The 72089-nt window shown below is 41.6% G+C and overlaps 5 protein-coding genes across 6 annotated transcripts in view; 4 read left to right on the plus strand and 1 right to left on the minus strand.

Moving 5' to 3' along the window:
- Positions 1–15292: 15292 nt before the first annotated feature.
- Positions 15293–21401, minus strand: LOC112262666 (adenosine receptor A1). Its single transcript, XM_024438344.2, has 2 exons — positions 20650–21401; positions 15293–16571 (listed from the first exon to the last, which is right to left on the minus strand). Exons 1-2 carry the CDS (start codon positions 21123–21125, stop codon positions 15944–15946), a joined length of 1104 nt encoding a protein of 367 aa, XP_024294112.1. The 5' UTR covers positions 21126–21401; the 3' UTR covers positions 15293–15943.
- Positions 21402–26503: 5102 nt separating this feature from the next.
- LOC112262659 (adenosine receptor A1-like) lies at positions 26504–28288 on the plus strand. 2 transcript variants are annotated; one of them, XM_042330776.1, is made up of 3 exons: positions 26504–26610; positions 26683–27012; positions 27098–28288. In XM_042330776.1, exons 2-3 carry the CDS (start codon positions 26684–26686, stop codon positions 27684–27686), a joined length of 918 nt encoding a protein of 305 aa, XP_042186710.1. In that variant the 5' UTR covers positions 26504–26610; position 26683; the 3' UTR covers positions 27687–28288. The 2 variants fall into 2 exon arrangements, with proteins under 2 accessions (XP_042186710.1, XP_024294098.1); XM_024438330.2 differs by having other exon boundaries at positions 26504–27012.
- Positions 28289–39920: 11632 nt separating this feature from the next.
- Positions 39921–41646, plus strand: LOC112262653 (adenosine receptor A3). Its single transcript, XM_024438316.2, has 2 exons — positions 39921–40415; positions 40501–41646. The coding sequence occupies exons 1-2, from the start codon at positions 40087–40089 to the stop codon at positions 41213–41215; spliced, it is 1044 nt and encodes a 347-aa protein (XP_024294084.1). The 5' UTR covers positions 39921–40086; the 3' UTR covers positions 41216–41646.
- A 4257-nt stretch (positions 41647–45903) lies between these two features.
- On the plus strand, positions 45904–50013 carry LOC112263095 (adenosine receptor A1-like). The gene is made up of 2 exons (XM_042330778.1): positions 45904–46341; positions 48379–50013. The coding sequence occupies exons 1-2, from the start codon at positions 46075–46077 to the stop codon at positions 49135–49137; spliced, it is 1026 nt and encodes a 341-aa protein (XP_042186712.1). The 5' UTR covers positions 45904–46074; the 3' UTR covers positions 49138–50013.
- A 21428-nt stretch (positions 50014–71441) lies between these two features.
- LOC112221301 (60S acidic ribosomal protein P2) overlaps positions 71442–72089 on the plus strand; it is an 8109-nt gene continuing 7461 nt past the window's right edge. The window contains exon 1 of the mRNA XM_042330779.1: positions 71442–71558. The gene's annotated coding sequence lies outside the window, so the exon portion shown is untranslated. The remainder of the gene's footprint in view (positions 71559–72089) is intronic.

The raw sequence follows: 72089 nt of genomic DNA on the forward strand, positions 1-72089 counted from the left end.
CTTTCCTTTCCTTTCCTTTCCTTTCCTTTCCTTTCCTTTCCTTTCCTTTCCTTTCCTTTCCTTTCCTTTCCTTTCCTTTCCCTTCCTTTCCTTTCCTTTCCTTGCCTTGCCTTTGCCTTGCCTTGCCTTGCCTTGCCTTGCCTTGCCTTGCCTTGCCTTGCCTTGCCTTGCCTTGCCTTGCCTTGCCTTGCCTTGCCCTGCCTGCCTGCCTGCCTGCCTGCCTGCCTTGCCTTCCTGTCTGCCTGTCTTGCCTTGCCTTCCTGTCTGCCTGTCTTGCCTGGCACACATCTGAAATGGAGGACAAGGGATCCAGGAAGTAGCGCTACATTAGAGAACAGCCTGCATTTTCTCTCTCACTCTCTGCTGTGCATACATACACATGAGAGACCAGAGCACACAGTCCTATTGTTACTGTTCAGTATGTGATCATCAGAATCTTGGAGAGATTTTGACCCTTGCCCTAATAAAACTGAAAAAGATGGCTGGTTACTGTGCACTGCCTGAACTGGCAATGCCATAAGAGGGATGCCTGAGTGTGGCCACTGCCCCTGAAGCTTTCCCAATTGAGGGTGGAGTGAGAGAGAGAGAGCAGGGAGCCAGCCCGAGCACTCTTTTGAACCGCTGCCACAGAGGCTGGCCCAGGCCATTGCAGCTGAAACTTTTACAAGCTCACTGCTGGTGAGCAGGAAGAGAGAGACACAGAGAAAGATTTGTAAAGGAAGTATTCTCCAGTTCCTCTCTGCGCTCGCTCCTGAAGTTTTGGCAACCTTATTTCTTTCTAGATAATTGTTAGGGTTTATTAAAAGGGGAATCTATACAAGAAAACATAAAACACATTGGGAGGAGTGTGTATGAGGATTGAGATACATTGAAGGACAGAAATCAATGAGAAACTAACAAAAGAGCAGAAGATGTCAAAGAGAGAGAGCTGCCCGGGATAATGCCTGCGAAAAGAAGAGCATGATGACATCACAGAGAGCAGCCCGGGATAATGCCCGAGAAAAGAAGAGGATGATGATGTTCCAGAGAGAGCTGCCCGGGATAATGCCTGAGAAAAGAAGAGCATGATGATGTCACAGAGAGAGCTGCCCTGGGTAATGCCTGAGAAAAGTAGAGCATGATGACTCATAGAGAGAGCTGCCCGGGATAATGCCTGAGAAAAGTAGAGCATGATTATAGTTCTTGCCTGCAGCACTTGTTTATCTGACATACTGTATGTGTCTATGTCTCTCTCTGGTGGACATACGGGGGAGGAAGGGGGGAGACACTTTTTGGCACAGTAACACTGGATTATTTTGGTGACTTAGATTTTTCTTGGCATGGAGTCCCACGGAACTCTGTCATTGTATTTATTTTACTACTGCCGTCTGTTCCCAGAAGTTTTCCTTGCCCTCAGTGTTGCTTCAATTCAAAACAAAGACACAGGCAGGTGCAGAACAGCTACAGACAGTCTGTAATGACTACGGAAAATGGGAATCGTGAGGCATGTACTACCTGGGACTGATGCCAACTGCTGACAAAAGGCTTCACTGCACGCTCTGCAGTCTTTAACTCCTCCTCTTCTTCTCCCCAAATGCAGCGGAGATCTCCAGCATTGACTTGTTTTGATATAATAAGTCTGGCAAAGCTTTTTGGGGTGCAAGAACCGATGTGAGTATTTAATTCTGATACCTATCTCCGCATTCGTGTGTTTTTTCCTGCTCCCTCTGCCTCAGTGTGTTACTGTGAGGTGTGTTGATGATGATAGACTGTCAGTCTCTGGGTTTAAGGGCCTTGCGGGGTGACTTTGTTTCATTGTTCCTTACAGACACTATTTTAGAGAGGATTTCAAAGTTCAAGAGCTCAGTTTACGCTATCGAACACTTTCAGTTCTAAGACAAAATATGATTTTGAGCAGGCTGTTGTGACCTCATGTGCTCTCTCTCTCTCTGTCTCTCGCGCTCTATCTCTCTCTCTCTCTGCAGCTGGACCAAAGTGGACAGGGAGATAGGAGGGCAGGGAGAGAGGAGGGCAGCGAGAGAAGAGGGTGGGGAGAGAGAAGTGCAGGGAGAGAGGAGGGCAGGGAGAGAAGAGGGCAGGGATAGAGGAGGGCAGGGAGAGAGGAGGGCAGGGAGAGAGGAGGGCAGGGAGAGAGGAGGGCAGGGAGAGAAGAGGGTGGGGAGAGAGAAGGGCAGGGAGAGAGGAGGGCAGGGAGAGAAGAGGGCAGGGAGAGAGGAGGGCATGGCAGAGACTGCTCTCAAGCCCCAACCCCTGTTCGAGTGGGGTTGCTCGTCAGCACGCCGCTCAGCCTTTCCCTCATTCTGCAGGGGAAAGAGAGGGATGTGGAAACGCGCTCTCCTCTCTTTTCTTCCCACCCTTTTTTCTCCACCAACTTGGCCTGTTCCCCTCTGGTCATGTCTGCCGAGATCCCTGCTCTGTCCTTTACAAAATCTACCTCCAGGTATTTCCATGTTTAATACTGCTTCTTAGCCAGCGCCCTGCGACTCTATTTTTTCCATTTACCTATTCTTTACTCCTATCTTTTATCTTTTATCTTTTCCTCTTTTACACCATAATCTTCCTCCTGTACACGTGTCTGCCTCGCCCCCGCCGCCTAATAATCTCTGCCATTACTGAACGGTTGAAATTAAGCAGATTTTTGTTAAGGTAAAGAGAATTAGCTAGACGACGAGCATATTCTGCACTTTGTTAACCCAGTGAAGTTTGATACAGTGATAGCTATTCACTTCAGGGTCAAACGTTTAGCGCATGAGGCAGCCGCTCAGGACGATATGCATTCTTTTATATTGAATGTGATGGACAGCTTTGTTTGTGTAGGACGTTTTAGGTAGAACAGTCACCCGAGGATAAAGACATAGGCCTCTTAGTGGTCTCATGGCTGGCTCTGGCCTTTTAGGCTTTTAGTGAACAATAACAATTAATGCATCGTTATGAGGAAAAGAAAGCCTAATCACACTATTATGCCATAAATCCCATAGCCCTAAAAAGAAACAAACTGCACCAGCGCTGCCTCTCGAAGGTTTAAAAGGGAAGTACTTTGAGATAAAAGGACTTTGGCATATTTACACTGCGGTTTACCTTTCTCGCAGAATTCAATTCCATAAGGTTTAAAACATAGTGAAAAATAGGCAACCAGTCTCCTGCATTGTATGTTGTGGAGAAATCACTATACAAACACTTTACAATTGGTATACTATAGAATACTATACAAACACTTCACAATTGGTATACTATACAAACACTATACAATTGGTATGATCAAAATAACAACAGTAGAGCAGCTCTATAGTGAAGATAATAAAGTCAACAAGTTGGCTCCAGTATTATGGACAGTTTTGTTATTTTGATTATGTGCAGAAATTCAAGGTCCCTTACAATGTGTCTGTAACGTATATACTGTATGTCTGCACACACAAACAGTTACGATATGCTGATGTTTTGCATGATTTGATATATAAAACATATTGAGACCCTGATCTTAAGGTTTTTGCATTAACTATTACATCACATCTAAAAATATAACAATTTAGAAAGCCCTGGTGGCTGTGTAACACAAAAGCTCTCTCTACCAAATGTGTTAAAAAGTGAAACAGAGATGTCAAACTAAATTACAACATTAAATGAGCTGATAAGGAATGGGGGGACTACTTCTTTGGTAACTAACGGTCTGTTAGTTACTGCTGTTACCTACAGACCTGTCCAGAAACCAGTACGAACCAGATCATTCTGATGCAAGCAATGTTCGATGCATGAAGGGGTTCGTAGAGTATAGTATGATTTTCGGGTCTCAATTTCAGCATTTCTGCACTCACAAAGTAGCTTGAAGTTGTTATTGTTGGCATGTCGCAATTAAGATCGTGCAGAAACGATCACGTTAATAGAAGAAGAAGAAAAGGTCTGGATTGATGTTGAAGTGGCTCGTGGTCATTAACAGTAGCTCTACTTTCAACAAAGGGACGTCAAAAGTTGCCATTTTGTCAGTACACGTACACTTACTACAATGTGCAGCATTAATAAATTGCTCATGTAGCCAAGGCCTACACTCTCAAGGCCTACACTCTCCAGTTTTAGAATATCACCTACAGTCTATTATTTGGTTAGTGTGCGAGTGTGTTTGTGTGTGATGGTGTGTATGTGTGTGTTTGTGTCTGATGGTGTGTTTGTGCATGTTTATGCATGTGTGTGAGAAAGAGAGAGAGCATGTCATACAGAAAGCCAAAGCTACAGTAAGAGAGAAATATAAAAAAGAGGTGGGGGCAGGGAAGGTGGGGAAGAGACAGAAAACGAGCTCCTCCTCCCCTTGTTCATTGCGTTCTCCTCAGATGAACTTGTCATGTTACTTGATGATGTGTTCTTTTGGAAGCCAGGCCATTCATATCCCCTGTTATTTGTGTCTCCTCCCCCCGGTTACAGTGACCCACTGGTTACCAGGAACAAAGTCTCATTGCCTACATCAGGAACTATAAGCATACTCAAACAATCCGATTTGATAATACTTGAAGGCCAATGAGAAGTTAAAAAAAATAACAATATTGAAAGCAATGTTTAACTCTGATGTATCCAACTGCTACAAAATCGAGGGAAAAGTTTTGGATTTAAGTGAACATATTGTATTGTTAGATGGAAACAGGAGTAGACCATATAACCTAGCTCTGAAAAAGAACAATAGGTGTTATCCTAACCAATTAAATCAAATCCAACTATATTTGTCATATGAGCCGAATACAAGATGTGTAGACCTTACCGTGAAATGCTTACCAACAGTGCAGTTCAAGAAGAGTTAAGACAAATAAAATAAAAAGTAACATAATAACATAACAGTAACGAGGCTATATACAGGGGGCACTGGTACAGAGTCAGTGTGCGGGGGTTCAGGTTAGTTGAGGTAATTTGTACATGTAGGTAGGGGTGAAGTGACTATGTATAGATAATAAACAGGTTAGTTGAGGTAATTTGTACATGTAGGTAGGGGTGAAGTGACTATGTATAGATAATAAACAGGTTAGTTGAGGTAATTTGTACATGTAGGTAGGGGTGAAGTGACTACGTATAGATAATAAACAGGTTAGTTGAGGTAATTTGTACAAGTAGGTAGGGGTGAAGTGACTATGTATAGATAATAAACAGGTTAGTTGAGGTAATTTGTACATGTAGGTAGGGGTGAAGTGACTACGTATAGATAATAAACAGGTTAGTTGAGGTAATTTGTACAAGTAGGTAGGGGTGAAGTGACTATGTATAGATAATAAACAGGTTAGTTGAGGTAATTTGTACATGTAGGTAGGGGTGAAGTGACTATGTATAGATAATAAACAGGTTAGTTGAGGTAATTTGTACAAGTAGGTAGGGGTGAAGTGACTATGTATAGATAATAAACAGGTTAGTTGAGGTAATTTGTACATGTAGGTAGGGGTGAAGTGACTATGTATAGATAATAAACAGGTTAGTTGAGGTAATTTGTACATGTAGGTAGGGGTGAAGTGACTATGTATAGATAATAAACAGGTTAGTTGAGGTAATTTGTACAAGTAGGTAGGGGTGAAGTGACTATGTATAGATAATAAACAGGTTAGTTGAGGTAATTTGTACATGTAGGTAGGGGTGAAGTGACTATGTATAGATAATAAACAGGTTAGTTGAGGTAATTTGTACATGTAGGTAGGGGTGAAGTGACTATGTATAGATAATAAACAGGTTAGTTGAGGTAATTTGTACATGTAGGTAGGGGTGAAGTGACTATGTATAGATAATAAACAGGTTAGTTGAGGTAATTTGTACATGTAGGTAGGGGTGAAGTGACTATGTATAGATAATAAACAGGTTAGTTGAGGTAATTTGTACATGTAGGTAGGGGTGAAGTGACTATGTATAGATAATAAACAGGTTAGTTGAGGTAATTTGTACATGTAGGTAGGGGTGAAGTGACTATGTATAGATAATAAACAGGTTAGTTGAGGTAATTTGTACATGTAGGTAGGGGTGAAGTGACTATGTATAGATAATAAACAGGTTAGTTGAGGTAATTTGTACATGTAGGTAGGGGTGAAGTGACTATGTATAGATAATAAACAGCGAGTAGCAGGGGGGGGGGGGAGTAAATGTAAATAGTCCGGTGGCCAGTTGATTAATTGTTCAGCAGTCTTATTGTCACGCTCGTGGAAAGGAATGGACCAAGGCGCAGCGTGGTGAGCGGACATTTTAGTTTATTTATAATGTCGCCAACAAAACAAGTAATAACAAACGACGTAAAGCTACGTAGTGCTCGCAGGCCACTACACATATACAACTACCCACAATCACAGGTGGGAAAAAGGGCTGCCTGAGTATGATCCCCAATCAGGGACAACGATAGACAGCTGCCTCTGATTGGGAACCACACTCGGCCAGAAACAAAGAAATAAAGAACATAGAATCCCCACCCAAATCACACCCTGACCAAACAAATAGAGACATAAACAAGCTCTCTAAGGTCAGGGCGTGACACTTATAGCTTGGGGGTGGAAGCTGTTATGGAGCCTTTTGGCCCAAACAGCTTATAAACTTGAATTCAGTATAAGACCGTAATTGTCAAATTTGGTATCAATATTCATAAGGCCTGTATGATATTAAATTCTTTGTTTTCTTTTAAACAAATCTATGGGGATGAATATTGAACAAAGTGAAAGATGTATCCATTAAATGTTAATCAATCATCTAGGTCTGTTCATGATTTAGTGCAGTTAGTTGCTGCATGTTATTAGTGCTCCAACAAATAGGGGTTGCTATGCCACACTACACTGAGGCCTCCAGAGACCACATGATGGAGTCAAACAAGGTCAACACCAGATATACTTCCTGTTTGGGGCCCGCTATTTTTGCAACCAGGACATTATCGTAGGATTGAGCCGATTTACTTGATGAATAAATTCAGAAGTAGGCTACTGTACTATACAAAAGTGTACTTGCTTTAGTCTAGATATATAGTGTTTAGGTACCATACTAGGCTCAATAGGATATATAGTATATCTATGCTGGAGGATTTTTCAACTCACCTGTACTCGGCTCAATAGAAAACTGAACTGAGAAGAGCCTGAGTCTGGTATTAGCAGAAAGGGTAGACTGGAGAGTTGGAACATGAACACGAGGAAGACACTGAACGTTGACTACTTGGCTATGGGAAAGGAGAGGCACATCACGTCCATAGTACTGTACTGAACAATATGGTGGTATTTTTGTTGTTGTTGCAGAGGTTGGTTATGTACATGCATACTTAAGATTGGACGTAAATGCTGATTGACTCAAACAGTACACTGGCTTAATAATGCTGACTGATTTAAAGCAAATCATTTTTTGAAAGCAGTATTGTCAGATCAACTCTGTCATACACTGTTTGCCTACTGGTGAATTGATCAACTGATCTCTTCTAATTCCATGTTAGATATATGTGAATACTAAATGATTGACGTGCTTTTTTCACCATTGATTTCATGCTTGAAAACATTGTTCATAATTGATAGGATGTGTCTTGAAACAGACACTAAATAACGTATTGTTCTAAATAAAATGGGCTCAAAACATTAACAGAGGCAGATGCTTGTAAACGGGCGAACTCAACGTGATAATAGCCACTTCTTTTTCAATCATTACCATACTGAAGTGGCAGGCGAACAAAGTGTTTCTAATTGTAAAGCGGAAAAAACTGTTTACATTAATTAGGCAGAAGATCATTGTAAATTCCTGGCAAATGGAGAGAGAGAGGGAAAATCAACAGGATGTGTTACAGATAGTCTCAGCGGATGGAGCACACAGACAGGATCAGTCTTTTACTGCATTAGCTCTACCCCTCTCTCTGGACATTTCTCAGAATTGAAAACTTGAGCACAGGATCTAGCTGATGCTGCGACAGTGTAAGTCTGGTTCGATGCCATAGTAGTTATGGTATTGTTACATGCACGTCTTTGTTTTTTTACATGGCAGACTCCCATTGCTTCGGTGCCAATATTCCCCTCCCCCTCCCCTGTCAGTGGTGAGCATCGCCATGCTCCCTCCACTACATCAACTGCTTTTTGGTTCATTGAGATTCAGCCTGGCACACAGACAATGCCCATTTCTTGGCACAGGATATTGAAGGGAGAAGCGTACAAGATTCTACCCCAGTCTCTTCCCTCTCGGTCGTGCCCAGTGTTTTACCGATCCCCGTGGACCTTTGCCAACTCATGTTAGATATTTTTGTATTGTGCTCGTGGCAAAATACTAATCGCGAGTGATTCGTAATCCAGCTAATCCACAGTATGGAACATTAGAACCAAGTTTGTTATTGCGACGTTGTTTCACTCTGTCCGGGCATCTTTCTATAAGGCGAAACACAGAAACAGCATTTTCTGATGATGTCTTTGTCAGAAAAAGTGTACTGGAGAGGTGACAGGAAGACAGCTCCTCTCTCTTACTTACCACGGCAGCCATTTTCTTTTGTCCAATGAAGTCAGTGAGTGAGAAGCCTGGGATTTGAACAGTTGATAATAAGGATCCAGCTTTTTGCTGATTTAAACTTTTTAATGTTTGTAAGTATTAACTCTTCTCCAAGTTTAAATGTGCCTGTTTTTTGTCTAGGTTATATATTATGTGCACAAATATGACTCACTGTCTTGTATGATATTGACATCTACCAAGCCTGCAGATCTGTATTTATATAATTCGGTCATACAGATAAAACACTTCCAAATATAAATATACTCAATCATATTATGGATTCTCACCGTCAATCCCATCACCTGTTGTCATGTATCCAGTCTTCAGGCTTGACAAAAACCTCTCCCGGAACTATGAGGCCCATCATCCTCATGAAGCACTGTTCAGTGGGAAGTTACTGCCTACCAGCACTTCAAACAGAAGGATGGGTTTCATATAGAAAAATGGTATGCAAAAGGTTGTGTAGCTTCTTCGTACTAAACTTGCTACCAAAACTCTACAAATGATTACTGCAACCTTATCTTTGATCAAGTGTTGCCAATGTGCTACACTTGTTTTCTTAAGATATTTTACCATTTTGAAATTGACCACTATCTTATTTCCTTTGTTAAACTTCCGGTCTGCGGGCTGTGTTGTTAATTATTCATAAACAACCAGAAAATCATCAACAAAGGAATGTGGAGTTACTCCAACAAAATCCAACTGAAAACGCATTTCAAAACGCATTTCTTATTTGACCTTATTAAGACATCTAAATAATTGTATACTCACAGCCAGGAAATTGAATTATTTTTCTCTAACTTGAAGAACAAAATTCCTCAAACTAAGGTAAACTTCATAACACATTCATGTATCAAGTTAGGAAGCACAAGTTATGGACTCACAAGTTAGGATTCAACCCTAAGCCTTTAATCACTTATTTTTGTCAATAGAAATCAGTTCCCCTCGGTCTGTTTCGTCTATGTACACTGACCAGTCAGAAGAGGCTCTTATTTGGCGTCTAATTAATTCAACATCTCAATTAAGACCTCCACTCCATCCCTGCCCCACTGCCTTCTCATTCTCCCCCACAGAGCAGTCCCTGGCACTCCTACACACTGCCTCGCAGCCTGCCAAAACATTTCAATCACTGTCTGCCTTAATTAGGCCAAATAGGAATTCAGAATGTTAATGAACTGCCCTGGTGCCTTTCAGAGGCTATGGTTCACATGCTAATTTATGCAAAGCGGCGGGGCCTCTTCATGGTTTGACCATCATCTACCGTAACACTGCCTGAGCTGGCCCAACCCACCCAGCCGAAGCAAGGCCCTGGGGGGCGTGGGCTGCACTGCCCAGCTGGTACTTCAAACCCTAGTTGGCACAGCTAACACTGAGCTCTTTTTCAAAGAGCTAGAAATGGCTTCCACACTGAGAAAAACAACCACATAGTTTTAGGGGGGACATTTGAGACTCTCTTGTTATGGTAGAAATGATAGAAACATCTTTATAGTTCACTATCAAATACCCTGGAAGCACAAAAACAATGGACTTTGATCAGTTTTCATTCACCTTCATCTCTTCGAAATGATGGACGCTGCAAAGTTGTAAATGTCATTGATCTTATCCACTCAGATGGGCATAATAGTGTCACCTTTTACAAGTAAAGCAGTCAGACCCAGCTGAGATCCAATCCAATGAATTGAAAGAAGCAGTGTGAGAGTTTCACAGGTTTCTGCCCCACAAATGTTGTCACTTAAGAGTGCCAAGCAACTCCCTAAAATGGCCAAAGCGCTACTATTTTGTTTTCATCCTGTTCCCTTCCTTCTTTGCATTGCTTGCAGGCTATCCACACAGTTCTGTACACAATATCCACACAGCTCTTTTCACGCTATCCACACAGCTCTGTTCAGGCTATCAGCATAGCTCTGTTCATGCTATCCACACAGCTCTGTTCATGCTATCCACACAGCTCTGTTCAGGCTATCCACACAGCTCTGTTCAGGCTATCAGCATAGCTCTGTTCATGCTATCCACACAGCTCTGTTCAGGCTATCAGCATAGCTCTGTTCATGCTATCCACACAGCTCTGTTCATGCTATCCACACAGCTCTGTTCAGGCTATCCACACAGCTCTGTTCAGGCTATCCACACAGCTCTGTTCAGGCTATCCACACAGCTCTGTTCAGGCTATCCACACAGCTCTGTTCAGGCTATCAGCATAGCTCTGTTCAGGCTATCCACACAGCTCTGTTCAGGCTATCCACACAGCTCTGTTCAGGCTATCCACACAGCTCTGTTCAGGCTATCAGCATAGCTCTGTTCATGCTATCCACACAGCTCTGTACACGCTATCCACACAGCTCTGTTCAGGCTATCCACACAGCTCTGTTCAGGCTATCCACACTGCTCTGTTCAGGCTATCCACACAGCTCTGTTCAGGCTATCCACACAGCTTTGTTCACGCTAGAGGGAGGCAACTGGGGAATAAAATTCAGCTTTTTACTTCTGCCTGTTAAACAGCAAGCTACCGTAAGGTTGCAGGGCTGGAAAGAGCCAAGTTTCTAAAGAAAATGGCACTAATTCCTGGCACAGCTCTCCTTTATTACATGCCAACTTCTCTGAATGCCAGTGAGTTACGTTTTAGACTCGCACAAATTAACACACTTTCCGTAGCGACTGCATTCTTTTGTTATTATTTTGTTAATCTTTTGACCTAAGCTACCTTTAGCGATTCCGTAGCAATCAGACCACATGCCTGCTGTTCTCTATAACTGTCACAGTGACACAGACACACACCTGTCATTGCCTTAATATGAACTGATGAATCCTCGGGTTCAGCTCCACAGCTCACACAAAGCAAAGCAGTTGAACCAGGCCCAGGTTTAAACATCAGAGCCAAAACCATAGAAAAAATTGCTCCTTGTAGGTAATTCCCTATAAAACTGTTACCAGACTAACTCTTCAGTCTGTAGTGGGGGATGTCATTTGAATAATCTGGACTTGTGCCAAGTTTCTGTTTGTGCCTGATTATTCAAGTTGGTTAAATCTGCTGTCCTGTGGTGTGTCTGAATGTGTGTGTGTCTATGTGTGACCATTTGTTTGAATGCAAATATGCAAAGGTGTGTGTATGTGTTTATTATGTACAGTAATGATCAACCACTAAACATACAAATGCTCTCTCTCTCTCTCTCTCTCTCTCTCTCTCTCTCTCTCTCTCTCTTTCTCTTTCTTTTTCTATTTCTCTTTCTCTCCCAGATTCCCAGTAGAAGTCCTTACCTCCTCTCTGGGTTGATGATAAATTGAGCACCTGTCCTTGAGACTGAGGTAGTAGATTGAATAGTTGTGGGGTATATGTCCTCCCTCTGACATAACTATACAATCTACTGTCTTTCCTAAGGAGACAGACCAATCGTCAATACCCCTGAAGCCAAACCATTTTTCCCTGGCTGTCTCATCCATCTCCCCAGCCTGGAGACCTGCCTGCAGCCTGTCTGTGTTCTGTGGGGTAGTTAACAATTAGCATATGACATCCATTCACTGAATGTTCCAGGACAACATGAGGATGTGCAACATTTCCTCTGTCAGACCAGCCAATTCTTAATTTGGTTCACAGCGATTGGGGCCAATTGTGATATGGCCCTATTGTGTTTGAGTGAAAGTGTGCTTTAGGGTGAGTGTGTTTGTGTTGTCGCCTCTCGCTGTATGTGTTTGAATGACATTCCCCCCTCATCCGTCAGCCTTAGGTGAGTGTGTCCTGGCGAGGTGAGGTAGTAGGTTGTATAGTTTGTGAAGGGATAGAATCCTATTCAGGTGATAACTATACAGTCTATTGCCTTCCTTGAGAGGCACAATGACCGTCCGCAGCGATGAGGAACTCCAAAGAAAACTGCTTGTTGAATTCCTCTGCATTGTATGCAATCTTACTGTGGAAAAGCAACAGAGGAAGCACTGGTGTGTTTATTACAGTTTGCTAGCGTCACCTAGTGGCCAAGGAGCAGCAGGACTCCAGAGACATTCGACCGGAAGGTTCCCTGTAGGCAGGGGTGGAAAGAGAACTGAAATATCCTACTCAAGTAGGAGTACTGTTACTTTAAGCAATGCAAAATAAAGTGCATAAAGAATAAAGTTGGCAGACTTCAATATACTTCATATTCCAGACATAAACATGTCTCATTCTTTCACCCTTTCAATCCATCATTCACCCCTCTGTTACATCTTACTTATCCATGGGACCGGCTAACATTCACTCACTCATCCATTCATACTCTTTCCCTCGCCCACTCACTCCCTCACTCACAAACTATCTTTTCCCTCACTCACCAGGGGTGGAAAGAGTTCTGAAATATATTACTCAAGTAGAAGTACTGTTACTTTAATGAAAATACAACAACAACAAAAAAGTACTCAGAAAAGCTACTCAATTACAGTAACGAGAGTAGTTGTAATGAGTTACTTTACACCTCTGCTCATATGTTCACAACTCAGAGCAGGAAGTAAAGAATATCAAATTAACTTAATAGAAAATGCATGAGTTTGACATAATCTAAACTGCAGTGGGGCAAAAAAGTATTTAGTCAGCCACCAATTGTGCAAGTTCTCCCACTTAAAAACATGAGAGAGGCCTGTAATTTTCATCATAGGTACACTTCAACTATGACAGACAAAATTAGAAAAAAAAATCCAGAAATCACATTGTAGGATTTTTTATGAATTTATTTGCAAATTATGGAGGAAAATAAGTATTTGGTCACCTACAAACAAGCAAGATTTCTGGCTCTCACAGACCTGTAACTTCTTCTTTAAGAGTCTCCTCTGTCCTCCACTCGTTACCTGTATTAATGGCACCTGTTTGAACTTGTTATCAGTATAAAAGACACCTGTCCACAACCTTAAACAGTCACACTCCAAACTCCACTATGGCCAAGACCAAAGAGCTGTCAAAGGACACCAGAAACAAAATTGTAGACCTGCACCAGGCTGGGAAGACTGAATCTGCAATAGGTAAGCAGCTTGGTTTGAAGAAATCAACTGTGGGAGCAATTATTAGGAAATGGAAGACATACAAGACCACTGATAATCTCCCTCGATCTGGGGCTCCACGCAAGATCTCACCCTGTGGGGTCAAAATTATCACAAGAACGGTGAGCAAAAATCCCAGAACCACACGGGGGGACCTAGTGAATGACCTGCAGAGAGCTGGGACCAAAGTCACAAAGCCTACCATCAGTAACACACTACGCCGCCAGGGACTCAAATCCTGCAGTGCCAGACGTGTCCCCCTGCTTAAGCCAGTTCATGTCCAGGCCCGTCTGAAGTTTGCTAGAGAGCATTTGGATGATCCAGAAGAAGATTGGGAGAATGTCATATGGTCAGATGAAACCAAAATATAACTTTTTGGTAAAAACTCAACTCGTCGTGTTTGTAGGACAAAGAATGCTGAGTTGCATCCAAAGAACACCATACCTACTGTGAAGCATGGGGGTGGAAACATCATGCTTTAGGGCTGTTTTTCTGCAAAGGGACCAGGACGACTGATCCGTGTAAAGGAAAGAATGAATGGGGCCATTTATCTTGAAATTTTGAGTGAAAACCTCCTTCCATCAGCAAGGGCATTGAAGATGAAACGTGGCTGGGTCTTTCAGCATGACAATGATCCCAAACACACCGCCCGGGCAACGAAGGAGTGGCTTCGTAAGAAGCATTTCAATGTCCTGGAGTGGCCTAGCCAGTCTCCAGATCTCAACCCCATAGAAAATCTTTGGAGGGAGTTAAGTCCATGTTGCAACAGCCCCAAAACATCACTGCTCTAGAGGAGATCTGCATGGAGGAATGGGTCAAAATACCAGCAACAGTGTGTGAAAACCTTGTGAAGACTTACAGAAAATGTTTGACCTCTGTCATTGCCAACCAAGGGTATATAACAAAGTATTGAGATAAACTTTTGTTATTGACCAAATACTTATTTTCCACCATAATTTGCAAATAAATTCATTAAGAATCCTACAATGTGGTTTTCTGGGTTTTTTTTCTCATTTTGTCAGTCATAGTTGAAGTGTACCTATGATGAAAATTACAGGCCTCATCTTTTTAAGTGGGAGAACTTGCACAATTGGTGGCTGACTAAATACGGTTTTACCCCACTCTATAAGGGTTGGTTCTCCAGACCTAAATCAAGCCCTGAATATGTTTTTTCAGTCTTGTAGTACTGTTACAAGTCAAGATTATTCAAGGTTCTATGAAAGAATAAAGGTTAAATAAAGCTATGAAACTGGCCTCTATCTTTTACTCTGAATTTTGAAGGAATTCAAGACCTCAGATTATTCCTATTTTTAGGGCTTCTACTCTTTAGCTTGTACATAAATAATCATTCTCTTGTATGTAATGTCATGTGGATTATAATGTTTTGCATAGACATACCACAACCGTGGACAAAACTACATCTACCGCTGCGATGCTACTAGTATAACAATGACTTGAACACTAAAACATGACCTAGTTTACAGTATGTGAACCAAACCGAAAGTATGTAGATCTAATGGAAAAATACCCAGTGGTTACGAAGGTCAGTGGAGGTCTGATAGAGTATATCCAGCCTTTGTATCACTCTGGTAGGAACACAATGCGTTCATCTATACCTGTATGCCATATTGCAATAATGTAATACATATCCCACTGCGTACTGCCATCTAGTGTACTTAGACAAGACCAGGGGAACTGTAGAGATGTACTGCCAGTTAATATACATGAATCAATAGACACAATGTAATCATTAGCTGCAACAATTGTATATTACAACAAATGTAATGTATGTATTTTACAAACCATTTTGAAATAAAAACTTAACTTCAGAAAGGATTTCCTCATCTCAGAAAATGTATATTTTAATAAAGAAAGAATTTGATGGAGACCTATTTGTATACTTTCTGTGTCACCTGATGGTACATTACCACCACAAAATACATTAAACATAATCTTGTGGGAAAAGTTGTGTTAGAACGTTGTGCATGGTTGTGTTGAAAATAACCATAATCATAAAAAAAGTTCATTTGATAAGTACTCCTTCATTGAGATAGTACATCTTACTTCCAATTCTGGGAAAGTACTGTATACATACAGAAGGTAACAATTATAGAAACGACAAACTTTTGGATTGAGGAAATGGCATTCAGACAAAGGAAATGCATCAATGAAATTAAACACCCACTACTCTTTCCATTTTCATCATCAGTTTCATTTGCAACAAACGCAATTTGCTGTGATATGCCAACGCAGTTGAGCAATGCTAAAGTAAAATACTTTGACATTAGCTCTACCTGATCTACACATGCTTATATTATACTGATAATACAATACATAAAGACAAATATGAGATATAGACCACATTCTAAATTGCTTTGCATCCCTACAATGACTCTTATCAAAGTATTTGAGAATAATACCCTGGAACTATAACTTCTTAACACACTCTATACATGTCACTAACTGTCCCTCACACACAATGATGAACTCCCCTCCATCAGTCATTTCTGGCTACCCTAGGGTTACTGCTGGTGTTCTTCTCAGTGGTCTGGTTGTCACCTCGGCACACAAACTTCCTCCATATCCTCAGGTACGCTTCCTGGATCTTGCGGATCTTGAAGGCATACACGATCGGGTTGACAGCTGAATTGCCATGGGAGAGGAGGATGCCCACGTAGAAGGCCTGTTGGGGTATGTTTGATGGGTTACCAAAGTAGGCAACACAGTTCATGAAGTGCAGAGGGAGCCAGCAAAAGGCGAAGAGCACCAGGACCAGAGTCAGGGATCGGGCTAGGCTCCTCTCCTTCCTGAAGTAGGTGTGGGACTGGGCACCGCTCCCCGTCCTCCCCTTCAGGTTCTTCCGGATCGTACAGAAGATGTAGCAGTATAGCACAGCCATGATAAGCAACGGAGTGAGGGTGCAGAGGAAGAAATTGAAGTATACGATGTATGACATGGGAATCACAGCCAGGAAACGGCAAATGATGGTGGTTGAGTTCCCTGAGTGAGACAAGGTGTCATGGTTGTACCACCCAAACATGGGTGGGAAGCTCAACATGAAGGCAACAAACCAACATATTGCCACCACCACCCAAGATCTCCTCTCTGTTACTGTCCTCTTGTACCTGTTGAAGCAGAGAATCTGATCATCTGACAACCTTGATGCTTTCCTTTGTACGCACGCACCCACCTATTTCATAATCATGATTACAAAGGGGAGATCCTTTGAGAGAATGCGTTATGTGATAAATGTAGAGCACTCCGTAATTATTGGGACAGTAAATATTATTTTCTTATTTCGGCTCTATACTCCAAAAGTTGAGATTTAAAATCAGGCAATGACTATGCGGTTAAAGTGCAGATTATCAGCTTTAATTTGAAAGTATTTTCATCCATATTCATAGAACGAAGTGACTGCATCAAGCTTGTGACTTTACACATTTATTGGATGCATTTGCTGTTTGTTTTGGTTGTATTTCAGATTATTTTGTGCCCAATAGAAATTAATGGAAAATGCTGTTGTCGTGGAATTTTTTACACAGGGAGACTCGAGGTCAATCTTAAATTAATCATCCTTTACCAACTCAATGCACCATAGCTCTCCTTGGGCAGTCCCAGCAGTTGTCTTATATATGGCTATACACAGACAAGTTATATTTGCATGATTTAGCATAATTAATTAATCATTACAGTTTTGTTTCATTCATGTGACCGACCAATACTGGTTCCTAACATGTGACAGACCAATACCTCGAAGCTGAGACCTTGAAACTGAGATATTTTTAATGTGCTCAAAACAAGGTCTGGGTGAACTGCCAAATTGCAGATACTGATAAGGATTCATGAAATTAGAAGCCTACTCCTTAAATTTGTCTTACTCACTGCTTTTAGCACACTCTGCTAACCCGAATGTCTTAGCTGTGTCTGAATCCTGGCTTAGGAAAACCACCAAAAATCCTGAAATCTCCATCGCTAACTATAACATTTTTCGCCAAGATAGAACTGCCAAAGGGGGCGGTGTTGCAATCTACTGTAAAGATTCGAGCTTCTACTTATAAAAATTCACCTTTCCAGAAACAAGTCTCTCACTGTTGCCGCTTGCTATAGACCTCCCTCTGCCCCCAGCTGTGCCCTCGATAACATATGTGAATTGATTGCCCCCATATATATTCTGAGCTCGTGATACTAGGTGACCTAAACTGGGACATGCTTAACACCCCGGCCATCCTACAATCCAAGCTTGATGCCCTCAATCTCACACAAATTATTAATGAACCTACCAGGTACAACTCCAAATCCGTAAACACGGGCACCCTCATAGATGTCATCCTAACTAACTCGCCCTCCAAATACACCTCTGCTGTTTTCTATCAAGATCTCAGTGATCACTGCCTCATTGCCTGCGTCCGTAATGGGTCTGCGACCAAACGACCACCCCTCATCACTGTCAAACGCTCCCTAAAACACTTCTGCGAGCAGGCCTTTCTAATCTCTAATCGACCTGGCCGGGGTATCCTGGAATGACATTGACCTCATCCCGTCAGTAGATGATGCCTGGCAAATTCTTTAAAAGTGCTTTCCTCACCATCTTAAATAAGCATGCCCCATTCAAAAAATGTAGAACTAGGAATAGATATAGTCCTTGGTTCACTCCAGACCTGTCTGCCCTTGACCAGCACAAAAACATCCTGTGGCGTTCTGAATTAGCATCGAACAGCCCCTGTGGTATGCAACTTTTCAGGGAAGTTAGGAAAAAAATATACACAGGCAGTTAGGAAAGCTAATGCTAGCTTTTTCAAACAGAAATTTGCATCCTGAGGTACTAACTCAAAAAAGTTCTGGGACACTGTAAAGTCCATGGAGAATAAATCCACCATAAATCCACTATAATTGAGAATTTCAATAAGCATTTCTCTATGGCTGGCCATGCTTTCCACCAGGCTATCCCTACCCCGGTCAACTGCCCAGCACCCTCCACAGCAACCCGTCAAAGCCCCCACCAATTCTCCTTTACACAAATCCAGATAGCTGATGTTCTGAAAGAGCTGCAAAATCTGGACCCCTACAAATCAGCCGGGCTAAACAATCTGGACCCTCTCTTTCTAAAATGATCTGCCAAAATTGTTGCAACCCCAATTACTAGCCTGTTCAACCTCTCTTTCGTATCGTCTGAGATTCCAAAAGATTGGAAAGCTGCCGCGGTCAGTCATCCCCCTCTTCAAAGGGGGAGACACTCTAGACCCAAACTGCTACAGACCTATATCTATCCTACCCTGTCTTTCTAAGGTCTTCGAAAGCCAAGTTAACAAGCAGATTACCGACCATTTCGAATCTCCGCTATGCAATCTGGTTTCAGAGCTGGTCATGGGTGCACCTCAGCCACGCTCAAGGTCCTAAACAACATCATAACCACCATCGATAAGAGACATTACTGTGCAGCCAAGGCTTTCGACTCTGTCAATCACCACATTCTTAATGGCAGCACCCACCCGTAGCACGCACTCCAGCAGGTATATCTCACTAGTCACTAGTCAACTAGTCAATTCCTCTTTTGGCTGCCTTTCCTTCCAGTTCTCTGCTGCCAATGACTGGAACGAACTGCAAAAATCACTGAAGCTGGAGACACATATCTCCCTCACTAGCTTTAAGCACCAGCTGTCAGAGCAGCTCACAGATCACTGCACCTGTACAGAGCCCATCTGTAAATAGCCCATCCAACTACCTCATCCCCATACTGTATTTATTTATTTATCTTGTTCCTTTGCACCCCAGTATCTCTACTTGCACATTCATCTTCTGCACATCTACCATTCCAGTGTTTTAATTGCAATATTGTAATTACTTCACCACCATGGCCTATTTATTGCCTTAACTCCGTTATCTTACCTCATTTGCACTCACTGTATATAGACTTTTTGTTTTCTTTTGTTCTACTGTGTTATTGACTATGTTTTGTTTATTCCATGTGTAACTCTGTGTTGTTGTAGGCATCAAATTGCTATGCTTTATCTTGACCAGGTCGTAGTTGTAAATGAGAACTTGTACTCAACTAGCCTACCTGTTTAAATAAAGGTGAAATACATTTTTTTTATCAGTCACTTGCATGAACACAGAACAGTACATGAATAGAACACAGAAATTAATTATCAGAAAGGCACAAACATTAAAATTCCCTTACAATGTATTGTGTCTTTTTGGAGTTACTTTCATTGTAATTAAGAATAGAATATGTTTCTAAACAGTTATATGTTAATGTGAATGCAACCATGATCACAGATCATCCTGAATGAATTGTGAATAATGATGAGCGAGAATGTTACAGAGCATTAATTGAAATTATGGATTGCCGCTTATCCTCTTGTTGTCCCCTTATGCGATAATTTGTACATCTCAATAGTCATTAGAAACCACATTTGTCAACCATATCAGCTATGTTTTTTTTAAGACAGTAAAATGAGGCCGAATTAACTGTTTCACAAGCCAGACAAGGCTCCGCTGATAGCCAGGTGAAGCAGTGATAAGATATTGGGACTCTGCTGTTGGGACAGCTTTACGTAGGCCTTAACAGTTTGTGGGCACCGTTTGTCATTGTTATCATGCATTTCATTTGTTGTTTAGTGTTGTGTTGTGTAGTGGCTTTGTGGGCATGCATCCCACTTATATTTAAAAAATTCCCCACCAAGATTTACATGCTAAAATTGCAACTGTGTGAGAGGTTAGAATACCCTGGGTGTATGATATTTGTGCGTCTAACTTTCTCACTCAACATTATTCACGATTTATTCAGGATTATTGTAATCATGGTAGTGTCCACATTAATGTAGAAGTACTTAGAAACATATTCTATTCTTATTTACAATAAAAGTAACTTGAAAATGACACAATACATTATCTACCATTCATTTCTATTGGGCACAAAATAATCTGAAACACAACCAAAACAAACAGCAAATGCATCCAACAAATTTGTACTACTTTATTACACAAATAAGTGAATGTGTCCCAATACTTTTAGTTCCCTAAAATGGGGACTATGTACAAAAGGGATGTAATTTCTAGACGGTTCATGAAAATACCCTCAAATGAATGCTGACAGTCTGCACGTTGACGTCATTGTTTGATTTCAAACAAAAGAAGAAAAAATGCTTCAATGTCCCAATAATTACAGACTATTTACAGTATTTAGGTCAGAAGACAGCTCACCTGAGAGGGATGAAAACTCGTAGATATCGGTCCACGGAGATGGCTAGTAGAAACAGTACAGAGGCCAATGTCAACAAAATTTCCACACAGCTTATGAAGAGACAGACATTGAATGAGATCTGCACTCTTCCATCTACCAGTATAGCCGCTGGCACAGCCACAGCACCTACAAGGAAGTCTGCCACAGCCAGAGAAACCAAAAAGCAGAATGTGGGCTGCCGTAGAGAGCTGCTCAACCACACTGCCCAGATCACTAGCACATTGCCCAGACAGCAGGCAACAGCGATCAGCACCTCCAGCACTGTGTAGGCCACCTCTCCTCCAGACATCCTGTCAGCCATTCTGATGAAAGTGTAATATTCTACTGTAATCCACTGAACTATAATCCTGAGGATTTTACAGCAATGTTTCTTGGACCAGACTGTCGAGTATGTACATTTGCTCACTGAAAAAGTTACAACCCCCTGCAACTTCATGCTTATCTTCCGTTTCCTTTTCAACAAATGCAAAAGGATTAAACAATATGCACATTGACAAATATTTAAATGAACCACATTTTAAATTGTCGTGCATCCTAAAATAATCTATTTTTAAATATTCTAATGAAATCATGTAAATATAAACAAATCTAAAATGTAATACTTTTCTGTAATTTTTATTAAAACAAATGGCATCTTTGTGTATCCTTTATTTCTATACATATACAGTTGAATTGGAAGTTTACATACACTTAGGTTGGAGTCATTAAAACTTGATTTTCAACCACTTCACAAATTTCTTGTTAACAAACTATAGTTTTGGCAAGTTGGTTAGGACATCTACTTTGTGCATGACACAAATAATTTTTCCAACAATTGTTTACAGACAGATTATTTCACTTACAATTCACTGTTTCACAATTCAAGTGGATCAGAAGTTTACATACACTAAGTTGACTGTGCCTTTAAACCACTTGGAAAATTCCAGAAAATGATGTCATGGCTTTAGAAGCTTTTGATGGGCTAATTGACATCATTTGAGTCAATTGGAGGTGTACCTGTGGATGTATGAAAAAAAATGTAGACCTCCATAAGTCTGGTTCATCCTTGGGAGCAATTTCCAAACGCCTGAAGGTACCTCGTTCATCTGTACAAACAATAGTTCGCTAGTATAAACACCATGGGACTACGCAGCCGTCATACCGCTCAGGAAGGAGATGCGAACTGTCTCCTTGAGATTAATGTACTTTGGTGGGAAAAGTGCAAATCAATCCCAGAACAACAGCAAAGGACCTTGCGAAGATGCTGGAGGAAACAGGTACAAAAGTATATATATCCACAGTAAAACGAGTCCTATATCGACATAACCTGAAAGGCCTCTCATCAAGGAATGGCCAACAGCATAACACACTGCATACCACTGCTGGCTTGCTTCTGAAGCTAAGCAGCGTTGTTCCTGGTCAGTTCCTGGATGGGAGACCAGATACCTGCTGGAAGTGGTGTTGGAGGCCCAGTAGGAGGCACTCTTTCCTCTGGTCTAAAAAAAATATCCCAATTCCCCAGGGCAGTGATTGGGGACACTGCCCTGTGTAGGGTGCTGTCTTTCGGCTGCGATGTTAAACAGGTTTCCTGACTCTCTGAGGTCATTAAAGATCCCATGGCACTTATTGTAGGAGTAGGGGTGTTAACCCTGGTGCCCTGGCTGAATTCCCAATCTGGCCCTCAAACCATCATGGTCACCTAATAATCCCCAGTTTACAATTGGCTCATTCATCCCCTGTAACTATACCCCAGGTTGTTGCTGCAAATGAGAATGTGTTCTCAGTCAACTTACCTGATAAAGTAATGGAAAAATAAAAAAGGAGCCACTGCTCTAAAACTGCCATAAAAAAGCCAGACTATGGTTTGCAACTGCACATGGGGACAAAGATTGTACTTTATGGAGAAATATCCTCTGGTCTGATGAAACAAAAATAGAACTGTTTGGCCATAATGACCATTGTTTAAAGACTCCCAATTAGTGTATGTAAACTATGTTTGTAGGAAAAAGGGGGAGGCTTGCAAGCCAAATAACACCATCCCAACCGTGAAGCACGGGGGTGGCAGCATCATGTTGTGGGGGCGCTTTGCTGCAAGAGGGACTGGTGCACTTCACAAAAAAGATGGTCTTATGAGGATGGAAAATTAAGTGGATAAATTAAAGCAACAAATGTGTGGGCAGGACTGAAAAAGTGTGTGCGAGCAAGGAGGCCTACAAACCTCATTTACACCAGCTTTGTAAGGAGGAATGGGACAAAATTCACCCAACTTGTTGTGGGAAGCTTGTGGAAGGCTACCCATCATGTTTTACCCAAGTTAAACAATTTAAAGGCAATGCTACCAAATACTAATTGGGTGTATGTAAACGTCTGATCCACTGGGAATGTGATGAAATAAATAAAAACTGAAATAAATCATTCTCTCTACTATTATTCTGACATTTCACATTCTTAAAATAAAGTGGTGATCCTAATTTACCTAAGACAGGGAATTTTTACCAGGATTAAATGTCAGGAATTGTGAAAAACTGAGTTTAAATGTATTTTCCTAATGTGTATGCACCTGCAGCATCCCTGAAAATTCGGAATAAACGTTTTTAATAAAACAAATATATACAGTTGAAGTCGGAAGGTTTTTCCTTCTCGCGGTTATGCTGGCCGCCCACAGGAAGCGAATGCAATCCGGAATTATGGTGGAGCCCAAGTTTGCCCGAGCATATGATGGCTTTGGTGAGCCTACATGGCTGATGGAGATTTGTTTAAGTCACAACCAGAGAGGAAGAGGGCGAAGCGAGAGCTTTTATCTGTCCAAAATAAGCCCAATGCGTTTCTATGGGCTTATTTTGTAGCCTGCCTTCCTGGCTTTAGGACAAAGACTCCAATTGTTAGGGTGGAGACTCGAGCACCTTGTCATTATATACAGAACTGTTACCATGGAGATTTAGAGAAAATGGACACATGCCACTTCCTATGTCCCCTGTTTTGTTTGGCTAGGGGTTAGGTTTAGGGGTTAAGGTCAGTGGCAATTTTAGCATGTAAATCTTGGTGGGGCAAACCCCCCATTTTTTTTGTTTAATGCATACCAGCAAAACCACTACACAACACAACACTAGACAATACATTAATTGCACTATAACGGTGAGAAATGTTACCCACAAACTGTTAGGGTCTACATAAAGCTGTCCCAATAGCTTTCTTTTCAGCACCATGGAGTGAATCCTTTCCACCTCTACACCTGGCTATCAGCGAAGCAGTCTGGCAGTCTGACAGCAAAACAGTTCATTCAGCCTCATATACTGCCTTTTTAAAAATATAGCTGATGTGGCTGACTTGCTTAAACAATTGTGGTTTCTACTGACAATTGAGATTTACAAACAATGGCATAAGGGGACGACAACGAGCGCATGAGAGGCAATCACTAACTTCGCTTAAGACATTGATGAGTGAGCTAGGACGGACATTGTCAATATAACTATTTTTTCAGCACTTTTGAAATATACAGCGACAGAATTCAGAACATGGGCCGTTCTTACAGTATTCTCCCTATACACCAAGTTAGAACCGTAGGATAAATAAAGGGGGCATATAAGCAGCCAATGAAATCTCTTACAATATTCGATAATTACATTTCTCTAAAACTATAGGCTACATGTGCACCACCAAGTCAGAACAGTAGGCTAAGTTATGAAGGCACATGGGCTACTAACGGCTTACTACACAACATAGACTTAGGTATACTGTAGATAAGAAAGAAATACTATCTCCCTGTTATATTACAGAATTTATGCAGCAGCATAAAATACATTTTTGGACTCACCTTGTTGTACTGTGCTCACTTGAACAGTAAGGTGGCGCAACAGCTCTTCTGAGAACATTTTGTCATCAAACTTTGTCATCAAAGTCTGGCATTCTCTGGATTTATGATGCTTTCATGACAACTGGGAACAAGGAAAAAAACAAGCTCGATTCATGACGTCAGTGATCTTCAGGTCTAGAAAGAGGCCAGAATTCCCAACTTGGTATTCCAAGTTGGATGACCATTCAAAATGTATTTTCCCAGTCTGAGCTAGTTTTATCCCGAGTTGCCAGTTGTCTTGAACTCACTGAAGTCATGCTGGATTGATATCATGGCCAATGTATTCAACCTTTTCTGTCCCATGGTGGGTTGCGAGTGAATGTTTCTCCTTTTAAGCTTAAAAAGAGACCCTTAAACCCAGACTTGGACCACACACCCACTCCACTGACCAGCAGGCTAGTGATTGCTTTGTAAAACTTGCAGTTAGCCACTGATTCCTTCCAAACCACTCATTGTTGAATTTGCGATATCCAACTTGTTGTGTAATGTCTATGTCCAATGGCCGAAGAGCACCGATAAATTTTATCTATAATTTCTCTCCATATGACAAGGGTTGAAAAGGATTTGCCAGTAGATTGTCGACTTGATTCATGATGATGACTGATTGCTAGCTAAGATTTTGAAAGTATGATGTTGACATGATCTGTCCAATCAAAGCTGCAGTTGATATAATGTGATTTGATGTCATTTTATCTGTGGCCAATAACCTTGAGGCTTCTTGGATGGGCACTTCTAATGTAAATCTATGGCTGCACCCAGGGGCTTGAATTTTCGAGCTCTACCTGTCATTTTTGTGGTGACGTAGTGTCCCCATGAGTGACAGAACACTGAGCCAATCACGGAACAACCAGAGAACATTACTAACCCCTAAGCTCCGTATTATCTGCTGGCTGCCCCACAACCATAGAAAGCACAGCTAGACTGAAACACCTACATTTTGGAGCTGCCTTACAAAAGAAAGCAAAAAAGAGACCAGGTTTATATGCAGCTTAATTAATTAAGTCAAATATGTTTTTTACATTGTTTGAAAACAGATATGTGACACATATTAAAACCAAAATATCATGCAAAACAGGAAAAAAAATAGAGGCAAAACCTGCCCTGAATGACGGGTCGCCACTGGTTAAGGTTAAGAGTTAGATTAAAGGGTTAGGGTTAGGGGAAGGGTTAGTTAAAATGCTAAAGTTGTCTGTGATGAGATTCAAACAAGCAACTTTTGGCTTGCTAGACGTTTGGGTTATACGCACAACCCGACCAGCCACCCTCATTTAGTTTTAGCCTTAAGTAACCCTCTGTCTTATGTAACCATACCAAACATAATATATCATAGTAATTTGAGTGTCCCGGATTTACATTTACTATGTTACGTCTAGTCTATGAGACCAGGCGGGATTTTGAAGTAGCATGGTTTTCTAAGTTAAAAGCTAAAATAAAATATTACGGAAGTGAAACTTTTGAAATGAATTGTGGGACAGTGTTAAAAATGGGGATTGAACTTGATTACTGAAACGATGATGATTGAAAACCATGCCTTAAAATACATGTTGAAACTGACCTTTTAGTTGTCTGCCTCTGCCTTTACTGTGCCTACTTATCCCAGACATAACACCTGTCACGTTCCACATTGTGACATGTATACCATTCACAGAAGCAAGTGTATTTTTGAGCATCCTTCCTCTAAAGCTACAGGAAATGTGTACCACACGACCACATCTGAACATATTTCTGCAGCCAACATAAAAAAAAGTCCTGTACCATCTCTCAGATTTGAAGATGGAAACACCTTGCCTCGTATTACCAAATGTTTATGTAAGATAAGGCTTCATCTGAGAGGAACAGAAATGGTTTAGCTGTGGTTGCATTGTAGTTTTTTCAGATTTACAACAAGTCTATTTATGGAATATTGAAACTCTTTAATACACAGTCTCCTCCTACTAGCAGTGTAGGAGAAGTGAGAAACCACAACAACACTTATCACCAACCTATAGCAGGCATGTGGGGGCTGTGACATTTCAATAAACCTTTTCAATGACCAAGTGAACATCCTCAAGCCTAAAGGAACAAGAAACGTGCTGGCAAATCTCCAGAGGTATAGAACAGAGCACACTTATTGTTAAGTACAGTAATTGCCCATATTAAACTTCCATTGGACGGTTAACAGGATGCCTGGAGGAGACGTTTTCTACACAGTGCTGGAGGTGCTGATCGCTGTTGCCTGCTGTCTGGGAAATGTCCTGGTGATCTGGGCAGTGTGGTCGAGCAGCAACCTCCGGCAACCCACCTTCTGTTTTTTGGTCTCTCTGGCTGCAGCTGACTTCCTTGTAGGTTCTGTGGCTGTGCCGCTGGCTGTGCTGGTGGATGGACGGGTGTGCACCTCATTCAATCTATGTCTCTTCATAAGCTGTGTGGTCATCATGTTGACAATGTCTTCGGTCATGTCTCTGCTAGCCATCTCTGTGGACAGATTCCTACGCGTCTTCATCCCTCTCAGGTGAGCGTGCATGCATATACAGTACATACACACAGCTTTAAAAAATGGTTGTCATGTCAGATGAACAGATTCTCTGCTTCAACAGGTACAAGAGGACAGTAACAGAGAGGAGATCTTGGGTGGTGGTGGCAATATGTTGGTTTGTTGCCTTCATGTTGAGCTTCCCACCCATGTTTGGGTGGTACAACCATGACACATTGTCTCACTCAGGGAACTCAACCACCATCATCTGCCATTTCCTGGCTGTGATTCCCATGTCATACCTGGTTTACTTTGCATTCCTCCTCTGCACCCTCACTCCGTTGCTTGTCATGGCTGTCCTATACTGCTACATCTTCGGTAACATCCAGAGGAACATGAGAGAGAAGGTGGGGAGCAGTACCCAGTCCCACACCTACTTCAGGAAGGAGAGGAGCCTGGCCCGATCCCTGACTCTGGTCCTGGTGCTCTTCGCCTTTTGCTGGCTCCCTCTGGACATCATGAACTGTGTTGCCTACTTTGGTAACCCATCAGACATACCCCAACAGGCCTTCTACGTGGGCATCCTCCTCTCCCATGGCAATTCAGCTGTCAACCCGATCATTTATGCCTTCAGGATCCGCAAGATCCAGAAAGCATACCTGAGGATATGGAGGAAGGTCTTTGTGTGTCGAGGTGACAGGCAGGGCTCTTAGAGCAACCACACCACTGAAAAAAATATTAGCAGCAACCCTGACAATGCGACCAGAAATACTGATGCAGATGCTATCAGTGTTGTGAAAATCAGCACAGTTGAAGGTGCAGAATGTTAATAGTGTAGGAAGACAACAAAAATGATTGTCGTTTAGCTTTTTATCTTTGGCAAAGTGCATCAAGACCTAAGAACCTGAATAAAAAGGGAAAACTACTGCCAGGGTGTTACATTTCACATTTGTTGATTAAAACTGAGGGTTAATAAATACACAGAGAAGGTTGCAAAGATGTCAAGTAAGAGGGCTCTTTTTCGGTTTCATTTTACTCATCGATTTCCTGTTTAAAGACTCTCGTTTCTTGAATGTACTGAATTTTAAATGTTTTTTTCTGTATGGTCAAGTTGGCCAGAAATGGAAATAACATGATTTATATGGAAGTTTCCAACTAATATGTAGATGTCTAATCTGAAAATGTAAATGTGAATGTGGATTGGGTATATGAAACAAGGAAATAAAAATTGCAATCTCATTCAATGATTTGTCTGCTTCAGCAATAAATGATAAGAGTGTCTGCTAAATTAGTCAAAAATATAATAAAATCATCTGTAAACCCCATGGGACTAAATGGGACTAAAGCTGTTTTTTTTCATTGGACTGAAGCAGGTTTTTTTCGTTGGACTGAAGCAGGTTTTTTCATTGTGACTAAAGCAGGCTTTTTCGTTCTTTAAAAAGAGAAGAAGCAAAAAAAATTGATGTTAAATTAAAGGGATCATTGTGTCAAAACATAGACCCCTTATTAAGCTATGACGCGAAAACAATAGAATCTTCCACAGAAGTTGTGTGGATGATAATGTAGTAGAGATCGTGCTGCTTCTAGTCTTCTGAAATCCTATTGGTATTACGGTTTCAATGCCATTGTTTTATTGCTGGCTCCCTCAGAACAAAAATACAATATTATATATGTTAACTCACTGTTTTTCACATTTTACCATTGGAACACATTAATCCAGTCTACGACCCTCTTCTCTGTATCGATGTGCATTACAGAAGTCATAATGGGATAGCTAGCACTGTGTACTGTAGCTACAGATCTGTACTAAGTACTAATGGGTTGTTGGAGGCATCCTACAAAGTTTGGTGAGTATGTGGAGAACATTGAACTCAGTTGGTTACCGGTAATGGGATCTCTTCACCACAGCCACATAATCCCCTGAGGAACCTGACCTGGCGAACCTCTGCATGGTAAAATCAAATCAAATTTATTTGTCACATAGACATGGTTAGCAGATATTAATGCGAGTGTAGCGAAATGCTTGTGCCTCTAGTTCCGACAATGCAGTAATAACCAACGAGTAATTTAACCTGACAATTCCAAAACTACTACCTTATACACACAAGTGTAAAGGGATAAAGAATATGTACATAAAGATATATGAATGAGTGATGGTACAGAACGGCATAGGCAAGATACAGTAGATGGTATCGAGTACAGTATATACATATGAGATGAGTAATGTAGGGTATGTAAACAAAGTGGCATAGTTTAAAGTGGCTAGTGATACATGAATTACATAAAGATGCAGTAGATGATATAGAGTACAGTATATACATATACATATGAGATGAGTAATGTAGGGTATGTAAACATTATATTAAGTAGCATTGTTTAAAGTGGCGAGTGATATATTTTACATCAATCCCCATCCATTCCCATTATTAAAGTGGCTGGAGTTGAGTCAGTGTGTTGGCAGCAGCCACTCAATGTTAGTGGTGGCTGTTTAATAGTCTGATGGCCTTGAGATAGAAGCTGTTTTTCAGTCTCTCAGTCCCTGCTTTGATGCACCTGTACTGACCTCACCTTCTGGATGATAGCTGTTGTAACTTTAATGTGTAACAAAGTTAATGTTGAGACTCTAGGGGCAGTATTTCATTTTTGGCTGAAAAAACGTTCCCGTTTTAAACAAGATATTTTGTCATGAAAAGATGCTTGACTATGCATATAATTGACTGCTTTGGAAAGAAAACACTCTGACGTTTCCAAAACTGCAAAGATATTATCTGTGAGTGCCACAGAACTGATGCAACAGGCGAAACCAAGATGAAACTTCAAACAGGAAATGAGCAAAATTTTCGAGGCGCTGTTTTCCATTGTCTCCTTATATGGCTGTGAATGCGCCAGGAACGAGCCTACACTTTCTGCCGTTTCCCCAAGGTGTCTGCAGCATTGTGACGTATTTGTAGGCATATCATTGGAAGATTGGCCATAAGAGACTACATTTACCAGGTGTCCGCCCGGTGTCCTTTGTCGAAATTGGTGCGTAATCTTCAGCTGCAAGCATTCTTCCATGTGATTCAGAGGAGAAAGCAGACTTCCACGAACGATATATCATCGAAGAGATATGTGAAAAACACCTTGAGGATTGATTCTAAACAACGTTTGCCATGTTTCAGTCGATATTATGGAGTTAATTTGGAAAAAAGTTTTGCATTTTGATGACTGAATTTTCGTTTTTTTTTTTTTGGTAGCCAAACGTGATGAACAAAACGGAGCGATTTGTCCTACACAAAGAATCTTTTTGGAAAAACTGAACATTTGCTATCTAACTGAGAGTCTCCTCATTGAAAACATCCGAAGTTCTTCAAAGGTAAATGATTTTACTTGAATGCTTTTCTTGTTTTTGTGAAAATGTTGCCCGCTGAATGCTACGCTAAATGCTACACTAGCTATCAGTACTCTTACACAAATGCTTGTTTTGCTATGGTTGAAAAGCATATTTGGAAAATCTGAGATGACAGTGTTGTTAACAAAAGGCTAAGCTTGAGAGCTAGCATATTTATTTCATTTCATTTGCGATTTTCATGAATAGTTGACGTTGCGTTATGGTAATGGGCTCGAGGCTGTATTTACGATCCCGGATTCCGGGATGGATCCCGGATCCCGGGATGGCTAGTATCAAGATTAAGTTAATTCATTTGTCACGGTGCTGACTTTTGCCCAATGCCTGCAGCAAAAGCCTCTACCCCGTCCTCTGGCTGGGCAGAGTACTTTGGGACTTTAGTTACTTCGGTGTAACAAGGGCCTTGCCGTGCGGCCCTACCAACCCTTCTATTTATTCGTAATGGCCCTTTGCGTGAGTTGGGTTTGTTCCTTCGTTCACGTTGTCACTCCCTTATTTTCCGGTCTAGTATGAGGCCTTGGATATATATACTCCTATTTAAATATTCTTAAGCGTTATTGATTCCTCCTATATTTCCTTACCCTCAAGTTATCTTTACCTATGTATATATCAATACCTAATAACAACTCTTAGTAGTTATTATGCTCGTCAGCTAGTAGTCACTCGGAAACTAGTATTGGTATATGTTTTGACTTTCTTAAAAATATATTATTGTCCACACAATGAAATATTCTTTAGTGCAATCACTTTAACCTATAACCAGGGTCACTTTCTGTTCAGTGAGAGTGTCAAAGGCGTTTGCTCTCCAGATCGTTAATCTGGCCTAGTTGTCAAAGTTTCAAGTTTTTATTAAGTCACTGTTTTTTGTCTTATACACATCATTACAATTCAATGGTTATACAGTTTCTCAATACAACAATAATGCTCAATCAATCCTTAATGCTTTAAGCTATGCCAGATAATATTGCAAAACTTTAAATGCGTTAACACTTCTAACAATATTGACTAAATAGCAAAAATAGTTAAATTACCTTAAATGCTCAGCCCCTTGGTCACTTTCCCGTAATCGGTATTCTCGTAGCTATGACGCTAGATTCCGAATTCCAGTATCTCTATACACTTCCAACTCTGTGTATGGACTCAATATATTGTAACTGGTACTTGGCTATTTTTCCTTGAATTGCTAATCACCTCTGGTATCTGGTGTCAAAAATGCGAACGCCCGCTTTGTCTATGTGATCAAGAGGTGGTTAGACCTCTGTTTTTCGGAGACTCAGTCAGGTTCACAAGATTCAACCAGCTTCTTCAGAGTATGACCCAATAAGTACTTAAGCACAATTATCCGGTTCTCAAAATATTGTTTTACTCTATCAAAAAGCGTATAGTGCAATAGTAAATTTACCTGTGATTATTCTCCATATGAAGTCTGTTTCATATGTTAGTGAGGATCATGCTGTCTTATGATCTCTGTTCTCTTTACATATCTTTTTACAGGGGAAGTTCCCACTGGTGCTGTAGACCTACGTAATCTTAGGCCTGTGTGTTAAACAGAAGCTTCCTATTATTACCCTTTATTGTCATGCACTACTGACTCTCACATTGCTGCTTCCGTGTTACTGTTGGCTGATTCCACTCAATCATACCAGCTGGTTGTTTCTACCACTGGGGGTGGCGTAGGTGGTATATCAAGCGTCAGCTGGGAGAAGTCTATGATAGGTATCTCCTCTGCTTCTCCCTGTTGTCCAGTTTCCACAGGTGCGGTCCATGGTTCCATGAGGTCCCGTGAATGCCCTGTGTTGTTGTCCCCATTGCTTGATGGAGTGGGCAGATTCTTTTCATCTCTTGTCACACATTGAGCTGTATCTAAAGATATTTATTTACAGGTATTTACATATGTATATGTATTGGTTAGTATTGAATTACGCTTTTGACTGCAAGTTCCAGAATGCCTTGCGACAGGAATGAGAGAGATAACGTAGAATCTAAAGTGGTTAAATGCAACGTGAACAAGTATTATTACTAAAAGAAGCTTTCATATCAAACCCGACGTCCCGAGTCATTACTTTGAAGACAGTTAATCTAAACAGGCAGTGGCTGTGTGAACAGGCAGTGGCTCGGGTGGTTGTTGTCCTTGATGATCTTTATGGCCTTCCTGTGACATCGGGTGGTGTAGGTGTCCTGGAGGGCATGTAGTTTGCCCCCGGTGATGCGTTGTGCAGACCTCACTACCCTCTGGAGAGCCTTACGGTTGTGGGCAGAGCAGTTGCCGTACCAGGCGGTGATACAGCCCAACAGGATGCTCTCGATTATGCATCTGTAGAAGTTTGTGAGTGCTTTTGGTGACAAGACAAATTTCTTCCGCCTCCTGAGGTTGAAGAGGCACTGCTGCGCCTTCTTCACGATGCTGTCTGTGTGGGTGGACCAATTCAGTTTGTCCGTGATGTGTACGCCGAGGAACTTAATTTACTACCCTCTCCACTACTGTCCCATCGATGTGGATAGGGGGGCGCTCCCTCTGCTGTTTCCTGAAGTCCACAATCATCTCCTTTGTTTTGTTGACGTTGAGTGTGAGGTTATTTTCCTGACACCACACTCCGAGGGGCCCTCACCTCCTCCCTGTAGGCCGTCTCGTCGTTGTTGGTAATCTGTAGTTTTGTCCGCAAACTTGATGATTGAGTTGGAGGCGTGCATGGCCACGCAGTCGTGGGTGAACAGTGGGTTATTACTGCATTGTCGGAACTAGAAGCACAAGCATTTCGCTACACTCGCATTAACATCTGCTAACCATGTGTATGTGACAAGTAAAATTTGATTTGATTTGAGTACAGGAGAGGGCTCAGAAAGCACCCTTGTGGGGCCCCAGTGTTGAGGATCAGTGGGGTGAAGATGTTGTTACCTACCCTCACCACCTGGGGGCGGCCCGTCAGGAAGTACAGTACCCAGTTGCACAGGACGGGGTCGAGACCCAGGGTTGAGGACGAGTTTGGAGGGTACAATGGCGTTAAATGCTGAGCTGTAGTCGATGAACAGCATTCTCACATAGGTATTCTCTTGTCCAGATGGGTTAGGACAGTGTGCAGTGTGGTTGAGATTGCGTCGTCTGTGGACCTATTTGGGCAGTAAGCAAATTGGAGTGGGTCTAGGGTGTCAGGTAGGGTGGAGGTGATATGGTCCTTGACTAGTCTCTCAAAGCACTTCATGATGACGGAAGTGAGTGCTAGTCGTTTAGCTCAGTTACCTTAGCTTTCTTGGGAACAGGGACAATGGTAACCCTCTTGAAGCATGTGGGAACAGTAGACTGGGATAAGGATTGGTTGAATATGTCTGTAAACACACCAGCCAGCTGGTCTGCGCATGCTCTGAGGACGCGGCACGGGATGCCGTCTGGGCCTGCAGCCTTGCGAGGGTTAACACATTTAAATGTTTTACTCAAGTCGGCTGCAGTGAAGGAGAGCCCGCAGGTTTTGGTTGCGGACCGTGTCAGTGGCACTGTATTGTCCTCAAAGTGGGCAAAAAAGTCATTTAGTCTGTCTGGGAGGAAGTCATCCTGGTCCGTGACTGGGCTGGTTTTCTTTTTGTAATCTGTGATTCACTGTAGACCCTGCCACATACCTCTTGTGTCTGAGCCGTTGAATTGTGACTCTACTTTGTCTCTATACTGACGCTTAGCTTGTTTGATTGCCTTGCGGAGGGAATAGCTACACTGTTTGTATTCGGTCATGTTTCCGGTCACCTTGCCCTGGTTAAAAGCAGTGGTTCGTGCTTTCAGTTTCACGCGAATGCTGCCATCAATCCACGGTTTCTGGTTTGGGAATGTTTTAATCGTTGCTATGGGAACGACATTGTCAATGGACTTTCTAATGAACTCGCTCACCGAATCAGCATAATCGTCAATGTTGTTGTTGGAAGCAATGCGGAACATATCCCAGTCCACGTGATCGAAGCAGTCTTGAAGCGTGGAATCAGATTGGTCGGACCAGCGTTGAACAGACCTGAGCGCGGGAGCTTCTTGTTTTAGTTTCTGCCTGTAGGCAGGGAGCAACAAAATGGAGTCAGACAGATAGGGCTCAACCAGCACGCGAGCACCTGTCCTTTTCCCCTCCTATTAAAATATGAACTCGCAGCTCAGTAGATGTTTTTGGATAGTTAGCATTTTTCACATTTCATGTCAAAATCATGTTAAAGTCCGGAAATTACGGTACTTGTGCAAGTTTCAGAATGATAACTTCCAAAATGAGTGTGCTACATAACATTTATCATGAAGTCACCCAGGTGTCCCACACAAGTAGCCCAAATGTACCCAAGTGGCCAAATTGGTGAAGGTATACATTTTGAAACAAATAACTATATACAAAATACCAAAATGGTATTCTAACACACCCCCCCACAAAAATTGAGAAAAATGTATTTAAAAAAAAGAAAGAAAAAAAAACTATTTGAAAAGAAATATATATATATATATATTTATATATATATTTATATATACATTTACAAAGTAACATGGGTAACTATTTACACACTTTCAATATTTGGAGGACCCTCAGTCCTCTATCAAATCTATTTATATAGCCCCAGCCTAAAACCCCAAACAGCAAGCTATGCAGGTGTAGAAGCACGGTGGCTAGGAAAAACTCCCTAGGAAGAAACCTAGAGGAACCAGGCTATGAGGGGTGGCCAGTCCTCTTCTGGCTGTGCCGGGTGGAGATCACAGTGATTGTAGAGGGTGCAACAGGACAGCACCTCAAGAGTAAAATTTAACAGTTTAGGGTTCCATAGCCGCAGGCAGAACAGTTGAAACTGGAACAGCGGCAAGGCCAGGTGGACTGGGGACAGCAAGGAGTCATCATGTCAGGTAGTCCTGAAGTATGGTCCCGGGGTTCAAGTCCACCGAGAGAAAGAAGGAGAGAAAGAGAGCAGACTTAAATTCACACAAGACACCGGATAAGACAGGAAAAGTACTCCAGATATAACATACTGACCCTAGCCCCCACCCACTTTGCCATATAACCCCACCAACATTGCCAAAACTCTAGACAATATTCTGCTGCTGATGCCAGATGCCATAGCAGTCTCTCTCTGATGTAAAGCAGAGGGTCACTGAGCATGTGCTGCATGTGATGGGAGACTTCATCTTGCAAACAACACAGCAACGCCTCCATGCTGTGCCCTTTTGGCCCTTAGGCACATCCATGCCTGCACAAATATATTTGGGCAGATGAACACTTGTGGCAGGAGCAGAAGGGACAGGGCTTGGTGCAGTGGTGCTGTAGCCAGCAAGCTCCTTGATGAGCTGCTCTCTGAAGGCTTTCTGTGAGAGGAAGGGCTTTCCACAGCTCTTAGCCATTTCCTTGTGTAGGATGAATGCATTCACCACAGCAATGTCGATGAAATGATAGAAGAAGGTCTTGTACCATTTCATTGTCTTGTGGAGAACATTGTAGTAGCCTATTAGCGTGTCCGACAGGTCCACACCTCCCATGCTCTTGTTGTAGTCCTTTACTGCAGTTGGAATGGGGACATTTTTGGTGGTCCATGCCCCGGCACCGTCCTTCACATGTCTGACGACATGATCCCCACTGAAGGACTTGTGGATTGTTGTGCACTTCACCACCTCTCTGGTATCCATCCACTTTACAAAAAGCAGGCCATCTTCACGGATCCATCGCATGTTCCCCCGCTCAGCCCGCTTAGGCATGTCGTTCACCTTCGTCTTCGGGAAAGCCCACCCTGTTGGTACGAATGGTGCCACAAGCCCACACATCCAGCTTCCTTAGGTCTGCAAACAGGGTAGGGCTTGTGTAGAAGTTATCCACAAACAGTTTGTAGCCCTTCCCTAGTAGTTGAAAATCCAATAACTCCATTACAGAGTCATAGCTAAGTCCCTTACCGGTAGAAAAACTGTTCTTCCCCTCATAGACAAAGAAATTGCATGTGTAGGCACATACAGAATCAGCCAACACAAACAGCTTGTAACCCCACTTGGTTGGTTTGTTTCTCATGTATTGTTTGAGGCCAATTCTGGCCTTTGAGGCTACCATCCTCTCATCGATTGACACGTTCTGGGCTGGCTGAAAGTACGTCTTGCAGGCCTCAACAATGCTGTAGTAGAGAGGTTTTATTTTGCACAGTCTATCAAACGTTGCTGTGCCTCTCTTCTTCTCATTCTCTTCATCAACCTTTGGGTCACTGATATGAAGCGCCTGTGAAAAAATCAGAAACCTTTTTCAGGACATAACAGTCATGGGGAAAGGCAGTTGGTAGAGAGATGATGTTTTCCAGTAGTCCCTCAGGCTTTTCAGCTTCACCAGCCCCATGTAGATGACCAGTGAAAGGTAGCAGAAAAGGTCTGACATGGATATGGGCTTCCATGCTATCTTTTTGCCTGCTTGTTTCTTCTCCCCATATTTATTTGTGTTGGACACGAGCGAACCTACAACAGATGGTGTAAAAAACAGTTGGAAAAGCTGAAGGGGGTGTAAGTTGCGGTCGGGTTCACCTGAGGTCCTGGCTTCCTTTTCGGCCTAAATGTTGGTTGAGGTGGCTCCACATCACCTTCTAGGACGGTGTGCCAACGCCCTTCTGTCCCTCTGTTAGCGGGTGGCACACTTCCCCTCTTCCTCTTCTTTGTCAGTGCCTTCACACCTCTAGATGGCCCAGGAGGTGTGGAGCCAGAGACAGCAGGGGTACAGCTGGATGAACCAGCTTCAGAGGGGGATGGACACCTTGGCACTGGGGCCTCCCAGTCGGAGTCAGTGCCACTGTGAAAGAAAATGTTCAGTTAGAATAGTTTCACATATGAGCCCTGTGTCAACAGCTATAATAAACATACATATAGAGTACAGGGAACATAAAGTGCTGTTCCATTTCACTTTGGCAATTGATGTGGGCCTGCCTCAAATAGGGCCTTGGGGTAGACCATGCGTTCTCAAACAGACCCTCATTCACAATGACTAGCTAACGTGTACTTTACCCATTTCATTACATCTTTATATATTGCAAATAAAATGTAAAAACAGCTATAATAAACATGTATATAAAGTACAGGGAACATAAAGTGCTGTTCCACATCAATTGCCAAAGTGAAATGGGCCTACCTCAAATAGGGCCTTGGGGTAGACCGTGCGTTCTCAAACAAACAAACAGACCCTCACTCACAATGACTAGCTAACGTGTACTTTACACATTTCATTACATCTTTATATATTGCAAATAAAATGTAAAAACAGCTATAATAAACATGTATATAAAGTACAGGGAACATAAAGTGCTGTTCCACATCAATTGCCAAAGTGAAATGGGCCTACTTCAAATAGGGCCTTGGGGTAGACCGTGCGTTCTCAAACAAACAAACAGACCCTCACTCACAATGACTAGGAAAGCCTTTGCTGAAATACAATGGCAATAGCTCTTCTTTATATAGTATAATACAATAAACCTTTCTACCACATTAGAATGATTTAGGGCCTGTATTGGCTATGCCAGGTCAACCTAGAGAGGGTAATGAAGAATAGAGTACTACAATCTTATATCCAGAGAGCTGTAGGCTAGAATACGATGGACCAGTCCATTTGTGTGAGGTTAGGTTTTAGAACAAGGGTTAGGTTATAGGGATAGTTCACCAAAATTCCGATATTAGCATTTTTTGTGATTCATGTCCAAATTATCTATAAGTAATTTTATTGAGGAACACAATACATTTGAGATACTTTGGGATGATTTGGACATGAAGCTCAAAAAATTATAATATCGGTACCAAAGTTAGCATTTGGAAACAGTGGCCAGGGGTGTGGTCAGTGTGACCGAATGGTGTGCAATGTTCAATTCAACAGAAATTGTACTGTATTGAACTTCCAGTTGAAAAATGCTGTGATTATGATTGCCCAGAGGGCGATTACCGTATGATGTGCTGCACACGTTCTGCGATTTCAAATGGTTACACCCATATTGGTCAGGCCACACCCACCAAATCAGAGCAAACGTACCTCAAAGGCTATCGAAGGACAGTGTGGAACATTTTGGAGAAAAGTGTTGTTCAGTACAAATTGTCAAGCAACATGAACGCACCCCAGGTAAACGAAAGCAAAACATGGATTGCTGGCATACCTTGTTTATAGACTGGAAAACCAAAATGTCATTTTGTGATTATCATTCAACAAATCATTAACTATGACTCACTCACAGTGTTAGGATTAAGGGTGATACATGTTTTGTTCACAGTGGTCTGGTTGCTCTGAGAGCCTGGTTGTCATCTCAACTGTTTTGTTGGGGTGGGGGGGTGCAAAGCTACAGATCGCTATAACAGTCCTCTAATATAGGACTAGTACAGGTATATATATATTTATATTTATATTTGTTATCTTGATTTTTCAGGAGGTGCAGCAGCACCCTCAGCACCCCTACTTCTTGCGGCTATGCTGACAGCCCACAGCAAGTGAATGCAATCCGGAATCATGGTAGATCCCAAGTTTGCCAGAGTATGTGATGGCATTGGTGAGCCCACATGGATAATGGAGATTTAATTTGAGTTACAATCAGAGAGGAAGAGGCGAAGCGAGAGCTTTTATCTGTCCAAAATAAGCCCAATGTGTTTCCATGGGCTTATTTTGGACCTAAGCTTGTCGTCTGCCTTTCTGGCTTTAGGACAAAGACTCCAATTGTTAGGGTTGAGACATGAGCACCTAGTCATTATATACAGATCTGTTACAATGGAGATTTAGAGCAAATAAATGCCTGCCACTTCCTATGCCCCTTGCTTTGTTTGGCTAGGGGTTAGGGTCATGGGTTAAGAGTAGGGTTAGGAGAAGGGTTAGTTAAAAGGTTTAGGGTAAGGGTTTGCTAACATGCTAAGTAGTTGTAGTTGATAAAATGCTAAAGTTGTTTGTGATGAGATTCAAACACACTACCTTTGGCTTGCTAGATGTTCGCGTTATACGCCGACCCCGACCAACCACCCTCATTTAGTTTTTGCCTTAATTAAGTAACCCTCTGTCTCATGTTACCATACCAAGCATAATATATTGGATATCCATTTGCTATGTTACGTCTAGTCTATGAGACCAGGCTGGATTTTGAAGTAGCATGGTTTTCTAAGTTAAAAGCAAAAAATAAAATATTACGGAAGTGAAACTTTTGAAATGAATTGTGGGACAGTGTTAAAAATGGTGATTGAACTTGATTACTGAAACGATGATGATGGAAAACCATGCCTTAAAATACATGTTGAAACTGACCTTTTAGTTGTCTGCCTCTGCCTTTACTGTGCCTACTTATCCCAGACATAACACCTGTCACGTTCCACATTGTGACATGTATACCATTCACAGAGACAAGTCTATTTTGAGCATCCTTCCTCTAAAGCTACAGGATATCTGTACAACACAACCACAGCTAAACATTTTTTTGCAGTCAACATAAATTTTAAGATTGCGACACCTTGCCTCTTATTGCCAAATGTTCAAGATAAGGATTCAACTGAGATTAACAAACTATTTTATACACAGTCCCCTCCTTCTAGCAGTGTAGGATAAGTGAGATACCACAACAACACTTATCACGAACCTAGCAGGCAAGTGGGGGCTGTGACATATCAATAAACCTTTTCAATAGCTAAGTGAACATCCTCGAGCCTACAGGAAAAGGAAAATCTCCAGAGGTATAGAACAGAGCACACTTATTGTTAAGTACAGTAATTGCCCATATTAAACTTCCATTGGACGGTTGACAGGATGCCTGGAGGAGACGTTTTCTACACAGTGCTGGAGGTGCTGATCGCTGTTGCCTGCTGTCTGGGAAATGTCCTGGTGATCTGGGCAGTGTGGTCGAGCAGCAACCTCCGGCAGCCCACCTTCTGTTTTTTGGTCTCTCTGGCTGCAGCTGACTTCCTTGTAGGTTCTGTGGCTGTGCCGCTGGCTGTGCTGGTGGATGGACGGGTGTGCACCTCGTTCAATGTATGTCTCTTCATAAGCTGTGTGGTCATCATGTTGACAATGTCTTCGGTCATGTCTCTGCTAGCCATCTCTGTGGACAGATTCCTACGCGTCTTCATCCCTCTCAGGTGAGCGTGCATGCATATACAGTACATACACACAGCTTTAAAAAATGGTTGTCATGTCAGATGAACAGATTCTCTGCTTCAACAGGTACAAGAGGACAGTGACAAAGAGGAGATCTTGGGTCGTGGTGGCAATATGTTGGTTTGTTGCCTTCATGTTGAGCTTCCCACCCATGCTTGGGTGGTACAACCATGACACCTTGTCTCACTCAGGGAACTCAACCACCATCATCTGCCGTTTCCTGGCTGTGATTCCCATGTCATACCTGGTTTACTTTTTCTTCTTCCTCTGCACCCTCACTCCGTTGCTTGTCATGGCTGTCCTATACTGCTACATCTTCTGTATCATACAAAAGAACCTGAGAGAGAAGACGTGGAGCAGTACCCAGTCCCACATCTACTTCACAAAGGAAAGGTGCCTGGCCCGATCCCTGACTCTGGTCCTGGTGCTCTTCGCCTTTTGCTGGCTCCCACTGGACATCATGAACTGTGTTGCCTACTTTGGTAACTCATCAAACATACCCCAACAGGCCTTCTACGTGGGCATCCTCCTCTCCCATGGCAATTCAGCTGTCAACCCGATCGTTTATGCCTTCAAGATCCGCAAGATCCAGGAAGCGTACCTGAGGATCTGGAGGAATGTCTTTGTGTGTCGAGGTGACAGTCAGGGCTCTCAGAGCAACCAGACCAGTGAAAACATTATCAGCAGCAACCCTAACAGTGCAGATAGAAATATTGATGGAAATGCTATCAGTGTTATGAAAATTGACACAGTTGAAGGTACAAGCATGTTGATAGTGTAGGAAGACAATAGAAGTGATAGTCGCTTAGCTTTTTTTTCTTTGGCAAAGAGCATCAAGACCTTAGAACCTGTATAATAAGGGAAACTACTGCCAGGGTGTTATACATTGGCATATTTTAATATTTGGCATTTGTTGAAAAAAACTGAGGGATAAAAATAGACAGAGGAAGTTGCAAGGAAGTCAAGTAAGTGGGCTCTTACAGGTTTCATTTTACTCGTATCGATTTCCTGTTTAAAGACTCGTGTTTCTTGAATGTGCTGAATTTTTTATATTTTTCTTCTGTGTGATAACGTCGCCCAGAAATGGAAATAACATGCACTATTTGGCAGTTATCACAAAAAATATGTAGGAAAAAAATGTGCAATCTCATTCAATGATTTGTCTGCTTCAGCAATAAATAGTTATATTGAGTTGAGTGATAGTGGCCAAGGATCTGGGTCATTGTTGAGTAATATTTCACCATGTTCCTGTACAGATGCCAAAAGTTTCTACCCACAATATCTGGGGGTCACAAGCGCCTCAATATTTACACTGCTCCTATAGGACATATTTGTCAGTGCTATCCGAGTTCCTTGGGACATCCCTACCATAAACCCTAACCCTAATCTCAAGCCTTACTTTAACCATTTGTCAACTTTAACCAAAATGTCAACTTCAATGAGGTAGGGCTATCCCAAGGATTCCGGATTGCAATGACATATTGCTGATTTATCCTTCTACTCTACTTGATGAAGGCAGCTATGACATCCAGAAATCAGATACAGATGTAGAATCTTAATTTGACCAGCATTGTTGCAACAAAATAATCCTGCAGCAATGGGATTTGAACGTTTAGTACATAATGTTGTGTGTGTGTGATGGTTAGGCTATTAGCTGTCCAAAATCAGTCTACATGAAAAATGCAATACTGTTAATATGACCGTGTGTTTTCCGTGAATTTATGTAAATCACAAAGCTCATCTGCATTTCCTGCGGCACAGGAAAATCAGCAACAAAAGAGTGAACAAATGATTATGCTACACCTGTGCGCAACCGAAGCAAACAAACACATTGTTATAAACACAGCAAGGACTACAAGAGACGAAACAGGTACACAAACTGATTAACCCGAATTGCTCCTGTTAGTCACTCTGAATAAGAGTGTCTGCTAAGTGAGTAAATAATATAATAAAATCATCTGTAAACCCCATGGGCCTAAAGCAGGTTTTACGTTAGGACTGAAGCAGTTTTTTTCATTCCTTAAAAAGAGAAGAAGCAAAAAAAAAACTAGATGTAAAGTTAAAGGGCTCGTTGTGTCAAAACATAGGCCCCTCATTAAACTATGATGAGAAAACAATAGAATCTTCCACAGAAGTTGTGTGGATGATAATGCAGTAGAGCTCATGCTCCTTCTAGCCTTCTGAAATCCTACTGGTATTACGTTTTCAATTCCATTGTTTTATTGCTGGCTTCCCCCTGAACAGAAATACAATATTATATATGTTGACTCACTGTTTTTTACATTTTACCATTGGAACACATTAATCCAGTCTACGACCCTCTTGTCTGTATCGATGTGCATTACAGCAGTCATAATAGGATCGCTAGCACTGTGTACTGTAGCTTCAGATCTGTATTAAGCGCTAATGGTTGTTGGAGGCATCCTTCATCTCCAATCGGAAGTTTGATGAGTATGTGGAGAACATTACACTCAGTTGCTTGGGATCTCTTCACCACAGCCACATAATCCCCTGAGGAATCTGACCTGGCGAACCTCTGCATGGTACTGTACTAATTCATTACTGCTATTCACAGTGTTGGTTAGTCTCAGAGGTGTATTCACTGGCCAGTGTTTTTGTTGCAAAACGCACCCAGAAGTCAAAACTCTAGCGGACAGATAGGGCTCAACCAGCACCCGAGCACCTGTCCTTTTGCCCTCCTATTAAAATATGAACTCACAGCTCGGTAGATGTTTTTAATTGTATGATTTCCTTTTACATTTTACTTTGAGTCTCATTTTATTTTGAGAGCGAACTCGTCTGACTTGCATGCAATGACCACTGGCTGCGGGTGCCGGGTGGGGAGACTTGAATACTGGTAGGAGGCTACGATTGAGTTGAATGTCTTTTGCATGGTTTAATTCAATCACATAATCAATTAAACGTTAGGTAATCGATTTGATAAAATAGCATCATATAATTTAATCATAGTCAGAGACACGACACCAGCTAGCGTATTTACTTGTTTCGACAGCATCGCTAGCTAGCTAGCATATTTACGTTATCATTAGCTTTGTTCAGCTGATAGCCACTTTTCCCGATGGCAATTATCTCAAATAGTTTTCTAGGCTTAGGAGTCACTGGCACTAGCTTGCTTACCATGTGTGATGAGAGAATGTGTTGTTTCAGAAAGCAAATAGAGAAATAAACATGAAATATTTTGGCTAGAGAGGCAGTTGGAATGTTTTCACTTTGAGCACCTGTTCCCCCGCTTCATCTAAAGGTGTACTGTAGATCATATACCATTTAGCAGACTACTTTATCCAAAGCAACTGTGTGTGCATACATTTGTCATATCGGTGGTCCCACCAGGAGTTGAACCCACAATCCTGATGTTGCAAGTGGCATGGTCTACAAACTGAGCTACTCTACTGGTAGACTACAGGTTGGTTGATCAATAGTCCATTTGACAAAAATGTGCTCATTGGCCTGAAACAGCTCTTCTAAAGGTTTATTGACACACAATAAAAAGCTTGTCGCCATACCTTTACCAACCCGTACATCAAAGCTCACTGTTGCTATGTTATGATTGTCACTCTATCACTGTTGCTATGTTATGATTGTCGCTCTATCAGAGACACGCACACAAAGCTGACTATCCCTGGGACTCAGATGACGTAAAGAACATGAGGAAGGTGATACAATCTCCAATAAAAGTGAGTTACTGTTGTGTCTAATGCACAGAGCACAGTCCGAGGTAGGAGGCAATGTCCCCAAAGAAAGTCTTGATTCATCGGTTTCCTCCAAAAAAGAGAGAATATAAAATGTTTACGGGCAGATGTTGAAACTTCTTCTCTCCTTAATGGATTGAGAAGGGCCATCACAGAGATCAAATCCAATTTTATTTGTCACATACACATGGTTAGCAGATGTTAATGCGAGTGTAGCGAAATGCTTGTGCTTCTAGTTCCGACAATGCAGTAATAACGAACAAGTAATCTAACTAACAATTCCAAAAAACTACTGTCTTATACACAGTGTAAGGGGATAAAGAATATGTACATAAGGATATATGAATGAGTGATGGTACAGAGCAGCATAGGCAAGATACAGTAGATGATATCGAGTACAGTATATACATATGAGATGAGTATGTAAACCAAGTGGCATAGTTAAAGTGGCTAGTGATACATGTATTACATAATACAGTAATACAGTGATACATGTGATACATGTGATACATGTATTACACTATCCTTTATAGTGGCTGACAAGACTTTCAGATTTAGACATTAACATTGCCTTATTAAAACCAAGCAAGAGAAAACAGTGTTTTAGGATAATTAAACATTTTCGGCTTGGCTTGCTGGCAGTCATCAAAATTATGCAATGCCACTTGAATTCAATTAATTTCAGTGCATATGATATTTCAATATGTCAGTGTTTAAATTGTGTCCCTTTTTTTTGCATGGTTCCATTACTATTTTAGCAAAGAGCTGGTCCAGAATGATTAAATTGATGGAAAGAAGGTACAGAACGGGAATGAATATGCAACTGGTGGCCAGAGTGAAGTAAAAAAAATCACAGAAAATTATAATGATGTTTCAAAATGATAAAAGGAAGAAAATGTGCTAAAATGTATTCATGAGCATATAAATGTGATAAAATCACAATCCTCTTCCTGTCGCTATAGAGTTACATAACTGAATGGCTACAGTTATGCACTAATTTACCATTCAAAACATACCATATTTCACACAAGTTATTTAGCTGGTGTATGAATATAAATCACGGATTGCAACTGAATAACTTGCACATTACATAATTCCAATTACTCCCATGTATCTTATTTATTGATGCCTTGTGATTAAGGAGACTGCGATTAATTCATTAATTCACCTTTATGAACAAGGCTTAAGGCAAAAAGGCTGTATACAACAATTATCTATAGGCGATGTACGATTCTATTTCTACAGATTCTCTGTTATTCAGGAAGTAAACACATATCACATCACATAGAGCTCATCTGGACACAGCGTGCAGTCCAGTCATTCATGCAAAGCCATTTGAGAGGATGAAATTGGTTTTGGTTAGCACAAAAGCATGGGTGGGGGCAGAATGTTAGTTTCTCACAAATCCTCTTGGTTAAGTGTCAAGGTCCTGTCTGCAGTGCATCTCAGGTGACAGAAAGAGTGCTAAAATGTTAAAATGGCACCTAGGTCGCTCACATTGTCATTTGACACCCTGTTATCTTGAGTGGCAATGTTAAAAAATATCCCAAATGCATGTTTTATGAGACCCACCTGCCAGACCTGTCACAGCTCCCCTCTCACCCACATGTATGCACACACAGATTATCACATACAAAAACCCACACACATAGCACATGCGCACCCACACGCGCCCATATGGCATGTGTGAGAAGCTCCCTGTTCCAGAGGAGTGATGGGAGGAGAACAAGGCCCCTCCCCTCTAAGAGAAGGAGAGATGCAGGGGATCAGCCGGTCAGTGTGGAGCAGTCGACATAGGGCCCACTCACTGAAGAAGAAGAACATTTAACTACTTCTTAAACTATTTTTAATCTGAGGAAAGGCAAGAGGAAATCTGGGGACTATTAAAATATCTTCCTCTCCCGGTGTCAAGCCACAGGAGCTTGTGGACATGATGTACATAGCCCTGGCCTCTGTGCTGGGCAACGTGTTAGTGGTGCTGGTGGTCTGTACGAACCGGGCCCTGAGGGACACCACGTTCTGCTTCCTCGTGTCTCTGGCGGTGGCTGACATTGCTGTGGGAGCCCTGGTCATTCCCCTGGCTGTAGTGATCAGTCTGGGGCTGAAGACTCAGTTCTACACCTGCCTCTTCTTCTCCTGCCTGCTCCTCATCATCACCCAGGGCTCCATCCTACCTCGGGGTCAAGATTCCCACCAAGTGAGTCGAATTACACCGGCTGTATGCTATTTACTTTTACCAGGTAGCGTTCTGAACAGTCTGAAAACAACTGCCAACTTTACCACGCAGAGGGCTCTATTTTAACTAACCTAATGCAATGTTAAATCGTAGTGCTGGCTGTAGCGCTGTAGGTTTGAACGTGCTCCATGGCTAAATATGTGATTGCTTCAAATTGTGTATTTATAGTATTTTATGAATTGCGTTGTCGTCAACTTTAATAAGAATGTTAGTCCGTTATAGCCTAGTTTGTTAAATAGCATGAATTTGTTTGCAGTCCACATTGTTCTAAGTAATTTCATGGCTTCAATATGGAAATGCATTGTTAACATTGGCCTACTATAAAATGCATTATGTCTGAGCCATGGACATGTCAAACGTTGTCACAAGGATTTATAAAGCCCTTTTTACATCAGATGTCACAAAGTGATTATACAGAAGCCCAGCCTAAAACCCCAATGAGGAAGCAATTATGTAATGCCGTTTGGGTATTTGCATGTCAAAAAATATACACGTCAAAATAACACTATTTGTCGCGTTAAATAAGCTTTTCATTTGACACGTCAAATAACACAATTCTATTATAGAATGTTGTGTATGCTGAATTTGCACGTGCAAGCCAAGCGCCACAATTACGATCAGAAGCACTGTCAAAACTACAAAACAAAGTAGGCAAACAAGCACACGCCGGACACGAACGATGTGTTTACAATCACGCGTTGGTAAAGAGGCACATTTGTTCGAGCGAATGGGAAAACGTCTGTGTGAACATCTGAAACAAGATCAGGATCAAACGAGCGGGATAAAATAAAGGCAAATATCTTTGATACAGATGTTAGAACTTCGGCGGTAGATAGCTAACGTTAGCACTAATGCAACCAGCCTGAAAACAATGACCAGTAAAAACTGCAGTAATTTTCAATATTCTTAGCAATGATTTAGGAATCCTTGTGCGTAAGTATTAGCTAGGTAGCCACCTGTTGTTCGCCTATTGACATTTAACTTCAGTTCATGAAAATAACTAGCTTGCCGCTACTTGGCCCTGTTGCACAGAGCTAACGTTAGAAGCAGCCAGCTAGCTTCATTTGGCTGGTGAGGCTCAACCTGACCCGGTTATACGTTGTGAAGCCAGCCACAATAATTTTCAGTTCGCCTTCAAAGTAAAGGTGTATCTTTGAAAGTGACGCAGAAAGTTACAATTGGTGGAATCATGCCATATTTAGACTAGATAATGTTTAACAAGGTTGGAATCTGGAGCAATGAAATGGTTTATCAGTCTACTCGGTGACACTAGGCAAGTTAGTTAAGAACACATTCTCATTTACAATGACGGCCTACCAAAAGGCAAAAGGCTTTTGGGGACGGGGGCTGGGGCTGGGATTTTTTATTATTAAATAAATAAATAAAGGTAAACAAGTTTATTTGACACTTCAAATAATGTTATTTGTATAACTGCGTTGATTTTGCTGGACCCCGGGAAGAGTAGCAGCTAATGGGGATACATAGTAAATATAAATGACATACTTTTATTTTGAAGGGTAACCGCAAATTCCACTATTGTGGAATAAAGGATAAAAAAAAATGTAACCTTTATTTAACTAGGCAAGTCAGTTGAGAACAAATTCTTATTTAAAATGACAGCCTACCAAAAGGCCTCTGTGGGGACTGGGGCTGGGATTAAAAACACAAATAAATTAAATAAAAATATAGAACAAAACTTAATACATGCATAAATTAATTTAGTCACTAATGCATTACACAGAGATGGTGTATCATTGGTATTCATAAAATCTCATACTTAGCTCCTTAGAACAGCATGTACTGTAAAAATGCATGCTTGATGCATCCACCAAGCATCTTACACAAATGGCTTATGGAAAGGTTTCCAGACATATTTGTCTGGAGATAATCAAAAGTCTAAGCTAAGCTTCACCTCCAGCTGTTTTGTATGTTCTATGTTTGTCAATGTACTGTATCATTTTTCAAACTGACTTTGATAATTCTTCTGGTCCTCTGCAGGTACAGCATTACCGTGACCCAGAACAGAGCATCGTGACCCAGAACAGAGCATGCTGGCTCCTCTCTGCCCTGATGGGGATGGTGCCCATGTTGGGCTGGCACAACGAGCACACACAGGGTAACCTGAGCATCACCAGCGATGACATAATAGTTTGCAAGTTCACCAAGGTCATGCGTATGGACTACATGGTCTACTTCAACTTCTTCGGCTGGGTGGTGGTTCCTCTGACCATCATGATCGCTCTGTACGCTGAGATCTTCAGGGTGATCCCGAAGCAGCTTAACATGCGTGCCGAGGCCACCTGCGACACCAGCAAGTACTTGGACAAGAAGCTGAAGCTAGCCAAGTCCTTGGCGCTCATCGTCTTCTTATTCGCTCTGTGCTGGCTGCCGCTGCATGTCATGAACTGCATTCTCTTCTATTGTCCGGAGTGTGGGATGCCCAAGAGTGCCATGTATGTGGGAGTCTTTATGACCCACATCAACTCTGCCCTCAACCCGCTGGTCTATGCCTTCCGAATACAGCGGTTTCGTGCCATGCTGGTCCAGATCTTCCACTGCTGCATGCTGTGTAAACCCACAGAGAACAGCCCTTGCCCCAACCAGCCCAGCCCACCACCCCTGTTTGAGAAAACCCCAGTCCACCCGTACCCACGACCTGCCCTGATTATATGCTTCTCCTGCGAAATGTTGTGTCAAAGAAGTAGTCGTAGTGCAATAATACGGAGACTTCTGCTTTGCAACCATCATCTGGGATGAATGATACAGCATATGGAGTCTGATTTGTGATGGCCCCCATTAGTGGGCTAGACTCCAACGAAAAGCACTTCACTGAATTATGAGAATTAAGCTCATTAACATTTCGTTAACATTTGCAATAGTCAATCCAGGATACAGGAAGACTTTAAATGCAAGTACCAGCCCATATGTTATTTAATTTACTGATGCCAGCTACAATTCATATTTAGTATTTTGCTTTATAACGAGATCCTTGTCAAATTGGCCTATAACACACTCACCAGTGGTGCTGCTGAATGGAGAATGGATCATAATAATGTCTGGAAGGGAGCGAATGGAATGGCATCAAACAGGTGGAAACCATGTGTTTGATGTATTTGATACCATTCCACCAATTCCACTCCAGCTATTACCACGATCCCGGCCCAACATGCCATCAACCTCCTGTGACACTCACACACCCTTGGACACTCATTCATACACATTGCTTGCTTCTCAATTTGAATCATACAATAATGCTTTCTATGGTATGTTGTATAAATCTGAAGTCTGATTGGACCATTATTTTGTCTATGAAATTGTCTGAAAATGTTTAGCATTTTTTTTTTCAGCTTGATTGCCAAACTAGTGGTGTGTGATTGGGTGGGGGGCTGTTACCTTGCCAACTGTAAGGTCCACCTGTGACTCCCCACTGTGCACAAACTGGTTGAAACAACGTCGTTTTGATGTACTTTGTCAACATATTGTGACAAATCCTACATGGAAAATACATCGGATTTGAACAAAGTTATCAACTTGAACTGTTGTTTTGAGGGTGACATTTCAACTGCAGCATTGTAACCAAATGTCAACATAGACAAACCTTGTATAAAGTATGTTGAATTTGTAACTTTAAAACATATCAGATCTTCAATGTTATTTCCACTATCCCAAGAAAAAACTATAGGCAAGGCAGCACCTCCTACTGGATAATTTATCTATCTACAGGTACCCATTGGCCTCCCATACAGGGTTTTAACCAAGCCCCGCTTAGCTATGATATTTGTCACTGACTATTACCAATGATAATGAGAATGATTGTTGAGAGATATCCACTTAAAAACTACATGGATTCACTGTTACTTATCAAAGTCTTTTCAAAGGGTATTTGTATTTATTATGGATCCCCATTAGTTCCTGCCAAGGCAGCAGCTACTCTTCCTGGGGTTTATTATGGATCCCCATTAGTTCCTGCCAAGGCAGCAGATACTCTTCCTGGGGTTTATTATGGATCCCCATTAGTTCATGCCAAGGCAGCAGATACTCTTCCTGGGGTTTATTATGGATTCCCATTAGTTCATGCCAAGGCAGCAGCTACTCTTCCTGGGGTTTATTACGGATCCCCATTAGTTCATGCCAAGGCAGCAGACACTCTTCCTGGGGTTTATTATGGATCCCCATTAGTTCATGCCAAGGCAGCAGCTACTCTTCCTGGGGTTTATTATGGATCCCCATTAGTTCATGCCAAGGCAGCAGCTACTCTTCCTGGGGTTTATTATGGATCCCCATTAGTTCATGCCAAGGCAGCAGCTAGCTTCCTGGGGTTTATTATGGATCCCCATTCATGCCAAGGCAGGCTTTTCCTGGGGTTTATTATGGATCCCCATTAGTTCATGCCAAGGCAGCAGCTACTCTTCCTGGGGTTTATTATGGATACCCATTAGTTCATGCCAAGGCAGCAGCTACTCTTCAAGGGGTTTATTATGGATTCCCATTAGTTCATGCCAAGGCAGCAGCTACTCTTCCTGGGGTTTATTATGGATTCCCATTAGTTCATGCCAAGGCAGCAGCTACTCTTCCTGGGGTTTATTATGGATACCCATTAGTTCATGCCAAGGCAGCAGCTACTCTTCATGGGGTTTATTATGGATTCCCATTAGTTCCTGCCAAGGCAGCAGCTACTCTTCCTGGGGTCAAAACACATTAAGGCACTTCCATCACACATAAAACAAAATGTATAATACCACCATACAACAATATTACAATGTGTGTGTAGAGTGTGTGTGTGTGCGTGCGTGTGTGTGTGTATCTCTTCAAAGTCGCCACTGCTCCATAAGGTGTATATTTTTTTTATCTGATTTTACTGCTTGATTCAGTTACCTGATATGGAATAGAGTTCCACGGAGTCAAAGCTCTATGTTGTTCAGTGCACCTCCCATTGGATTCACGTCTCAATCTCAACCAAAAACCTAAGTTAAAGAATAGGACTGTTTCAAATCAAACTTTATTTAAAGTGCATTTATAGTTTGATTTGATAACATAAATGTCTTCTTATGTAATCATATAAAGCGGGCATGTTCAAGATAGCATACAGAGTAATTAAAAGTTGTTTTTCAACCACTCATAAAATTTCTTGGTAACAAACTATAGTTTTGGCAAGTCGGTTAGGACATCTACTTGGTGCATGGCACAAGTAATTTTTCCAACAATTGTTTACAGACAGATTATTTGACTTATCATTCGCTGTATTACAATTCCAGTGGGTCAGAAGTTTACATACACTAAATTGACTGTGCCTTTAAACAGCTTGGAAAATTTCTGAAAATTATGTTATGGCTTTAGAATCTTCTGATAGGCTAATTGACATCATTTGAGTCAATTGGAGGTGTACCTGTGGATGTATTTCAAGGCCTACCTTCAAACTCAGTGCCTCTTTGCTTGACATCATGGGAAAATCAAAAGAAATCTGGTTCATCCTTGGGAGCAATTTCCAAACGCCTGAAGGTACCACGTTCATCTGTACAAACAATAGTACGCAAGTATAAACACCATGGGACCATGCAGCCGTCATACCGCTCAGGAAGGAAATGCGTTCTGTCCCCTAGAGATGAATGTACTTTGGTGTGAAAAGTGAGTCCTAGAACAACTGCAAAGGAACTTGTGAAGATGCTGAAGGAAACAGGTACAAAAGTATTTATATCCACAGTAAAACAAGGGAATTTTTACGAGGATTAAATGTCAGGAATTGTGAAAAACTGAGTATAAATGTATTTGGCTAAGGTGTATGTAAACTTCCAACTTTAACTGCATAGGTGGTCGCAGGTCTGTGGAAATCTTCACAATACTTAATAATAATCTGTCAGAATCTCGAACAGCACTGATCACTTGCACCATGTACTTTTAATGTAATCTCAACTGTAATCCAGATCCTTTGGTTCTGGTATTAGAAGAAGCACACTTATAACACATTCATCTGATGTATAAATAAACATAGCGTTGTAACAAGAAGAGAGATTTACAAGAGTAAAATATATACTACTGTGCAATCCCACGCTTTCTCAGGAAGACCACTCAATAGACCTAGTTATGTTTTACGTTGTAGCCAGTGGGGATCCGTCATTCAGGGCAGGTGGGGCAGTTTTGAGACCCACATTTTTAGCTTTCCTGTATTGCATGTTATTTTGGCATTAATATGTGTCACATATCAGTTTTCAAATAATGTAAAAAAGAAAGAAAGAAAGATAAATATCACTGAGTTAATAAAGCTGCATACAAACATGGCCTATTTTTTGTTTTCTTGAGTAAGGCAGCTCCAAAATGCAGGTGTTTCATCTTAGTTCAGTGCTTTCTGTGGTGGTGGGGCAAGCCAGCAGAAAATATGGAGCATTGCGCCGTGATTGGCTCGGTGTTCTTTCACTCATGGGGACACTACGTCACCGCCAAGTCTAAGGGTAGAGCTATAAAATTCAAGCACCTTGGGTGCTGCCATAGAGTTACATTAGAAGTGCCCATCCAAGATGGCTCAAGGTCATTGGCCACAGATAAAATGACGTCAAATCACATATCTATAGTAGCTTTGATTGAAAGTATGATGTTGACATGATCAGTCCAAAATCTTAGCTAGCAGTCATCATCATGAATCAAGTCGACAATCTGCTGGCAAATCCTTGTCATATGAAGAAAAATAATGAAGAGAAATTACAGATAAAACATATCAGTGCTCATCAGCCATTGGACATAAACATTACACAACAAGTTGGAAATCAGAAATTCAACAATGAGTGGTTTGGAAGAAATCAGTGGCTAACTGCAAGCATTGCAAAGCAATCATCAGCCTGCTATTCAGTGGAGTGGCTGTGTGGTCCCAAGTCTAAAATTAAGAGTCTCTTTTCCTAGTTTAAAATGATAAACATTCAACATTGGCCATACTGTCAATGAAGCATGAATCATGAACAACGCGGAACTGCAAAATATGATTTTAGTGAGTTCAAGACAACTGGGAACTGGACAAAAACAAGCTACAACTGGGAAAATACGGAATTGTACATTTGGAACTCGGGCCTCTTTCTAGAGCTATGACCTGAAGATCACTGACATCATCATTATTCAAGCTTTTTTTTCTCCCAGTTGTTTTGAAAGCACCATAAAACCTGAGCATGGCAGACTTTGATGACAAAGTTTGATGACAAATTTTGCCCATGAAGAACCGCCGCGCCACCTTCCTGTTCAAGTGAGCACAGCACAACAAGGTGAGTCCAATTATGCTGCTGCATACATGATGTAATATGCCAGGGAGATATGTATACTGAAAGTTATACTAATTGTAAGTTGTGTAGCAGGCTGTTAGTAGCCCATGTGCCTCACCTTAATCATTTGTTCTATTTTCACCTCATAATATCATCTACTGTTCTAACTTGGTGGTGCACATGTAGCCTATAACCTGTTTTTGAGAAATGTAATCATTGGAAATTGTAAGAGCTTTCATTGTCTGCTTATATGCCCCCTTATTTTATCCTACGGTTATGACTTGGTGCACAGGGAGAACACTGTAAGAATGGCCCATGTTCTGAATTCTGTTGCTCAACACTTCAAAAGTGCTGAACAAATATTTGAAGTGGACTACGTTCGTCCTAGCTCGCTCATTAATGTCTTAATAGAAATTACGGATTGCCTCTTAACCGCTTGTCATCCCCTTATGCCATAGTTTGTACATCTCAATTGTTAGTAGAAACCACATTAGTTTAAGCAAGTCAGCCACATAAGCTATGTTATTTAAAAAAGGCTGAATGAACCACTGTAGTGCAATTAATGTATTGTGTAGTGGCTTTGCTGGCATGTATAAATAGAAACAATTGGGGAGTTTGCCTCACTAAGATTTACATGCTAAAATCGCCACTTGTTCTAGCTAATGTCCATCAAGATCCAACAAGGAAATGTCAAACAAGATGATTCTCTCTACACCAAACTCCAACAATTATTCTAAGACCTCCAACATAAGAAGACTGCTACCTGCAGTCAGATGACAAATGTTTTCAGGTGAACAGGTTCAACAATACTTTATTTAAGGAAAGGGATCTAGTATTTAATCTTGAGACATATTTTTCATAACACCGACAGGTTGTTAGAAGCTAAAAGCTAAGGGCGTCAGAGTGAGTCCATCTTAATTCCAGAGTGAATTACATGCAGTAGATTGTGACTGTGATTTATACAACGATGGAAAACCTTTTTGCAAGGCTTCAACTTTACCCTTGCAAGGTGCTTCTGTATAACTGATAGTGATACACATGGGTGTAGGGGTTGGAAATAATGCAAAGCATTAAAAGTCAATCAACAATAATAGCCAATCAATAATAATTACACAGTAAATTGCATGACAATCTGCATCATCGGCATTGTTTTATATGAGGGTCCGAGTACAGGTGGATGGATGACTTTCTGTAGAAGCAAGGACTGGGTGGAGATGGATAACTATTTAGCAGATTTAATGTTGAAACCACATTGAACACCATCAGCACAGTTTTCAAACTAGAACTGTCTATCACTTCCTGTAAATCTTAACACCACACAATTAAAGCATTGGCCAATAGGAAAATATATACTGTAATTAGTTGCCAGGTAAAGAATAGGTGAACAGGTATTTCCTGTAACACAGATGCACCACATATTAGCAATGTGTATAACTGCCATATAAATGAAATAATGACTCTTGGGTTCCCCTGTGCCGCTCGCTTAACAGCAAAGATTATGATATTATTTCCAAATGTTCCCTAAAAGTAGAGATACTGAAAACATCCACTGTTCTTTATTAGGTACTTTAACTTTTGTGACTATAGGGGGCAGTATTTTCATTTTTGGAAAAATATCATTCTCGTAGTAAACGGGATATTTTGTCAGGACAAGATGCTAGAATATGCATATAATTGACATAGAAAACACTCTAAAGTTTCCAAAACTGTACAAATATTGTCTGTGAGTATAACAGAACTGATATTGCAGGCGAAAGCCTGAGAAAAATCCAATCCGGAAGTGCCTCATGTTTTGAAAGCGCTGCGTTCCAATGCGTCCCTATTGAGCAGTGAATGGGCTATCAACCAGATTACTTTTTCTCCGTATTCCCCAAGGTGTATACAGCATTGTGACGTAGTTTTACGCATTCATGTTGAAGAATACCCTTAAGAGGCTACATTGCGCAAGTGGTCACCTGATGGCTCCCAGGGTGACTCTCGCGTAAAATACAGAGGTAGCCATTATTCCAATCGGTCCTACTGAAAAACCAATTGTCCCGGTGGATATATTATCGAATAGATATTTGAAAAACACCTTGAGGATTGATTATAAACAACGTTTGCCATGTTTCTGTTGATATTATGGAGCTAATTTGGAATATTTTTTCAGAGTTTTCATGACTGCAATTTCCGGCAATTTCTCAGCCAAACGTGAAGAACAAACTGAGCTATTTCGCCTACAAAAATAATATTTTTGGAAAAAAGGAACATTGGCTATCTAACTGGGAGTCTCGTGAGTGAAAACATCCAAAGCTCATCAAAGGTAAACGATTTAATTTGATTGCTTTTCTGATTTCCGTGACCAAGTTACCTGCTGCTAGCTGGAAAAAATGCTATGCTAGGCTATCGATAAACTTACACAAACGCTTGTCTAGCTTTGGCTGTAAAGCATATTTTGAAACTCTGAGATGACAGGGTGATTAACAAAAGGCTAAGCTGTGTCTCAATATATTTCACTTGTGATTTTCATGAATAAGAATATTTTCTAGGAATATTTATGTCCGTTGCGTTATGCTAATTAGTGTCAGTCGATGATTACGCTCCCTCATGCGGGATGGGGAGTCACTAGAGGTTATTAACATAATCTTAATTACAAAGGACAAACATACAGTACCAGTCAAAAGTTTGGACACACCTACTCATTCAAGGGTTTCTCTTTATTTTTTTATATTTTCTACATTGTAAAATAATAGTGAAGACATGAAAACTATGAAACAACACATATGGAATCATTTAGTAATCAAAAAAAATGTTAAACAAATCTAAATATATTTTACATGAGATATTCTTAAAGTAGCCACACTTTGCCTTGAGCACTCTTAGCATTCTGTCAACCAGCTTCATGAGGTAGTCAACTGGAATGCATTACCATGTGAACGGTACCTTTGGAGAAGTGAGTGCCGAGAGGGAGGCCGCCAGGGTGGTGTAGCCTCGAATGAAACGCTGGTAAAAATTGTCAAACGCCAGGAAACATTGTAGCTGCACCCTGGACGTAGGTTGGGGCCAATCCACTACTGCTTTCACCTTTTCCGGGTCCATCTGTACATTTCCTTCAGCGATAACATATCAAAGAAAGGAGAGGGTAGAATGGTGGAACCCGCATTTCTCCACCTTCACAAATAACTGGCTCTTCCGGATTAGCTGAAGGACTTGTCGAACATGTAGGATGTGTTCTTGGGCAGAACAGGGAAAAACAGGATGTTGTCGAGTTAGACGAACACGAAACGACTTAACATGTCCCGGAGCACATTGTTTACCAGGGCCTGGAAGACCGCGGGGGCGTTGGTGATTGCAAACGGCATAACCAGGTACTCATAACGTCCACTGGTAGTGTTGAAGGCTGTCTTCCACTCATCCCCTTCACGTATCCAAACCAGGTGGTAGGTATTCTGAAGGTCCAGCTTGGGAAAGATGGTAGCCCCCTGGAGAGGTTTGAAATCCGAGTAGAGGAGTGGTAGGGGGTAACAATTATTGATCGTTATGTCATTAAGGCCCCGGTAGTCAATGCACGGACACAGGGTCTTGTCCTTTTCCACAAAGAAAAACATGGGATATGCAGAAGGACGCATGCCTCCAGCAGACTGAGAGTCCTCAATATACTCCTCCATGGCTTTGGTCTCCGGGCCGGATAGGGAATATAGCCGACCACGAGGCTGGTATGGTGCCTGGAAGAAGGTCAATGGCACAATCGTAGGGACAATGCGGGGGAAGAGAAGTAGCCCGTGCCATGCGGAAGACCTCCAGGAGGTCATGGTACTCTGTGGGGACTGCAGAGAAATCCGTGGCTTGACTTAAGCCCTGAGGAGGCAGTCTCGGGTAAGGCTACACCGCTTTGAGGCAACGGGAATGGCAGACTCCAACCCAGGATTGAACTTGTGGTCCAGTCAATAACGTGGTTGTGTTTTTGGAGCCAAGACAATCCCAAAACAGGAACATGGGGGGACTCAATGTGTCACACCCTGATCTGCTTCACCTGTCCTCGTTATGGTCTCCACCCCCTCCAGGTGTCGCTTGTTTTTCCCCGTGTATTTATCTCTGTGTTTCCTGTCTCTCTGTGCCAGTTCGTCTACCAGCGTTTTTCCCCCGTTTTCCTGTTTTGCCTTTTCTCCTTTTTCTAATCCTCCCGGTTTTGAGCCTTGCCTGTTCTGGACTCTGTACCCATCTGCCTGACCATACTGCCTGCCTTGACCTCGAGCCTGCCTGCCACTCTGTAACTCCTGGATTCTGATCTGGTTATGATATTTTGCCTGTCCACGACCATTCTCAGGGTTAGGATTAGAGGGAAAAGGAAAAAGCAGGAGCACGGTGTAACACGCTGCTTAACTTGACAAAACAAGACTAACTAGCACAGACAGACAGAAAACACAGGTATAAATACCCAGGGAATAATGGGCAAGATGGGTTAGGGTTAGTGCCAGGCTGCCCTACATTATGCACTCCTGCCACCATCAATACACATATTTGCTTCCCTCATAACGCGCATCAGCGATTCATTGCACTCACCTGGACTCAATCACTGTATTATTACCTCCCTTATATCTGTCTGTTCCCCAGCTCTGTTCCCCGATTCTGCATTAATTGTCGTATGTCTTTGTCTTACACGGTTCTGACGCTGTTCCTGTCCCGTTCAATGTCTGTGCTACATTAAATGTTCAACTCTCTGTACCAGCTTCTCATCTCCAGTGTTGGTTCTTACAGAGGTGACCTCTGCCACAGAGGTTTGCAATTATATTGAAAAAAATGCCTATAAATTGAACACATTTTTTTTTTCTTAAATATGTTATGTATGAACAGAATAATTGGTGGCTGAATAGATTTTGGTTTTTGGTATTCCTCCACACATAGTACATTCAAGTGTGTTTCTCCACACATACTACATTCAAGCGCATTTCTCCACATATACTACATTCAAGTGTATTTCTCCACACATACTACATTCATGTGTATTTCGCCAAGCATAATGCATTCAAGGGTATTTCTCCACACATACTACTTTCAATAGAAACATGACCGAGTTTGATCAATTTACAATAGAAACTAGTATTTAAATTGGCTTTAAAAAAAACATGTATTTCACCTTCATTTAACCAGGTAGGCCAGTTGAGAACACCTTCATTTAACCAGGTAGGCCAGTTGAGAACACCTTCATTTAACCAGGTAGGCCAGTTGAGAACACCTTCATTTAACCAGGTAGGCCAGTTGAGAACACCTTCATTTAACCAGGTAGGCCAGTTGAGAACACCTTCATTTAACCAGGTAGGCCAGTTGAGAACACCTTCGTTTAATTTAACCAGGTAGGCCAGTTGAGAACACCTTCATTTTAACCAGGTAGGCTAGTTGAGAACACCTTCATTTAACCAGGTAGGCCAGTTGAGAACACCTTCATTTAACCAGGTAGGCCAGTTGAGAACACCTTCATTTAACCAGGTAGGCCAGTTGAGAACACCTTCAATTAACTAGGCAAGTCAGTGAAGTACAAATTCCTATTTTCAATGATGGCCTAGGAACAGTGGGTTAACTGTCTGTTCATGGGTAGAATGACAGATTTGTACCTTTTTAGCTCTAACCACTAGGCTACCCTGCCACCCCAGGGTAGATGGGCTATGTACAGGTGCAGTGGTCTGGGAGCTGCTCTGACAGCTGGTGCTTAAAGCTAGTGAGGGAGATATGAAACTCCAGCTTCAGTGATTTTTGCAGTTCGTTCCAGTCATTGTAGTCCAAGATAGCAGTGCAGACGTGTTTTGTTCATCCTCTCGTGTACATTTGTATTTTTTTGTATATATTTCCATTTTATTTTCAATCTCTTCTCCATTTTAGTTCAATTATACCTTCCAGTAACCTGCCTCACCCAATGTGATACGGAACCGCTGTTATTTTTTAAACCTTATAGCAAGAACCACCTAGCCATCAGAAGCTAATCAGCTAATTAGCTACAAGCTATTTAGTCATTGTTAGCCACTGCTAGCGGACTTTACCTTCTGCACAGGTTAATACTCGCCAGCCTACCAGTAACGGACTGTCTCTCCACTACAATGCTGGATTCCTGCCGTAATCCCTGGACCATTCTCCTGATCTTCACAGCTAGCTAGCACCCACCGAGTTACCCAGTACCGAAGCTATCCCTGAGGCCCACCTCCCGGCCTACTCAGTTGTTCACCCGGACTCCACCCAAACACGGCTAGAACACACTACTCCACCGGATCCTTGCCGTAAGCTCTGGACCTTGGCACAGGATCACCGCTGCTACCGGGTGGCTATAGTGGCTAACGCCCCTGCCCCGAAGCTAGCACCAGTTAGCCGTGAGCCAGGCGCATCTCCCGGATATAAAACTAAATTACTACAACTACGATACCTCTTTCGCCATCTGGCTTGGATCCTTAGTCGGCACTGGTCCCCGCCGCACCACCACGACAGGTCTGCCAACAAATACTCCATCCGCTGTGCCTTCAACCGGCCTCCGTCGGAGGTCGGAGCAGACGGCTCTGCGGCTTCCCTGTTCCATCTATAGCTGACCCCTGGACCCTATGATCACTTGGCTACATAGCTGATGCCCGCTGGACTGTCCATGAATCGCGGTACTCCATTCTGTATATTTTTTTGTCTGTTTCTTTTTTAAATTTTTTATCTATCGGCCCCAGCCGCGAACTCAGGCTCTGTGTGTAGTTCATCGACCCTCTCTGCCCATTCATCGCCATTTTACCAGTTGTTGTTTTAGCTGATTAGCTGTTGTTGTTTCACCTGTTGTTGTCTTAGTTAGCTCAACAAATCAACACCTGTGATTACTTTATGCCTCGCTGTATGTCTCTCTCATATGCCGATATGCCTTGTGTCATGACGTTGGTCTGGGTGTGATTTATGACAGTCAAAAATACCTCTTTCCCCCTTTTTCCTCTCTCTACCCTACTGATGTTACATTTGCAAAACCCTTGGTTAACATAGAGATTCTGGGAACATCAGAAGGTGGGGGGAAATTAACTATATTCTGGTAATCCGACCAATTGAACATATGCGGTGGTACTTAATGAATATGATGTCAGTTCGGTGAGATATTCTCATCAATGATAAAATGACAAACTCTACAGTGGAAAGTCTACACATCAGAGTTATCGGATTCACATGGAATTGTTGTTCAATTTAAATGTTTGAATATGAAATTATTTGTGATGGGATGAAATGTGATTTTAGCTTCTAAAATGTGAGATTTGGGTTTTCATAAGATAGGGCTTTGCTCAATCAGTGGTCCGCCCCTGTGAAGGGACATGGGCTGTAAAACTTTTCAAACACGCCCTCCTCTCCCTTCCTATATAAGCCCTTGACGACAATAAAATCTCCTGTTCCGAGGACGTGAGGACGACGGTCCAGATCAGATAATAACTACAGAACGAAGCCAACATCAGCGTGAGCTTTGGTTGCGAATGGTATGAACTTTGAACTCTTATTCACTACAGAAGTGATACCTCCTAGCCGCTGCAACAGCCAACAGTTAGCAACAGCCTCTGCAAACGAGGGTTAGGAAGGAACAGACAGAGTATCCCGTCTATCACACAACGACGTTACTACAACGTATCCAATTGACAACCAGAGACATACTTCAAAGGACAAAGGACTCGGTTGGACAACACGGCCTTCCATCTACCACCAACCTACCGAAACGCAGCTCAGAGTAAATATTTATTGCATTTTCCTTTTCCAAATGGGCGGTAATTTAGAATGCATAAGATACTGTATTTATGATAGTACAGCTTCGCCCTTTGTTCCTCAGTCTTCCCGCTCTTCCACTCAAACCCAGCCCCTTTTCTTTTGTGTAACAAGCTGTCATATCTGTTCCGCCCGTAGGGACGTTTTCCTTTATGATGTAATTTGTAATCAAGTTATGATTTAAATATGTGTATGTGTAATTCTGTGTGATTAGTTAGGTTTAACCCAATTTTGTATTGCTGATTCAACTTGTTAGCCAGGTTTCGTGCAGATAACCAAGAATTTACAACTTTCAGATGAGACTGAATTAAGATAACGATTAATATTGACTGCTATTGATGTAAAATATTACTAGGTCTTTAAGAGTTTATTGGAAAGATAACAGCTCTATAAATATTATTTTGTGGTGTCCCGACACTCTAGTTAATTACATTTACACGATTAGCTCAATCAGGTAATATTAATTAATGATTTTATAGAATAGCATGTCTTATCACTTAATCCGGCATAGCCAAAGACATGATACTTCTACAGTGGGGCAAAAAAGTATGTAGTCAGCCACCAATTGTGCAAGTTCTCCCACTTAAAAAGATGACAGAGGCCTGTAATTTTCATCATAGGTACACTTCAACTATGACAGACAAAATGAGAAAAAAAATCCAGAAAATCACATTGTAGGATTTTTTATGAATTTATTTGCAAATTGTGGTGGAAAATAAGTATTTGGTCACCTACAAACAAGCAAGATTTCTGGCTCTCACAGACCTGTAACTTCTTCTTTAAGAGGCTCCTCTGTCCTCCACTCGTTTCCTGTATTAATGCCACTTGTGTGAACTTGTTATCAGTATAAAAGACACCTGTCCACAACCTCACAGTCACACTCCAAACTCCACTATGGCCAAGACCAAAGAGCTGTCAAAGGACACCAGAAACAAAATTGTAGACCTGCACCAGGCTGGGAAGACTGAATCTGCAATAGGTAAGCAGCTTGGTTTGAAGAAATCAACTGTGGGAGCAATTATTAGGAAATGGAAGACATACAAGACCACTGATAATCTCCCTCGATCTGGGGCTCCACTCAAGATCTCACCCCGTGGGGTCAAAATGATCACCAGAACGGTGAGCAAAAATCCCAGAACCACACGGGGGGACCTAGTGAATGACCTGCAGAGAGCTGGGACCAAAGTAACAAAGCCTAACATCAGTAACACACTACGCCGCCAGGGACTCAAATACTGCAGTGCCAGACGTGTCCCCCTGCTTAAGCCAGTACATGTCCAGGCCCGTCTGAAGTTTGCTAGAGAGCATTTGGATGATCCAGAAGAAGATTGGGAGAATGTCATATGGTCAGATGAAACCAATATGAAATGCCAATATTTTATGGAGGATAAAACTGAAATTGTAACCAGCTTTGTATAGCTTGTTTGAGAAAGGGCGATACTTTAAACAAAATGTCATTTTCAATTAGTTCGGAAATGAGTAGTTGTAATCTGTATAAATGCAAAAAGGACATTTTTGAACCTTTCTTAATAATCTACTGGAGAACCATTTTGGGTTTAAGTATAACTTATGTATGAGTGAAGCTTTTAGTGAGAGGTTTAAAGCTTTAATATTTAATAATTTTAGCCCCCCAAACTCTTATTCATTATGTAAATAGGTACACTTAATTTTGTATGTCTTAGCATTCCAAATAAAATTCTATATTTTTCGCTCATATGATTTAAAAAACGAGTCATCTGGAGTAGGCAGCACCGCTAGTAAGTAAGTAAACTGTGATAGGACCAAAGAGTTCATCAATGTGATTGCTCCATAAATAGACAAGCATTTACCTCTCCATGGTTGCAGAATCTTTTCTATTTTTGCAAACTTTCTATTGAAATTGATTGTGGTAAGTTCATTTATATTTTTTGAGATGTGAATACCAAGTGTGTCTACTACACCATCCGCCCATTTTATTGGTAAGCAAGGTAGTGTAAACACTATTTTTTAAACAATCCAATACGTAATATGGTACACTTGTAATAATTAGGTTTTAGTCCAGAGAGGCTAGAAAAGTGATCGACATCTTCAATGAGATTGTGCAGACTTAAGAAAAAACTTGAGTCATCGGCATACATTGACGCTTTTGTTTTTATCCCCTGGATTTCTAACCCCTTGATGTTCTTGTTGGATCTAATTTTAATAACTAGCATTTCAATGGCCATAATAAATAGATATGGAGACATCGGACAGCCTTGTTTTACTCCACGTAAATGCTAATACTTTCTGATAAGTAACCATTATTCAGTATTTTACATCTGGGGTTGCTGTACATAACTTTAACCCATTGTATAAGAAATTCACTGAAATTATAGTAATCCAGGCAATTATATATAAATTCTAGTCAGACTTTATCAAACGCCTTTTCAAAATCTACTATGAAGACCAGGCCTGGTATCTTTTGATGTTTCATAATGTTCAATTGCTTCAAGTAATTTTCGTATATTATCTCCAATATATCGTCCATGTAAAAAACCTGCCTGATCAGGATGAACAATATCTGGTAAAACCTTTTTTATTCTATGTGCTATGCATTTTGCATTTCGCATCACAACATTGAAGAATAAGAGGCCTCCAGATTTTTATATGGACTGGATCTTTATACTTATCACCTGGGTCCTGTTTTAGTAGTAATTAATTGTATTATGTTACTTAGATTGACGCACGGGTCAATAGACTCTTAAGGATTCAGAGAGTTGCCACTGGGCACACACTGGTTAAATCAACATTGTTTCCATGTCACTTCAACAAAATTAAATTGAACCAACGTGGAATAGACGTTGAAATGACGTCTGTGCCCAGTGGGTGACGTGGTGGGCTCATATGAAGAGATCAAATCAAAACAAAGATTATTTGTCACGTGCGCCGAATACAACAGGTGTTGACCTTACAGTGAAATGCTTACTTACAGGCTCTAACCAATAGTGCGAAAAAAAGGTGTGTGTGTAGGTAAGTAAAGAAATAAAACAACAAAAGATATTTGAAAATAAGAGTAGCAAGGCTATATACAGACACCGGTTAGTTATCTTATTGAGGTAGTATGTACATGTAGGTGTGGTTAAAGTGACTGTGCTTATATGATGAACAGAGAGTAGCAGTAGCGTAAAAAGAGGGGTTGGCGGGTTGGACACAATGCAGATAGCCCAGTTAGCCAATGTGTGGGAGCACTGGTTGGTCTGGCCAATTGAGGTAGTATGTACATGAATGTATAGTTAAAGTGACTATGCATATAAGATAAACAGAGAGTAGCAGCAGCGTAAAAGAGGGGTTGGGGGGACACACACAATGCAAATAGTCCGGGTAACCATTTGGTTACCTGTTCCTCCTTCTTATGGCTTGGGGGTAAAAACCGTTGAGAGGCCTTTTTGTCCTGGACTTGGCACTCCGGTACCGCTTGTTATGCGGTAGAGAGAACAGTCTATGACTCAGGTGGCTGGGGTCTTTAACAATTTTTAGGGCCTTCTTCTGACACCGCCTGGTATAGAGGTCCTGGATGGCAGGCAGCTTTGCCCCAGTGATGTACTGGGCCGTACACACTACCCTCTGAAGTGCCTTGCGGACGGAGGCCGAGAAATTGCCGTACCAGGCAGTGATGCAACCGGTCAGGATGCTCTCGATGTTGCAGCTGTAGAACCTTTTGAGGATCTCAGGACCCATGCCAAATCTTTTTAGTTTCCTGAGGGGGAAAAGGCTTTGTCGTGCCCTCTTCACGACTGTCTTGGTGTGTTTGGACCAATCTAGTTTGTTGTTGATGTGGACACCAAGGAATTGGAAGCTCTCAACCTGCTCCACTACAGCTCAGTCGATGAGAATGGGGACGTACCCGGTGCTCCTTTTCCTGTAGTCCACAATAATCTCCTTAGGCTTGGTTACGTTGAGCGATAGGTTGTTATTCTGTCACCACCCGGCCAGGTCTCTGACCTCCTCCCTATAGGCTGTCTCGTCGTTGTCGGTGATCAGGCCTACCACTGTTGTGTCGTCTGCAAACTTAATGAATATTGGATTTGTACCTGGCCATGCAGTCGTGGGTGAACAGGGAGTACAGGAGGGGACTGAGCAAGCACCCCTTGGGAGCACCAGTGTTGAGGATCAGCATGGCAGATGTGTTGCTACCTACCCTCACCACCTGGGGGCGGCCCGTCAGGAATTCCAGGATCCAGTTGCAGAGGGAGGTGTTTAGTCCCAGGTTCCTTAGCTTAGTGATGAGCTTTGAGGGTACTCTGGTGTTGAACGCTGAGCTGTAGTCAATGAATAGCATTCTCACATAGGTGTTCCTTTTGTCCAGGTGGGAATCGCAGTGTGGAGTGCAAAAGAGATTGCATCATCTGTGGATCTGTTTGGGCGGTATGCAAATTGAGTGGGTCTAGGTTTTCTGGGATAATGGTGTTGATGTGAGCCATTACCGGCGTTTCAAAGCACTTCATGGCTACGGACGTGAGTGCTACAGGTCTGTAGTCATTTAGACAGGTTGCCTTTGTGTTCTTGGGCACAGGGACTATGGTGGTCTGCTTGAAACATGTTGGTATTACAGACTCAATCGGGGACATGTTGAAAATGTCAGTGAAGACACCTGCCAGTTGGTCAGCACATGCCCAGAGCACACGTTCTGGTAATCCGTCTGGCCCCGCAGCCTTGTGTGGCTCAGGTCCTGCATGGATCTGTTAGAAGAAGCTGTTAGAAATGGACAGTCTACCCAGCTGAAAGACTGCATGACAGGACATTGGAGAGGTGACACTGATGCAAGAGGGCTTGTGCTCCTATCAATCATGCTAACTGTCTGTATAAGAGGACACTGACTTGATTGACAAAAGCCAATTTCCATTTTAATTATCTCTCTTTCTCTCTCCCTCTCCCCTCCCCCTCTCTCTCTTTTACAATCTGTTACCTTGGGTCAAACAGGATTGTAAACTGCTGAGTGTGGCTTAATCCCCTATATCTTCTTAGTGAAGTGTCCTGACTTAACTAATCAGCCTGGCACTTTCTTCCCTTCAGCCAGTCTAACACAGGGAGAAAACCAGACAGAATAACACACAGGAGACATCAAGACTGTTTCTCGTCGATTCAGAAAACAGAGACAACAACAGGAGGAGGAGTTGACAATGGAAGCTAAGTTACCAGAGATCCAAGAGTGCTAATCGACAGACTGGATACCCATCTTCACGAGGGACACACAAGCAGTATGGATGCTGTTAAACTATAATCACCACTCTCTGCATTTCTCTCCATCTCTAATTATTTGTTAGTTTTGTGAACGTTGAAATCCTGAACTAGAGGGTTTAGGGTGAAGGGATATATAGAATCGCCCAATAGAGGAAGTCTTGAAGAGATGGCACAAGGAGACGGAGTTACTGAACATGAGAGGGAGACGGCTGAGGAGGAGGATGCCTTGCTACACTTTAGCCGCTATGCCGAGGCCCGCCAAGCCCTGCCCTGGGACCAGAAGACCCGCAGGGAGAAGATTACCTACTACACTGACCGCTGCTTTCTCATCTTCGTCATCATCTTCCTGTCTGTGCTGTTTGGGGAGGCTATGTACAAAGCATGGTGGGTGTCAAACGGGCATAAGATTAAGGCGTTTTTGTTCAATTTTGCCACATACCTGTTCACCCAGGAGGAAGGGGAGGACATGATTGAACTGTAGGCCTATAGGACAGTATGACATTGACAGATATGCCGAACACATCCTCATGATCACCTGAGGATCACCACACCTGAAATTATTACCTGTCAGTCAGTAGGCTATTTTGTTTTGACACAAATATTTTGTTTTTATTTGTTACTGAATGTGTGCAAGGAAATCAACTAGATATAATCATAACTATTGTCTAAACTCCAAAATGGTTAATTATTCAATAAAGTCAACTGTCTACATGAATAATTAGGTGTGCTTGCTCATACTTCCCACAGGACACACACTGGTTGAATCAACGTTGTTTCCACATCATTTCAACAAAATGTATTGTTATTCCGTTACCACCTGTAGCACCAAAACCATCAAATCTACCAACACCAAAACAACTTGCTTGAAAAAAACGTTTTGATACTACTAATACTTTTCACAAAAGTACTTGCACAAATCACAATGCATTACAATGGTCATAGTTTGACATGTTAAAAGTTTGGACCGTAAGTAGTTTTCAACCGTTTTAGCTAGAAACACCATTCAAACTTTAAAATGTGCTGACCGGACTGGCACAATAGGGGGATAGTCTTCAGCTTTTTGATACCATTTATACTTTTTCAACTATAACCAATTTAAATTTGCATAAGGCTCAAATTCTCTCTCTCTCTCACACCTTGGGTCACATGCTCTCCCACAACAAACAGAAGGATTGTGAACTGCTGAGTGTGTGGATTAGAGTGTTTTACACTACCATAGATTCTCAAAAGCAAGGAGTTTCACTCAAATTCGCCTATCCCTAACCTGAATCGCAAATTCCAAAGGATAATTTAATTTCATCATGGCTTGAATTATTGCTGGATGAAATGTGTTGTTGCTGCATATCATGTTCATTTAAAAACAATCCTGAAAAAATGGAAAGATCCTTGAACCAATATGATGATAATGTATTCATACATACCGACATTTCATTTGTCAGGAGCATCTCGTCCGAGCTGATTTTTTTTCTTGGGCGAGAGGTGATTGTGAACAAATAATATACATTTGGCCAGCAAGCAGCTGATCGACTCCCCAGTGAATTACCTATGTTATATATAATAATATACAGGTGCAGTAATCTGTGAGCTGCTTTGACAGTTGGTGCTTAAAGCTAGTGAGGGAGATAAGTGTTTCCAGTTTCAGAGATTTTTGTAGTTCGTTCCAGTCATTGGCAGCAGAGAACTGGAAGGAGAGGCGGCCAAAGAAAGAATTGGTTTTGGGGGTGACTAGAGAGATATACCTGCTGGAGCGTGTGCTACAGGTGGGAGATGCTATGGTGACCAGCGAGCTGAGATAAGGGGGGACTTTACCTAGCAGGGTCTTGTAGATGACATGGAGCCAGTGGGTTTGGCGACGAGTATGAAGCAAGGGCCAGCCAACGAGAGCATACAGGTACATTGAATCAATGTGGAAAACTTATTGGATTTGCAAAAGGTCATCAACTTAAAGGCATTTCTTTTTTTTTTTCTAACCCAACTTTGAACCTAAATCCAATGAAATGGCAAAAAAATTGTTGATTTCACATTGAATTCACATTAGTTGAAAACTCAACCAAATGTAAATCAAAACTAAAAGTTTATCTAATGTCTGTGCCTAGTGGGTAGCTAGCTAGCCGTATCTGTGCTATTGTCTTGAAGCTAAAATGTAATGAGTGTACGGACAAGAAAAAAAACTCTTTAACTGTCCAACATGGTTTTGAATAGTTGCATTATTCAAGGGTGTAATGTGGTCTGGTGGCATTATTCATTCAAGAGTGCTATATGATGGAATGTTGCTTTCATAGTTGAACAGTTTGTTAAAAGCATGCTTACTGACTAGTGGCTATACTGGGATATTTACAATAAATTTGAGCTGTGGAGCAAAAATGAGTGTCATGAAACCCCCAACTCTCTCTCGGGATGTGACATTCCTTTGATCATGTAAAAGTTAAAGCTGCAATAAGAAGAGGCAGATCTGTTCTACGTGTACAATTTATATGCTTCCCTGTCTTAAGTTTCGTTTTTGCGTCTTTTACTTTCGGTTTTGTAAAGCAGCTTCAAACAGTTGAAAATACAATATTTTTGGTTATGTAAAATATATTTCACAGTGGTTTAGATGGTACACTAATTCTCTACACTACACTTGCTTGTTTTGTCACAAACTGGAATTAATCGAACTATTAGAATTTTAGCAACCTGAAAATGGTGGAGCGATTTCTGCATAGTGCATCATCAATGTACATTTTATGGGGAATTGAAATCTCGTAGCCTTGCCTCTACTTCAACTCTTTTCAATCTGAAAAGTCTCTTAATCAGTGATGTAGTGGTAAACTCTGATCACTGGTTGCGGTAAAAAAAAAAAAAAAAGTAATGCTGCCTATACTTTTAATAATTATTCCGCAAAAGGTGGGTAAACTGTCAAGCAAAAAAAAAAGTAGATAAGATACATTTACTTCCGTTTACCCTCCACTACACCACTGTTTTTAATCTCTTGTATCTTCTTAGTGAGTTGTCCTGACCTCACTAATCAGCCTAGAAATTTCTGCCCTACAGCCTGTCCAACACAAACTGTCCCTGGAGACGCTTGAGCTCTGACAGAGAAAACAAGACAGTATAATGCATTGGGCGAGATCATTATTGATTCTAGTTGAAAAATAACCATTCAAAGGATAAACAAAAAATAAGCCAGACAACAACAGAAGAGGGGACAATGGAAGCTAAACTATCAGAGATCTGAGAGTGCTGATCGACAGACTGGATACCAATTTTAGGAAGGACACTCAAGCAGCATTGGTGCTGTAAAACTATAATCACCAGACGGTCTGCATTTCTCTCCATCTCTCAGTGTTCTTCAGTTTTCTGACCATTGATATCTCAAAAACCTGAAATCCTGAACTAGGGTGACGTGATTCATAAAATCTCCCGATAGAGGAATTCTTAAGAGAGATGGCACAGGGAGACAGGGTTACTGAAGATGAGAGGGAGATGGTGGCCGAGAAGCCTCGGGTAACCGAGGAGGAGGCTGCCTTGCTACAGGCCTTGGGGGGGATGACCGGGGAGGACGATGCTGCCTTACTACACTTAATCCGCTATGTCGAGGCCCGCAACGCCGTGCCCTGGGATCAGAAGACCTGCCAGGAGAAGATGACCTACTATACTTACCGTTGCTTTCTTGTCTTCCTCATCACATCTGTCATCTTCTCCCTCTTTCTGCTGTTTGAGGAGTTTATTAACAAAACATGGTGGGTGTCAAACTGGCATAAGATTAAGGTGTTTTTGTTCGACTTTGCCACATACCTGTTCACCCAGGAGGAAGGGAAGGAGATGATTGAACTGTAGGCCAATTGGACAGTATGACAACGACAAAGATGCCTAACACATCCTCATGATCACCCGAGGATCACCACACCAGAGATTATTATTTATCAGTAAGCTACTTTGCTTTGACAGAAATATTTGAAATGTGATAGATTGTTTTGTCTGTTTGGAATTCTTGTTTTTGTTTGTTTCTGATTGTGCAAAATCAACTAGATGTAATAGATGTAAGTCCAAGATTGTCAATTATTCAATAAACTAAACTGTGTGTATTCATAATTGGTTATTATTCTGCAGCTTGGTTTATGTTTGATAGACTATTTTTTGGTTCCATGATATAGGTTGCCCATACCAGAGATGGAGTATTCTGGATGTGTACCAGTGCCAGTTTCACCAGAGAGGAAGAGGTGAAGGGAGAGGGTTTACCCTACCCAATAACTGTTCATGAAAATAAGACTAGGAATTGAGGATTTTTTTTATGAGGATCAATGAAAAGGATCGAATTTGTTCAAAAAAAAAATGTAATTGCTACATAGGCTTATTTGATTGAATACACGTTTCATAATGGTTAGGCTGTTACGTATTCACTGATATAACTTGGCGCACGTGGCATTTCGGCAAAAAAAACCTACTTTATATCTGAGTACGCCTGTCGGTCACAAACGTAAATCTGACCTCTCATTCGCTAGAATGGTCCCATCTGCTCTGGCCTTCGACCACCTGCCTTCCATCTTTAAATATATGTATTTCCATTGTTAGAGTGGTCACTCGATTATCTTGTCAATTTAATAGATATTCTTTGGTTTCAAACGAAAGTAGCCTACCCCTAGTCTGAATCACACATTCCAAATAATAATTTAATTTCGTCATGGCTTGACTTATTGCTGGACAAAATGTGCTGCTGCTGAAAATCATGTTCATAAAAATATGTTTTAGTCCTAGCTATGTCGCGAAGAAATTGAAAGATCCTAAAACTATCTACGGTGGTAATGTATTTTTACTGTAATGAAACAGCAGAGAGCAGGTCTCGAACCTTCGACCTCCTAGCCCGAGGTCCAGCGCGCTCATCCAAGCTGATTTTTTTTGGACGAGGCGTGATGATGGACCAATCATATCTGGGCACTACAAATTCCTCTATCTTCCGGTGACGACCCTCTTTCTCTTCCGGAAGATTCAGCGTGATCGACGTTTCGTGTCTGTACAGACTTAACCTCTTGATGCTACCCATCCCGGATCCGGGATCGTGACTACGGCTCAAGCTCATTAGCATAACACAAAATGTGAAAAAATATTCTTAGACATATTTAACCTCCACACCTACACAAGTCCAATAGCTCAAATGAAAGATAAACACCTTGTTCATCTACCCAGCAAGTCAGATTTCTAAAATGTTTTACGGCGAAAACATAGCACACATTTATATTAGACCACCACCGAAACAAAAGGCAAACGGCGGCCATTTTGTCCCAGAAAATATAAAATTTAAAAGTAGGATTAAAAATAAATAATTCACTAACCTTTTGAAAATCTTCATCAGATGACAGTAATATTACATGTTACACAGTACATTTTTTTTTTTTTTCAATAATATGCCATTAATATCCATAAATCTCTGTTTACAATGACGACATTTCAAAAAATGCTACTCAAAATGTCCGGAGAAATTATGATAGCTCGGACAGATAACGTCAGATAACAAGCAATAAACATGACTAAATATACATGTTCTACATATAGTTA

The sequence above is a fragment of the Oncorhynchus tshawytscha genome, linkage group LG02 (assembly GCF_018296145.1).
Source record: "Oncorhynchus tshawytscha isolate Ot180627B linkage group LG02, Otsh_v2.0, whole genome shotgun sequence".
NCBI classification, from domain to species: domain Eukaryota; kingdom Metazoa; phylum Chordata; class Actinopteri; order Salmoniformes; family Salmonidae; genus Oncorhynchus; species Oncorhynchus tshawytscha.

Coding starts and splice junctions, on each gene's coding strand:
- LOC112262666 (XM_024438344.2), bottom strand. CDS start 21,125: ATGAAGTTGCAGGGGGTTGTAACTTTTTCAGTGAGCAAATGTACATAC. Junction 16,572..20,649: donor CGAGTTTTCATCCCTCTCAG/GTGAGCTGTCTT, acceptor CTGCTTCAACAG/GTACAAGAGGACAGTAACAG.
- LOC112262659 (XM_024438330.2), top strand. CDS start 26,684: ATGCCTGGAGGAGACGTTTTCTACACAGTGCTGGAGGTGCTGATCGCT. Junction 27,013..27,097: donor CGCGTCTTCATCCCTCTCAG/GTGAGCGTGCAT, acceptor CTGCTTCAACAG/GTACAAGAGGACAGTAACAG.
- LOC112262653 (XM_024438316.2), top strand. CDS start 40,087: ATGCCTGGAGGAGACGTTTTCTACACAGTGCTGGAGGTGCTGATCGCT. Junction 40,416..40,500: donor CGCGTCTTCATCCCTCTCAG/GTGAGCGTGCAT, acceptor CTGCTTCAACAG/GTACAAGAGGACAGTGACAA.
- LOC112263095 (XM_042330778.1), top strand. CDS start 46,075: ATGATGTACATAGCCCTGGCCTCTGTGCTGGGCAACGTGTTAGTGGTG. Junction 46,342..48,378: donor GGGGTCAAGATTCCCACCAA/GTGAGTCGAATT, acceptor GGTCCTCTGCAG/GTACAGCATTACCGTGACCC.